This window comes from Lithobates pipiens, unplaced genomic scaffold, assembly GCF_037356315.1.
Source record: "Lithobates pipiens isolate NorthernLeopardFrog02 unplaced genomic scaffold, aLitPip1_a1.2 Scaffold_18, whole genome shotgun sequence".
NCBI classification, from domain to species: Eukaryota; Metazoa; Chordata; class Amphibia; order Anura; family Ranidae; genus Lithobates; species Lithobates pipiens.
Genome location: NW_027507758.1, coordinates 52,221,722 through 52,293,810, shown reverse-complemented (window position 1 = coordinate 52,293,810; position 72,089 = coordinate 52,221,722). Strand labels below are relative to the sequence as shown.

The window sequence follows — 72,089 nt, the reverse complement described above, 5'->3', positions numbered from 1 at the left end:
TTGTGGTAACAGGATAATGGTGTTGTGGTAATTTACACCAAAAAAATAAATAACAAGCATAATAATATTATTCTTGATATCACTAGAAAAAAAAAAAGCCTTTGAAAATGTGTTTGCAATAACTCCATCAGTATCACCAGCAAAGCAGCTTCATTATTATCCCATTAAAGCAGAAGAGAATGTGCGCCGCATTTCGAGATTTCATAATTTGCCGCCTCGCGAATGTTAATTCTGCATTACAAATGCTAGTTTATAAGACCGATCAATTCTGGCTTCTCCTTTCTTCTGAGCATGCATATTTGTTCTTTGGACTTTTGTCCAACAGATTTGTGTACACATGCTTAGAAAATCAGAAAACAGACATTTGTCCACGAAAAATGTGAAAGCCTGCCATCCAACATTTGTCCTCGGAAAATCTGACAACAATTGTCCGATGGAGCATACAAGCGGTCATCATGCAATTCCCATCGGAAAATCAGTTTGTGTGTACGCAGCTTAAAGCGGAAGTTCCACCCTAAATTTGAACTTGCACTCATCGGAACCCCCCCCCCCCCCCCCCCCCCCAGTGCCACAGTTGGAACCTTCCGGGGGGGGGGGTGCAGATACCTGTCTAAGAGAGGTATTTGCACCCACTTCCCAGCATAGAATGCCATGGGAGTCTATCCCTCTTCCTGTCCTGCCGCGCTGTCTGCTGGGACACACACGGGTCCCAGAGACAGCGCAGACCATTCCCATTGCACTGCGAGACTCGCGCATGCGCAGTAGGGAAGCGGGAAGTGAAGCCGCAACGCTTCATTTCCTAAATTCCCTCACTGCGAATGGCGGCGGGAGCAGCTGAGAGCCGAGCAATCAATCGGTCTCGACTGCTGACATCGCTGGACCCTGGGACAGGTGAGTGTCCATTTATTAAAAGTCAGCAGCTGTAGTATTTATAGCTGCTGGCTTTTAATATTTTTTTATTTCGGGTGGACTCCCTCTTTTAGTGTTAGATTAGACTATAATATAAGGATAAATTCTCATTATGCATGTGAATAATGGACCAAATCATATGTCTGGACTGTCTCTAGTGTGGTCACCAGCAGGCGTGACCTATTTGCCACGGAGGATGGGACCTGCTTCTAAAGATGTAAATAATGCAATATTCTATAGGGTGTAGTTACACTAATATGCTATTCAGCTGAAAACACTGGAAACTTGCTTAATCGTATATGTTGCACTGTGGTACCATAGGATAGGATGCATTTGCATTGCTGTTTACTCTCTTTCAGGTGTTTCTGAGTTGCTGTGTCTTCCTTGGCTAAGGAGAGACAGGGATCTAACCAAATAACAGCCCTAACCCTTTTCTATAGCTTGCTATTACTGTATATATTAGATAGATAGTCAAGAAGCGATACCATTGCTCTTGCTTACTTTTAAAATTGTACTTAATTATTTTTTATATTCCCTTGTCATATGTGATCTACTATCTCATGTGTCTAATACCATGTTTATTTCAAGTGATAAGCCACACATATGTTTATATTTCTATACTGTTATATTGTTATTCCTTCCCTGTTTTCCCCACCCATCACAGTTTTGCCAGGACATTCGTTCTCAGGCTTGAAGGCTGAAAAATTACTTTTTCTGCAAACTCTGAGACGTCGTTTTTTAGGCAGGGGGAGGATGAATTTAATTAATATGAATTTATTGTCGGCCATTATTGGAACCTTTAGCGCAGGAAAAGCTCAAGAAAAATGTTTCCCTTTAAATTCTATGTATGTAGTGACACTGGTCCGTTGTGTTGTTAAAAATCCTGCTCGCTGCATTTTTGGTAAGTTGAAAGAACGAACTGCCTGCCTGTGATCCACAGGAGAAGTATAGCCAAACAAGCTTTGCCTGTGCTTCTCCTTTTAAAACTATAGGAAAATTGGGCGAACGATCGTCCTCTTTTCTTCGATGTTTCATAGCAAGTCAAAACTGAGGATGGAAATAATGTACAAAATTATCTTATGATAAAGGCTTTTTTTATTTGTTGTTTTTTTTGTATCTGATCATGTGCAGTCTTTCATATCGAAAACCAGACAAAAACAGTACACATTAAATGAAAATCATTTACATAGTTAGTAAGGTTGAATAAAGACACCAGTCTATCCTGAGTGAGTGTGGGAGCGTGTCTACAATTGTCCCTATCCCTGTACATTGTCTCATTAAGATACTCCTCTATTATATATTATTTATTTAAGGTAACCAGTAACCATAAAGTGCTGTCAACTTAGTATGTGGTAAACACATACATTGTACACTGACATCAGTCCTTATCCTCAAGGAGCCTGCAATCCAAGGTCCCCAACTCACATTCATATACTAGGGCCAATTTTGGACAGAAGCCAATTAACCTACCTGCATGTCTTTGGAGTGTGGGAGGAAACCCATGCAGGCATAGGGAGAACATGCAAACTCCAGGCAGACACAGTCATGGTTGGTATTTGAACCAGTGACCATTTTTACTGCTAGGTGAAAGTACTACCCACTACACCACTGTGCCACCCTAATACATTTATTCTGTTCATGTATGAGAAAAATTTTGGAGTTTGACCCTTCAGAAATTTTTGTTTGGAAAGTCAATCACATGTCGGAAGTTGTGTACACGTTACACGAAACTCAAACAATGGTGCCTTGTACGAAATTTTTTATTCTACTCTATTTTTGTTTTACTCTTCTGTGTCTCCATGAGTTTGTCCTGTCACTTTTGCTGTTTTTTCCCCCCTCTTTCCTAATCGCCATTCCCTTCACACAGTCTGTGTTATTCCTGTTGCTTCCTTCCCCCTTCACAACAGTAAGGCCTGGTTCACACCTATGCATTTTTAGTGCTTTTTGCATTTTGCAGATTTGTACTACAGAACGTGTTCCATAGGAAACCATGCTAAATGAACTGTAGTACAAATCTGCAAAATGCAAAAAGCACTAAAAATGCATAGGTGTGAATCAGGCCTTTAGCTTAAAGCTGTCAGCTGATCGGCCTCTAGTGGCTCTGATTTCAGGCACAATGTCAGGAATACATAGCAACTGAGCATGTGCAGAGCAGGGTGAGACGGTGCATTATTGGATTTTAAACAGTATAGACACATATTTTTTAAGTTTTAAATAGCTATACCTGCAAATGGACCAGCCTAAAGTGATCTAGCAGGACTTAATTTTCTGACTAAAGTTCCATTTTAAATAGCATGCATAAAACATGGTAAAGACACATATAGGGGGGGGTACTAAAAATACACTGTGCACTCTGCAAGAGCAGTTGATCCATCTCTTGGTAAATGAGCAGAAGCTCTGCTGACTTCCAACATCCAATTATGTGCATGCAAAAATGCAGTTTTTCTTTTATTCCTTGCATGTGATTGGATATTCTTTGTAAAGTGAAGCTTTACCTTGTTTACTAAGCGCTGGAGAAACTGCACTTGCAGAGTGCAACTGCCCTTTGCAAAGTGCACAAACTATTTTCCTTTAGTAAATCAACCCCATAATCTCATGAAAGTTTGGTGTTGTAATGAATGATCTGGTGGCAGGGTCTCTTGTAGACAGATGATTTGGAAAAATTCTGCATTGCATTCTGGGAAATATGCCTGTGCTCCAACAGATTATGTCCGAATGGTAAACTTGTGGCTCTCCACCAGACAATGCACAGAGGAACTGGCTGTGATGTTAAGCACCGCTCACCTGTGAGTAGGTCAACTGGCTTAAAACTGAACAGATTTAATCATGAGTGTTCTTGTATCAGCCTAGTAAGGACAATAAGCAGTAGCTTCTCCTGGGCCAAAGCCTAATGTGAATGTTTCAATGTACAATGCAAATTGCTGCATAATCTGTTGGCACGTTCTAAATGCGGGAAATAATAAATAAGGACCCTTTTGATCTTTTTTCCTTGCTACAATGGTACAAACCATTAGAATGCAGCTCAATCTCTTTGCATCTGTCCATTAACGGAAGGTTGCCAATGGGAACAGAGAATAAAAGAATAAATATTCAATCAAAGGAACATTTCTAGAAACACAAATGGAGAACATAATATACAAGTCATTTTTGATGCATTACCGGGGCCAAATGAAGCTAATTTATTGGGGCGGCCACTTTATGGGATAAAAGCAAGACTGATGATATTAAACCACAAACAGGCTATTCTACGAAAGCACCCGGGCCATTTTCCATGCCACATAGCACTAATACATTTTGCCAGTGTGTGCAATAAAGGGATGGGCATTGTTAAATCCCGCACAGAGTAAAAAAAAAAAAAATGGGCATTAGAGCCTAATGAAGGCTAATTCTTTTGCAAGCAGAATTAGCTTGCCTCACTAGACTGTTATGACTTGAGGTGTCTGGCTATTGAACTGCCCATCTGGCTCATTTGTTGGTTTCAAAGAAATGACACGTTGAGTGACGGTTGAAGTGGACTGGAAAAAGTAACCTTAATACACAAGAACAAGGGGATTTGAGCTGCTGGGTGACTTTCGCACTGCAGTGATCCATAGCTTGAATGGGTGGCAGAAACACAACGCAGACCTCTCCGCTGTGCAAACATGGACTTAAGTCCCGCATTTGTTGTCAAATTATTATTCTGTAATGTAGGACAACGTCACACGTGTGAGACCTCTTGTCATCATATACTTTAAAAAAAAAACTCTATTTGTGGAGACCTTCTCAGGTTCCTTTGAAGGACAAGGACAGCCACAGTACTAACAAGTCTAAAAGTGTCCACTGGTTTAGTATTGAAGGAAATCTTTCAGTATGTCAATTTGGCAGAACAATGGACTTTATAGGCACCAGACAACAACAGTGTCAAATTGTTCTAAGACATAGAAAAGAAGTAAAAAATATATATATAAAATCACACAGTAACCTGCTAACCAAGATATACTAGTCAAACCACTACAGTGGATACTCTGTGGATATGCTAATGAGCTGCTTGAAGACTGGGGACATGGATACCTAATATCCTATGGACATATCTGTTGGAGACCCTGGTTTATATGCTTTTGGAAAGACTCCAAAGGGAATTGGACATCTTATATTCCATGACTGTTCTATACCATTATTCCTATATTAATCTTCAGGTGCCCTTACGCCATACTAAAGCTGAGCTAATACCCTACAACTTACTACTTCTAACCCCTCTGGCACACTTACTGTACCTTTGAGACTACTGGATGGCGGTTTCCGTATTACGTCCCTTGATGGCTTTTAAATTAACCAACATAGTTTGCCAACTTGCTATGTTAAATAAATACCTGCTTAAGCTCCTGAGGAAGCGCACTAGAGCAAAACATGTAGAGCTACATCAATCTACACCAAGCCCACCTGGTTACCAGTAGTCGCATCATGGTGCCCATACCATGGACATAGGCAGGGTCTCTTGGTGTTGTAGTTAGTGTGACTAGTTTGGTTAGCAGGGCACTGTGTGATTTTATTTTAATTTTTCTTCTTTTCTATGTCTTAGAACAATTTGTAATCAAATCTATACTTTTTTTAATTAAGTGTCTATAAAGTCAATTGTTCTGCCAAATCAACATGTGTGATTTTAGGATGTGGCATTTTACTATCATTGCGGGCATCCACAGTACCACCCTGTGAAGATGCAAAAATTTGAGATCTTTCAGTAACTTTAGCATGATTAAACTCCTGACAAGTCATCATACACTGATCAGCCATAACATTAATGTAAAACGATAAGCAAAACTTTTTTTTTTCCTTTTGGACAGACCAAGGGAGTGTTATAACATGCTGGATTTTTTTTCGCCATCTGTGTCCAATTTAGATTTCCCTTCACTTCCTGTCCCATAGCCAACCAGGAAGTGAGAGGAAATCCCAGTAAATTAAGCAAATCCCTTTGTCACCAGTACTAGAGTCCCCTTTGGAAGATTTCCCCTCTAATACTTTTCTAGGGGCAACCCAAAATGTGTGACTTTCTTTCATTTGCCTTTCAATGACAATGGTAAACAGGACAAATAGAGAGGGTGAATCTTCCTAATGGGGGGCACAGGCAGCAATAAAAACTGATAGAGGTTCTAATTCCTCTCCACTCTATCCAATACTAAAAAGAAAAAAGTTTTGTCATGTTATATTTTAAGATCACTGAAGGGTAAAGTGAATAACATTGAATATCTCATTACAATGGCATCTGAAAGTGGGAGGGATATATTAGGCAGCAAGTAAACATGTTGCCCATGAAGTTGATATGTTGAAAGCAGAAAAAATGGGCATCAAAGTTTGTTGTGTTTGGGGTTATGTAGCCGCAGACTGATCAGGGTGCCCATGCTGACCTGTGACCACAGCCATAATGTGCCCATGAGCATCATAACTGGTTTACTGAGCATTAGATGAAGGTGGCCTGGTCTGATGACTCACAATTTATTTTACATCATGTGGATGGTTGGGTGGCTGTGTGTTACTTACCCGGGGAAGAGATGGCACCAGGATGCAGTATGGGAAGAAGGCAAGCCAGGGGAGTCATTGTGATGCTTTGGGCAATGTTCTTCTGGGAAACCTTGGGTCCTGCCATTCATGTGGATGTTACTTTGACACATACCACCTACCTAAACATTGTTGCTGACCAAGTACACCCCTTCATGGAAACAGTATTGCCTGATGGCACAGTCCCCTTTCAGCAGGATATTGCACCCCATTGCACTGCAAAAATTATTCAAGAATGGTTTGAGGTGTTGGCCTGGCCTCCAGGTTCTCCAGATCTCATTCCATTGAGCATCTGTGGGATTTGCTGAAAAAACAAGTCTGATCCATAGAGGCCCCACCTTACGAATAAAGGACTGCTATTAATGGCTTAATGCCAGATACCCCAGAATAGCTTCAGAGGTCTAATGGCATCCATCCTGTGATGGGGGCTGTTTTGAAGGCAAAAGGAGGACCTACCTAATATGAAGAGGGTCATCATAATGCTATAGCTGAGGAGTATGAACCACAATGATGTAAGGTCTGATGTACACTGGGCATTTTGTTACTGTACATGGGATCCAAGCTTTATGGTGTGGGCAGAAGTCACAGGTGCACCACCCAGCCTCACTGCAGGCAACCTTTAAAACTGGGAAGCTAAAAACTGCTGCAGTTTGCATCAGATGGGCAGTTTGCATTCATGACATTCATCCCTGGGCAGATACTGCCCTAAACATTAGTACCACTCACCAGTTTTCAGTCTGCCAGGCTGGACAGTGTACCAGTGCGTTTTGCATGTACCAAAACACTAGGCACTCCTGCACTGGGGCTACATGCCCAGTGTGCATGATGCCTAATATATACAGTTGTGCTCATAAATTTACATACCCTGGCAGAATTTATGATTTCTTGGCCATTTTTCAGAGAATATGAATGATAGCACAAAATCTTTTCTTTCACTCGTGGTTGGTGTTTGGCTGAAGGCATTTATTATCAATCAACTGTGTTTAGCAGCAGAAACTACCCAAATGACCCTGATCAAAAATTTACATACCCCAGTTGTTAATACCATGTATTGTCCCCTTTAACATAAATAACAGCTTAAAGTTTTTTGTGATATTTGTGGATGAGGCTCTTTATCTTCTCAGATGGTAAAACTGGCCAATCCTCCTGGAAAAAGGCTCCAGTTCCTGTAAATTCTTGGTCTGTCTTGCATGAACTGCACGTTTGAGATCTCCCCAGAGTGGCTCAATGATCTTGAGGTCCGGAGACTGAGATGGCCACTCCAGAACTCTCACTTTGTTCTGCTGTAGCCAATGACAGGTTGACTTGGCCTTGTGTTTTGGATCATTGTCATGTTGGAATGTCCAAGTACGTCCCATGCGTAGCTTCCTGGCTGATGAATGCAATTACTCCTCCAGTATTTTTTGATAACATACTGCATTCATCTTGCCATCAATTTAGACCAAATTTCCTGTGCCTTTGTAGCTCACACATCCCCAAAACATCAGTGATCCACTTCCGTGTTTCACAGTAGGAATCACTGATGTAGCGTTTATAGTTGTCACCAAACAGCTCAATTTTGGTCTCATCACTCCAAATGTCTTTGTGCCAGGCGGTTTGAGGCTCCTTATTGTGCATCTTGAAACAGCCACACCACATGTTTTCAGAGAGTCCTGTATTTCACCTGAAGTTATTTGTGGGTTTTCTGTGCATCCTAAACAATTTTCCTGGCAGTTGTGGCTGAAATTTTAGTTGGTCTACTTGATCGTGGTTTGGTTTCAATAGAACCCCTCATTTCCCACTTCTTGATTAGAGTTTGAACACTGCTGATTGGCATTCTCAATTCCTTGGATATCTTTTTATATCCCTTTCCTGTTTTATACAGTTCAACTACCTTTTTCCACAGATACTTTGACAATTATTTTGCTTTCCCCATGATTTAGAATCCAGAAACGTCAGTGCAGCAATGGATGAGAGATGCAAGGGTCTGTCAGGAGTCCAGAAACTCATTGACCTTTTATACACACACACACACTAATTACTAGACATGTGCACACTGAAATATTTTGTTTCAGAATTTCATTTTCGTACAAAAAATACATTTATTTAGTTTTTCGATTTTATTTATTTTGTTTTTCATTAAAAATTGCATTTGTCCGAAAATCCAAATTAATTAAGGTCGAATCTGTCATTGAAGACTTATGGTGTCTGTGGAATGTTCAAAGAAGATTCGACAGAGCAGCTAAACTGTACGATGCCGTATAGTTTAGCTGCTCCATCGAACGAATCTTCTTAGAGCTTTCAACAGACACCATAAGCCAAAGATTCGACGTTTGTATGTTTTTTGCTGCTTTGTTGAATCTTTGTCATTCATGTTGAATGTATATAGTTCAAACAGAAAATGGACTGGTGATAGTGATCACTGATCAGACAGGTAATAAGATAGGGTATATAGAATCTATATAGAATATCAATCTATAATATAGAATCTATAATGATAAATCCCCCCCTACAACACGGGCAGCCTCTGAGGCTATCACAACACTAGCAACACTAGTATCACTATCAGGTTCACAACACTAACACAATAGCAGCAGATTATTAGGAAAAAGTTAAGTTGAACTGTAGCTTGCTTCACTATTGTTCTGCTATTGTGCCTATGTCTAATTGCTAAATAATTTAGGTTCTCTGACAAATGGACCAGCTAAGATTGACTGTCTTCTGAAATGATTCAGTGTGTTTGTCTCTCTCTGCTGGCAATCGTAAGGGAAAGTAAGTTGGCTGTACGTGTGTACTTAGTTCTAGCTATTTTACTGCTCCTCCTCTTTGGTTACAATCAGCCAATAACATTCATCATCATCATTATTTTTATTTTACTTCCCCCACCCAATTCCAGCAGCAATCTTTTCTCTCTCTGTCGAATCTTTTCTCTCTATGTCGAATCTTTTCTCTCTATGTAGAATAATCCTGGACTAATAGAGGTAAGGTTAGACACATTCGACCACAGGTTTGATAGACACAGATTGTTATTGTCAGCGTCATGTCGAATCTCCTATCTATAGCGAACTGTTGTCACAACGAAAATGAAAATAAAGCAGTTGTTTATGTCGGATCTTTCGTTTTTCGGATTCTGCACTTTCGTTATCTTTTGTTAAAATTATAATGAAAATACCTGAAAATTCGGACTAAAATGCATTCGGGTGAAAATGAATGCACATGTCTACTAATTACAAGCAAACAGATCACAGGTTTAATAGTCATTCAAAACCCTTTGTGTCAACTTTTGTGCATGTTATCAGGCCAAAATCACCAGGGAATGTAAACTTTTGATCAGGGTCATGTGGGTAGTTTCTGTTGTCATTATGATTTAAAAAGTTAAAAAGAGTAAACAGAGTTGATTGATAATAAATGGCTTTAGCCAAACACTAACTGTGAGTGAAAGGAAATAATTTTTATCATTCATATTCTCTGAAAAATGGCCAAGAAATCATAAATTCTGCCACTGTATGTAAACTTATGAGCACAACTGTGTATATATACATATGTATATATATATATATATATATATATATATATATATATATATATATATATATATATATATATATATATATATATACATAAAAGAAAACTACCTTTTATCAATAAAAAGGTGTTCATGGGATCCAATCAGGTGACTTTTCCTTGACTCTTTGTCGGACATTTGGGAATACTGACTAGAATTGGACAGTCACCAGGATTGACAGCAATAGCGACATTTATCAATTCTGCAACATAATAAAACATGCACCTACTACTTCTGTCTCTCAAGTAAAACTGTGTGTCTTCTCCATTGGTAGTCCTATAACACACTGGTCATCAACCCTGTCCTCAGGGCCCACTAACAGGCCAGGTTTTATGTATTACCTTGGGGAGATGCAGACTAGAATACTGCAATCACTGAGCAGCAAATTATATCACCTGTGAAGTATTTCAGATATCTTGCAAACCTGGCCTGTTAGTGGGCCTTGAGGACAGGGTTGATGACCACTGCTATAACAGACCTGTGCAAAACTGTCCCAGCTGCTTACCCAGGGATCGCAAAGGTAGAGAAATAAAAAACTTTGCTTGCGCTCTAAAGATTGCGTTGATACCTCACATGTGTGGTTTGAACAGCGTTTACATATGTGGGTGCAACTTCCATATGCATTCGCTTCTGCGCACAAGCTCAGAGGGACAGGGAACTTTACTTTTTTTTTTCTTCTTTCAAGTAGTTAAAAAACCTTGTGTCCTGCTCCCCCCCATACTTACCTGATCCCATTCTCGAACCAGTGCTGTGCTCAAGAGCAGCGACTATCTCCACTTGCATTTGGTTCCTGATGCTGTTAATCAAATCTTGTGACGAGGAAGCGGGGGGCAGGGCCGAGCTGCACTTTCTGTGTCTACAGATGCAGGCAGTGGGGCTCGGGATTGAGTCCGCACGATTAACCCTATAGGAAGTGGCTTCCTATGGGGGCAATTGCTGAAGGAGGTAGAGCAGGCACGTATAACATGTTTTTTTTTTTTTTAAATCCCTTTATAATAACTTTAACCACTTGTCGCCCGCCATATATCAAAATAACATTGGCAAAGTGGTTTTGATATCCTGACCGGACGTCAACTGGCGTTGACAGGATATCAAGCCACTGAGCGACCCTGGGGGCGTGCACCACAACGATCGTTGTTGCTGTGTGTCAGTCTGAAACACCGCAACACCAATCTAGGTAAAGAGTCTCAGACAGAGACTCTTTACCACGTGATCAGCCGTGTCCAATCACGGCTGATCATGATGTAAACAGGAAGAGCCAGTGATTGGCTTTTCTTCACTCGTGTCTGTCAGACGCGAGTATAGGAGAGTCGATTGGCTGCTCTTCTGACCAAGGATGCCCACACTGGACCACCAGGGACGCCACTAGGACCACCAGGGATGTCAGCATGAGTTACCACCAGGTATGCCACCCTAGACCACCAGGGATGCAAATCATTACCAACAATGGATGCCAATCAGTGCCCACAATGGATGCTAATCAGTGCCCACAATGGGCATCACTGATTGGTAGGCATTATTGTTTGGCACTGATTGGCATCCACCCGTACTATCAATTAGTGTACATCAGTGCCGCCTACCAGTGCCCATCCATGCCCATCCGTGCCGTCTATCAGTGCCCATCCGTGCTGCTATCAGTGCCCATCAGTGATACCTATGTATACCCATCAGTGCTGCATATCAGTGTTGCATATCAGTGCTCATCAGTGCCACCAATCAGTGCACCATCAGTGCCGCATATTAGTGCCCATCATCAGTGCCCATCAGTGCCACCTCATCAGTGCCCATCAGTACTGCCTTATCAGTGCCCATCAGTGCAGTGAAGGAGAAAACATACTTATTTACAAAGTTTTGTAACAGAAACAAAAAAAAACATTTTCGGTAAGAGCCGGTTCACACTGCGGGCGATGCGAGGCGACACGACTTGCCTCGCCTCGATCTGACAAGTCGCCCCCGTTCTGTACAATGGAACCGTTCTGAGAGGAGCGACTCGAGTCGCTCCGACTCAGAAAAAAGGTTCCTGTACTACTTTCGGGCGACCTCGGGGCGACTTGCATTGACTTCTATACAGAAGTCATCTGCAAGTTGCCGCTGAGGTCGCGGCAGGTCGCGGCGAGGCAAGTCGGTGTCGCTTAGCATCGCCTGCAGTGTGAACCGGCCCTAATTTTTTTAGTTATTTAGCAGAAAATAAAATTCCCATAGGGGATCAAATACCACCAAAAGAAAGCTCTATTTGTGGGAACAAAGTGATAAAAATTTAATTTGGGTACAATGTAGCATGACCGCGCAATTGTCATTCAAATTGCGACAGCGCTGAAAGCCGAAAATTGTCCTGGGCAGGAAGGTGTCTAAGTGCCTGGTAGTGAAGTGGTTAATAAATCCTGCAGATTCAAAACAAATGAAAGAAACTTTTGAAATGATATTAGCATGTTAAATCCTATACAAAATGTTAGTGATTGGGTTTGGATCTGCTGTAGTGGTGTGCCTGTGTTTTCCAATCAGTCTGTTGTACATACAGTAAAATCAAGACCTTTTTTTTTTTCTCCTCTAATAAGGTTATTTACGTAGTTGGCAGGCATAAAAGTAAGTGTTAGAAAGTATTCCTGCAATCAAACAAGCTCCTTCCCTGCCCCAATCTCAGTAAGTGCGATCCCAGTTGTGTGATGCTGCCAGCGACAATCACGCTCTCAGCAAGTTTTAGAAATTGATGCATCAGGAATGGGGTTTCTGTTCGGATGACCCATGGGGAAAGGCCAAACCTGAAAGGAGGGATTATGAACTGCACAGAACAGCTTAGATTAAATCAGTGGAGTGCTCAAAATCAGGCTTATATTTATGCTTATATTTTCTCTTCCTCATTATCACCATCGGTGCTAAACACAACAGTATCATTCAAAGCCATTAAAAAAAAAGTAGCCAAGGCATGCAGAAAAATACATCCAGGCTAACACTAGCCAGAGACAGGAGATGGGGAAATGTGCTATATGAGTGCTGGGCTCATCATAGGAACATGGCTTCTGGCCAGGAGGGCATATAGCATATTTGTCATATGGACATGGCTTACAATGCATTATTAGTAAATATAACTAGGATAATGGATTCTATTTGGATTCACTATTTTGTAATCAAATGTATAAAGTCCTAAGTAGAATAAACTCCTGTAGGCCACAGACTATTATGGTCTATATCAGTGGTCTCCAAACTGCGGCCCGGGGGCCGGATGCAGCCGCTTGCTTGGCTCTTTCCGGCCCTTAGAGAAATTTTTCTTACACTGATACATTACACAATTCTTCCCACTGACACCAACAACGGGGCATTGTTCCTCCCACTGACACCAATGATAGGGCACTATTCCTCCCACTGACACCAATGATGGGGCACTATTCCTCCCACTGACACCAATGATGGGGCACTATTCCTCCCACTGACACCAATGATGGGGCACTATTCCTCCCACTCACACCAATGATGGTGCACTATTCCTCCCACTGACACCAATGATGGGGCACTATTCCTCCCACTGACACCAATGATGGGGCAGTATTACTCCCACTGACACCAATGATAGGGCACTATTCCTTCCACTGACACCAATGATGGGGCACTATTCCTCCCACTCACACCAATGATGGGGCACTATTCCTCTCACTGACACCAATGATGGGGCACTATTCCTCCCACTGACACCAATGATGGGGCAGTATTACTCCCACTGACACCAATGATGGGGCAGTATTACTCCCACTGACACCAATGATGGGGCACTATTCCTCCCACTGACACCAATGATGGGGCACTATTCCTCCCACTGACACCAATGATGGGGCAGTATTACTCCCACTGACACCAATGATGGGGCACTATTCCTCCCACTGACACCAATGATGGGGCACTATTCCTCCCACTGACACCAATGATGGGGTACTATTCCTCCCACTGACACCAATGATGGGGCACTATTCCTCCCACTGACACCAATGATGGGGCACTATTCCTCCCACTGACACCAATGATGGGGAACTATTCCTCCCACTCACACCAATGATGGGGCACTATTCCTCCCACTGACACCAATGATGGGGCACTATTTCTCCCACTGACCCCAATGATGGGGCACTATTCCTCCCACTGACACCAATGATGGGGCAGTATTCTCTCCCAGCAAGAGGCTGTTGTGCTACGTTCACTCTGCACACAACACTGTCTCACAATTAAACAGGCTGACAAGAGTGACAATATAGTCAATATGTCCAACATGCAATATATATAAATATAAATAAGGTTTTCTGGATGATAATGGTTTGGAATTCTTATGGTCTGAAAGATAATATTTAGTCTATATATTGATGGATATTTTTTAATTAACCTGTTCTATTCATTACCGTCCTTTTTAATTATACAACTTATGCAATCGAGTTTCAATATAAAGATAATCAGTTGTATTATAATTTATTATTTTTTGTTATTTCATATTGAGCAAACAGGTACTACTACTCATTTTCTTGAACATTTATATGTTAGTTTTCAGACATCCTGCAAACAATACAGCCGGCGCTGATTGCCTATTGACAGCAAATACTTGAACAAAGTGCTATCATTTATCACTTGGTCCCGGGGACCACCTCAACTTTCCGTTTGGACTTTTTTTTTTTTTTTAAGTTGCCTTCAAAGTCCCAGCCCTCTTTTGGGGGACCTTTCTTTGCATTGTCAGGAAGAGTGATATTTTGCACTGCATAGTCTTAGCAAAGACATCCCAGCTGTGTGGCACTAGTTGGGCCTCTATTTCAGGTAAGACTGCATGGAACATCAATGACCTATTTTGTGGAGCTACTAAAGACCACCAACAAAAGGAGGCACTCACCACTGTCCATAAATGAAGGTGCTTTTTAAGGTGCAAGAAAATATATGTAGCGGCCATAACCCTTGGCAGGGCGGCCTTAACTTTTGGGCTTACCGGTTACCTCTGCTTGGCTTGTTCTTCCACGTCTAGGGGTTTCCAGGGTTAGTACCCAACAACTTTGAACACTGACACCATAAAAGTCCTTTAGAAAAGGTTTTTATTTGCAGGGATAACATCCAACACACAGTCTCGTATGGGAACAGAGGGCAAGGGCGAATAAACTCAGGCACCTTGAACTGCTAATATCAGAAAGTCTCTAATACCACCCAGAGAGTAGCCACTCGCAGCTGGGCGCTTCAGGGCTGAACAAACCTCTAGCCAGAGATTATGGCAGTCAGCACTTTGATCCAGAACTTGTGAAATCTTTGACCTTAAGTAATTGGTAACAGAAGTGAACAGGAACCTTTTTCCTCAGTACCTGGAACGTTCTCTGTCTCCTTGGTAGTAATGGAAAAAGCGTGAATTCGTCAGTGTCCTTCACAACTCAGCAACCAGGCACTTCTCAGGATGCCAGCTTGTTGACCCTCCTCCGAAAAGTCCTCTCCCGGTCGCTTACACGAGCTGCAGTGCCCCTCCAAGCCGAGAGCACACCCAGACGCCTTGAATCCTCCCTCGGTTACTGCGCCTCGGACCTCGAGACTCGTGAACAGATGGATCCTCACCCCAGACCAGGCGGGTCTATTGGGGTTAGCCAACCAAAGCATGTTGTAGAGCAACGAACGCTCCCGTGACCGGGACCCCTCACAGGGCTACCCCGGTCCAGAATCAGGAACAGACCACTAGGGCCTCGCGAATGAACCTGGAACACGTGACCTCAAGTACCCCTCCCCAGACTCCTCAGCGGGGCCCAGCTCACCCACTGATTGGCCCAAGGGAAGCTGATACCCAAAACGTCCAACCAGGCCCCGTTCTGGCCTGTCACGTGCACTTAACTGTACACAGCCCAGCCAAACTGATGTCAGAGTTAACCCTACACAATTAACCCTCAGAACCCCATTACTGTTCTGAGGCAGATACTAAATTTGTACATGACAGACACTTTGTCCAAAGTGTCATCGCTACACATATATACAGTATCTCACAAAGTGAGTACACCCCTCAAATTTTTGTAAATATTTTATTATATCTTTTCATGTGACAACACTGAAGAAATGACACTTTGCTACAATGTAAAGTAGTGAGTGTACAGCTTGTATAACAGTGTAAATTTGCTGCCCCCTCAAAATAATTTAATATAGATTGGACCCTGGCCAAAAACTTTCTTGGGGGCCCCCCATGCAATTTCACTCTTTACCTGCTCTGAGACATACAATAAATAGCAGCTAGACTTAAAATCAGATTACTGTATCAGATCAGGCAGCAATTGTGATTGGTTGCCAGTGGTTACAAAATATCATTACTACTTAATGACTGGTTGCTAGAGGTTACAGCACACATTACGGCTCACTGATTAGTTGCTAGAGGTTACAGCAAATTATTTCTGCTTATTAATTGGTTACTAGTGATTACTGCACAGTAATGCAGCTCACTGAATGGTTGCTAGAAGTTACAGCACATCATCTCCTCACTGCAGGGGAGCATGATACACATATGAATGCCGACTTTATTTACATATCAATGCTGCCGGTAACAGCTATTTACTTAGTAATGCCACTCCTTTTACATATGAATGCTGGTTATTTACATGTATATACAGGGTCTGCAGGTGAGTCACCTGTACACAATAGGGCAGAGCTGGGCAGCATTGGTACCAGCACTTCACACTGAGATATCAGGACATAGCACGGGACTAAAATTTCAAGGGGCAAGGGAATTTAAACATGTAAACTGGGATAGTTGGCAAGTATGGGGCAGCTGCTTTGGGCCCCACAACAATGGCAGCTGCCCCTTTTGCCCTGCCTTAAAGACAGCCTTGCACACAGCTGTTAATGTCTAAATCGCTGGCAACAAAAGTGAGTACACCCCTAAGTGAAAATATCCAAGTTGGGCCCAAAGTGTCAATATTTTGTGTGGCCACCATTATTTTTCAGCAATGCCTTAACACTTTTGGGGCATGGAGTTCACCAGAGCTTCACAGGTTGCAACTGGAGTCCTCTTCCATTCCATGACAACATCACAAAGCTGGTGGAAGTTAGAGACCTTGCGCTCCTCCACTTTCTGTTTGAGGATGCCCCATAGATGCTCAATAGGGTTTAGGTCTGGAAACATGCTTGGCCAGTCCATCACCTTTACCTTCAGCTTCTTTAGCAAGGCATTAGTCATCTTGGAGGTGTGTTTGGGGTCATTATCATGTTGGAATACTGTCTCCAAAGGAAGGGGATCATGCTCTGCTTCAGTATGTCACAGTACATGTTGGCATTCATGGTTCCCTCAATGAACTGCAGTTCCCCATTGCCTGCAGCACTCATGTAACCCCAGACCATGACACTCCCACCACCATGCTTGACTGTAGGCAAGACACACTTGTCTTTGTACTCCTCACCTGGTTGCCGCCGAACACGCTTGACACCATCTGAACCAAATAAGTTTATTTTGGTCTCATCAGACCACAGGACATGGTTCCAGTAATCCATATCCTTAGTCTGCTTGTCTTCAGCAAACTGTTTGCAGGCTTTCTTGTGCACCATCTTTAGAAGAGGCTTCCTTTAAGGACGACAGCCATGCAGACCAATTTGATGCAGCCTGCGGAGCATGGTCTGAGCACTGACAGGCTGACCCCCCCCCCCCCACCCCTTCAACCTAGCACTCATACGTCTATTTCCCAAAGACAACCTCTGGATATGACGCTGAGCACGTACACTTTTTTTGTTGACCATGGCGAGGCCTGTTCTGAGTAGAACCTGTCCTGTTAAACCGCTGTATGATCTTGGCCACTGTGCTGCAGCTCAGTTTCAGGGTCTTGGCAATCTTCTTATAGCCTAGGCCATCTTTATGTAGAACAACAATTCTTTTTTTCAGATCCTCAGAGAGTTCTTTACCATGAAGTGCCATGTTGAACTTCCAGTGAGCAGTATGAGAGAGTGAGAGTGATAACACCACATTTAACACCCCTGCTCCCCATTCACACCTGAGACCTTGTAACACTACCGAGTCAAATCACACTGGGGAGGAAAAATGGCTAACTGGGCCCAATTTGGGCATTTTCACTTAGGGGTGTACTCACTTTTATTGCCAGCAGTTTAGACATTAATGGCTGTGTGTTGAGTTATTTTGAGGGGACAGCATCTTATACTAAACAGTGTAAATATACAATTTACACTGTTATACAAGCTGTGCACTCACTACTTTACAATGGGATACTATAGGAAAGTATTAATTTCTTCAGTGTTGTTACATGAAAAGATATAATAAAATATTTATAAAAATGTGAGAGATGTACTCACTTTTGTGAGATACTGTATATAAGAAATAGTGATCTCAAGGTATGGTATAAAAAAAATTATTTAAAGAAAATTTAAAATATTGTTTAAAAAACAATTTTGGCAAGTACAATACAATACCGTTTTATGGATGCAGCACTTTAGAATGGAGTTCCCAACATGTTTTGCCAATATTTAGGGCTTCTTCAGGGGATGCTTTCCATTGGAGGTACAAGACTTCTATTAAAGAGAATTTTATAAATAATAATCACATCAAAAATCTATTTAGAATCATATATATACATATTCATTTAATTACTCCTCTAAGCCCTTGTACACACGGTCGGAGATTCCGACGGAATGTGTCCTATCGGACCATTTTGTCGGATATTCCGACTGTGTGTGGTCTCCATCGGACTGTTTCCGTCAGAGTATCTGACGGACCAAGTTTTCCAACTTGCCGGTGAAATTTTCAGACAAAATGCTCCGATCGGACATACTCCGATCATGTGTAGCCTACTCCGACGGGCAAGGTGCCACACATGCTCACAATCAAATTCTGACACGGAAGCGCTCGCTCAGGTAAAACTACTGCTCGTAATCGATATAGCACATTCGTCACACTGCAATGTTAAAAATTCTTTCATGAAGCTTATTCTCTTGTTCTTTACAATGCTGCAAGAATGAACTTCTTTTGATGCTCATAGTCACACACACTTCTCCCGAACGTATTTCTTGAGTCTTTTTTACTCATTTCAGCAAAACAATATTTTAAATCGTCACATCTACACACATTTTTTTTTTTTGGGGGGAATTTTGTGGTTGTTTTTTTTCATCAACATCTCCTTTTTTGTCAGTCTCTTTGCATTTTTTGGGGTGTGTTTTGTGTGTCAACTTACCACAACACCATTATTATCTTTTTTGTATTTTGTTTTTTGTTTTTTTAGTGTTGGTGCCCCTTGTTATTCATTTCACTTTGTATTTTTGAAATATACCTGCCTGCTTACAAATAAACTGTCAAACACATATGCAAGTATTTCTTCAAACAAAAAAACCCTTTATTTAGGTGTCAGTAACAAATAAAGAGGGAGGCAGCGCTGGAGAAACTGGAGAGATTAGCAAAGCCTTTGGCCCCCAGGGCACACATCAACACGCCAAACGGGAGTCCTTCCTGATTCTCCTCTGATTCTCCTCTGGGGATGGCAAGCCCCGACTGCCACTCTGGAGACACCAGTAGAATTCCGTCCGTGAGAATAGTCCACCATCCGACATCTGGCCATTTTGCCCCACGTCCACATACAGGAAGTCATAGGTCGCTGACACCACCGCCAACATCACGATACTATTAAATTCCTTGTAATTATAATAGTATGACCCCGAGTTGGGGGGTGGGATGATGCGGACGTGTTTCCTATCAATTGTACCTCCACAATTGGGAAAGTCCCAATGACTGGCAAAGTGGGAGGCCACAGTCGCCATTCCTGTGGTGTTGAAGGACACTGTGGAGTGAAACAAGACAAAAAATTAGTAATTTTGCTAATCAACATTGCAAGCAGATTAGACACCAACATTTTTGGCCAAGATCAGTATAACATTTTGGGAAATTAGTATTTAAAGCCTAAAGTATAATGTCCCCTTATCAGAGTCATCACCCCCCCCCCATCCCCCCCATCTGATGGGCCCTTGCAAAAAATGAGGGGAGGGGATGTTTTGGACAGGTAACCCTCTCCACTTGATTGAGAGCTGAATGCCTAAATAATGTGTGATACTTTGGGAAGCCCCTCCTTACTTACACTATTGGCAGCCCACCGGACAGGTAAGAAGTGTCATAATACCAAAACTAAAACAAAATGGAAGCACATTTTGACATTCTGCTATTACCTATCAAGATAATAATAGGGTAAAAAAATAAAAAGTATAGCATTTGAAAGTATTGAGGCAGGCCCTAGCACTACATGCTTTGGTGAATTTGTCCATAAATGTGACCATCAAAAAGGTAGGTATAGTGTGTATTGGGTTTGGTAAAGTCAACAGATAGAGGATTGCTATCAGCTGAACTAGCAGTTGGGGGGAGGGGGGTTCCTAAGGAATTTGGCACAACCAAAAAAATAAATGTCATTCTGCATGAATTGAAGAACACACATAACATTTGTAGACATTTTAGGAGGTGTTTAGGGGAAAGCAATACTATGGAGCTGACAAAAGACATTGCTACGTGACTAGACTATAGTTTTATGGGCCCAGAAGAGCATGGTGGGGAAGTTAGTGAGGCAAATATGCATGAGGACAAAGGGGCAGAGCATATGAATTAGAGCATATTGCAATCATGGCAATTAGGGAATGAGGAAAGAAATCCAAGACATTAGCAAGCATTAAATACATAGGATGTGATGTTAAAGGATAAAACTTACCTTTATATAGTCCTTCTGCAGGACCTGAATGATGGCAGAACAGGTCTCTGGAATAATGATCCCCAGAGCCTGGGGGGAGATGCCTGTGGAGAACTTCAGCTCCTGAAGGCTTCTCCCTGTCGCCAAGTAGCGAAACGTGGCGATGAGCCTCTGCTCCGGAGTGATGGCTTGCCGCATGCAGGTATCCTGCCTGGTGATATAAGGGGTCAGCAAAGCCAGCACTATATGGGTCAAAAAGTCTGCCAGCATCAAGCAAGGACTCTTTGAGAGCCATAGGCGACCATAGGGGGCATTCATGGACCAGCTATAACACATAAATGATTACGGTTAATTTCAATGTCAAAAAATTGAATTGGTTCTCCAAAAAATGAAAATATATAGAAAAATAGGAGATCAACTTACAAAACTAAGTTTTTCAGTGAACTCAATATCCAGGGACATAAACTACCTGCGTAGGTCGGCACTTGTCTCTAAAGCTTAAAAAATCCAGAAAAAAAAAAAAAGAAGCAAGTCAAGACAAAGGAACTTGAAATGCACATAACAAGATTGAGTCATTAATAATTAATATGAAGCTCTCAATATGCGCTTCAAGACGGTAGTGGTGTGGTCAGAGGGTGAAGTCACTCTCAGGTCTATGATGAGCATTACAACAAGCGGACTACAGGAAAGACAGGGGTTGGAAAACAATGGGCACAAAAATGGCGCAGTAAACCGGGCGTTGTCCAGAGAGCGGGAACAAGCGCCCTGGGCGTCCGTATGGTAACCATAAGTGCTCCAAGGTAACCCAAGCAGCAGGCAAATTTTCCCATCAGTATATATTGCAGATAGAGCAAAAAAGGGGGAATAAATTTAAAATGGGCAGATTTTACAAATTAAAACGTTATTAATGTTTTGCATTAAAAATGTATTTTTATTTTATTTGTGTTTTATTTATTTGCTTTGTTATGAAAATTTTTGAGAATGATTGAAAGTGGTTGTATATATATATATATATATATATATATATATATATATATATATATATATATATACACACACTTTTTCTTTTCTGATGACATCAATCTGCCCATTTAAAATGTTTTCCCCATTTTTTTTCTCTATCTGCAATATATACTGATGGGAAAATTTGCCTGCTGCTTTTATACTATACCTTGAGATCACTATTTCTTATATATATATATATCTTTTTTTGCACCTTAAAAATCCCATAATCCTTTCATACCTATTCAACTAAGGGATGTGGTGCTAATAATATGTTGGTGTGACCGTGGTTATAAAGTCTTGTTTGAAAGGAGGCATTCACCATTGACCACCAAAGAAGGACACATATTCCCGACAACCACTCATGAAAAGGGAAAATTACCACTGACCACCAATGAAGGGGGGCGCTCACCACTGACCACCAATGAAAGGGGATACACACCACTGACCACCAAAGAGAGGGGACACACACCACCGACCACCAATGAAAGGGGACACCCACCACTGACCACCAATGAAAGGGGACACACACCAATGACCACTGACCTGCAATGAAAGCAGGCACTCACTACTGATCACTATTGAAAGGGGGCATCCACCACTGACCATCAGTGAAAGGGGACACACAAGAGTGCCACTAATGAAAGTTGACACACACCACTGACCACCAATAAAAGGGAACACACACCACTGACCACCAATGGAAGGGGACACACACCACTGACCTGCAATGAAAGCAGGCACTCACTACTGATCACTATTGAAAGGGGGCATCCACCACTGACCATCAGTGAAAGGGGGCACGCAAGAGTGCCACTAATGAAAGTTGACACACACCACTGACCACCAATAAAAGGGAACACACACCACTGACCACCAATGGAAGGGGACACACACCACTGACCTGCAATGAAAGCAGGCACTCACTACTGATCACTATTGAAAGGGGGCATCCACCACTGACCATCAGTGAAAGGGGGCACGCAAGAGGGCCACTAATGAAAGTTGACACACACCACTGACCACCAATGAAAGGGGACACACACCACTGACCACCAATGAAACGGGACACACACCACTGACCACTGACCTGCAATGAAAGGAGGCACTCACCACTGACCACTATTGAAAGGGGGCATCCACCACTGACCATCAGTGAAAGGGGGCACGCAAGAGTAACGAGCAAATGAAAGAAAGCAAACACCACTGTGAAAGGGGGCACTCAATATTAACCACCGATTAAAGAAAGCACTCACTACTGACCACCAATAAAGTGGAGCAATCAACACTGACCACTATTAAAGGGGACGATTACCAGCAATGAAAGGGACTACTCAACACCGACCATCAAAGAATAAGTACACTCATGACTGAATACCAATTAAAGAAGGCACTCACCCCGACCATCAATCAAAATAAGCACTCACCCCTAATGACCAATGTAAAGAGAGACTCACCACCGACCATCAATGAAAGCAGGCACTCACCACTGGTTACCAGTATACGGGAGGACTCACCACCGGCCACCAATGAAAGCAGGCACTCACCACTGGCTACCAGTATATGGGAGGACTCACCACTGACCCACCAATGAAAAGTGTCACTCACCACAGACAACCAATGTAAGGAGGCTCCCACCAATGACCACCAATAAAATGGAGCACTCACCACTGATCATCAAAGAAAGAGGACAGTCACTACTGATCATCAATGAAAGAGGACAGTCGCTACCGATCATCAATGAAAGATGGCACTTTCCATTGACCACGAATAAAAAGGATTACTCTCACTGACTACCGACTATAGAATCACTGATCACCAATGGAAATGGAAATGGTTATGCAGTAATGACCACCAGAGAGTGAGCACTCTATTAACCACTAATGCAAGGGGCATTTCCCAGATGACCACCAAGGGGAACGCTTGCCACTGATGGTCAAAATAAGTGGCACTTTACTAACAATAAGATGGCACTCACCAATGACCATCACTTGCCACAAATGTAAGGGGTAATTTCACTACTAAACACCAATGTACCAAGCCCTATATAGAACACCTAAATAAAGGTACAATACACTTACCACTCTACACAAGGTTGACATACATACTCCTGACTGCTGCACTCTGTACAATGTGCTGTGCATTAGAATTAGAATGTAATATTTTTGCAACCAGTAGTAACTCAGGTAATGTGAATTGAACAGTCGCTTTGACTTTTATCATAAATTAGTGTATTTTCTTGTAACTCATATTTTTCTTTCTTAAGAAAATCATATCTTTCTGGTTTTAGATATATTGCTACAATACCTCAATATTTCTGCCACTGTAGAGTTTCCAGTTACAGACTAGTTCTGTTCAGCAAAATAAAGATAGCTGACCTAAATTTTAGATACTGGTAGACATGATTTGAAAAGGTGAGATTGCTCAATATGCCAAGCAATTTGTGTCTGCCTGAAGTTTTCATTCGAGGTCACTATGAATAATAATGTGCTGTCTTTAAGGTGTTTGTAATTCCTAAGAATTAACTTTTTTTTCCACTCCTTTTTGGTGTGTTAAATATATAATTGGATTTTTTTTTTATTAAATTTGTTTGATAGTTGCAAAAAATACAAAAAAATACATGTGTTATCCTAAGGAGTCTAATCAATCCTCCAAGTATTGTTTGATTGACTGCAAAATGATTGATTCTATGTTAATCTTTGATTTCTCCTGTGCTGCTACTGTACCCTAAATTATTGTGATTCATTTCCCTGCAGCTCACACTTTTATGCCAATAACAGGAAATATAACGACGACTATAGTAGAGCGTTACTTTTGTGCAAACTCAAAACTGAATGTTATGTGACCCTCCGTCACCCCAATCGCAATAATATAGTGCTGAATTCTGTGCAGCAAAAAAACTTTGTGAAGCAAACTTTTTCTAAAGCGATAGTTAACTCTTGATATATATATATATATATATATATATATATATATATATACATACAAATATATATATATATATATATATATATATATACACATACACACATATATATATATATATATATATATATATATATATATATATATATATATATATATATATATATATATACATACACATATATATATATATATATATATATATATATATATATATATATATATATAGATATATATATATAATATAATATAATATATATATATATATTAATAGATAGATAGATAGATAGATAGATAGATAGATAGATAGATAGATAGATAGATAGATATAAAAACGTCCCCCCTATAGGTTAATGCCATAATATGCTAGTATACACTGCACACTAGCACATTACAACAGACTGACTTACCTGTAAACGAATCACTTCAGTGGCGCCATGTCACCGCTGAGCGCAGTGCACTTGTGTTGGTGACCTCACCTGCTGCTACAAATCAGAATATCTCCTAAACCTTGCACATTTATGCACGAGGTATTCACTGTACCTGTAAGCCTTATTATTGGCTTACCTGTGGGTACAAGTAAAAAAGCATACATTGCTACCTCTTTACAATGTTCCTAAACCCAGGACCCTGCATTCACTATATCTGGTCTCCCAGAGTACACAGAACATGGAAATTAAATTATTTTAGTAAATATAAACTGCTAAATAACTTTTCTCATCACAAGTATATAGCAGTCTTCTGACTTTTATCAGTGTCTGGTTAAAGATTGTAGGAGGAGTTTTCATTCTACTCTGATTGCTCTGTGAGCCTGCAGGACCCCTGATTTTTTGTCTGGACAGTGTTGATTGGCCCTGTGCTGATCACATGCACCCTCCCAAGAAAAAAAAAGAAAAAAACTTTCTAGCCACCTATACACACCAAACTGAGCATGTGCAGAGTGACTCCAAAGGCTCTGTCTTATCAGGAGATGGATTGGGGACAGTGGAAGAAGGGGAGGATCAGAGAAGACAGGACCAAACAGCCTTTTTATACAATGCAGAGGATTAACCCCTTAGGTTCCACAGTGAGTATAACAAGCATGCTTTACGCCATATACAGACTGATTTTACTGTTGTGGCTTTAGTAACACTTTAAGTGTGTATATACTGAATACAACTCCAACAACATAAACACAGTGTTGTTCTTTATAACATAAATCAAACTTCCATGTCTCGTGCAACCAAATTCCCAATGTTTCCAAAAAAACACTCCACCGCCAATCATGCTGTGCAATTAAAATCTGCTCTCACCTTCACTTTATGACCCATATATTAGAAATGTTCCCTTCTTTGGGTCCTTTGGTTCAGGACACCATCCACATGTCTCCAGCGACACTCAGGGCAAAAGCAAAACTTATTGTACGCTACTACTTATTGGACCAATTAAAAAGTGCAATTTATATCATCAGTGGTATTTCATCTGCAGCCAATATACATACAACATGCAGCCACTTCCTGGTTTGTATTGTGTGTGATAACATCACCCAGACTCTGTCCAATGTGTTTCGTCACTGTTATGTGCTTTCTTTCGAGGGTTGGGATTGGGCGATGGCATGTTACTCTTATAGCTCCAATAATGGAAATTACCCTGATGCCATTTTGTAGGAGATAAACTCCTGTGCCTCATATATTAAGACCCCTTTCACACCACACCGCCGATAGCGTGGGCGGTAAAACGCTGCTATTTTTAGCGGCGTTTTACCGCAGGATTTGCGGCACATTTCGGGAGCTAGCGGGGCGTTTTACCCCCCCGCTAGCGGCTGAGAAAGGGTTAAAACCGCCGGCAATACGCCACAATAGCAGTGTTTAGCCGGCGGTATTACAGCTCTGCCCCATTGATTTCAATGGGGAGCAGCGGTGGAGGAGCGGTAAACACACCTCTCCTTCACCGCTCCAAAGAAGCTGCTGGCAGGACTTTTTTGTGACGTCCTGCCAGCGCACCGCTGTAGTGTGAAAGCCCTCGGGCTTTCACACTACACACAATGGTGCAGCTTCTTTTGGGTGGATTGCAGGCGCTATAGCCCTGGTGTGAAAGGGGTCTAAGTAAAAATGCTTTTTTTAACATAGATCTTCTGAACTTGAAACTTATATTGCTTATCTTTCTTATGTATCTAACCTGAGATTCATTCTATGTTGCAAAGCTGATGAGAGGAGAAGGAATTCTGTAATTTAGCAAAAACAGCTGGGGGTGCTTACACCACTTTTTGATCAGTTCAGAAAAGGCATACGTTGTCAGTCCACAGCAAGAAATAAAGCAGTAGTAAACCGCCACTAGAATAAAAATAAAGTGGCCCCCCTGCAGATTATTTACTTACCTGTAAAATGGATCCCCCACCCTGCACAGTGCTGTCATGGATCCCCAACACTGACATCTTCACCATTCATACAGCCAGAGCCTGTGAACCGGGAAGAAAGAACGTTTCCTTCCGGTTTCGCTGGCTCCGGCTGTATGAATGGACAGGGCCACAGTGACGTTACTCCCGCGCATGCATCCCTTGTGAATGTATTCTAAACAGTGCAAGTTTAGGAGATATTCACTATACCTACAGGTAAGTCTTATTATAGGTCAATCTGTAGGTACAAGTTCAAAAGTGGAGTTTACCTCTACTTTAAAAGGGTTAGCTCACCATTGTAATTATTATTATACAGGATTTATAGTAACATTTCTTAGGCAGGCAAAGACCCCAGTAGTTTACAAATCATGGTGCAGTGTAGACAAATTGAGCTTTGCTTCAAATTTATACCTCTAGGCCGAGGATGGCTTTCGTAATGCCTGCTTACAAATTAGCATCTTGCATATTGTCAGAAACCATGAAATCAGACCGGAACAGAAGTACAGTTAAATCACACTTGTTTAATAATAAAAGTAAATAGAACAAACGTAGTCAAAACATAGCCAACAGTTCGGTAATCGGAACTAATAGTCAGCCAAGCCAGAAGGTCAGGGATCAGTGTAATGAAGCCAGAGTGGATGTCAGCCAAGCAAGTCTTTAAACAGGTACGCAAGAGATAGTCTCTGTGATGTTGACCAAGGCGAAGGCAGAGATCCTTTGGGCTGGATGGCTTTAGTAGGCAGGACTGACGAGCAGGATATCATCAGCAGCTGAGTAAATGTGGAGAGATAGGAGCTGGCAATTAGCCGACAGCTGAGTGGCCAGCTCAGAGAAGGAAGGACTGAGCCCAGCCCTGACACATAAAAGGTGGGACTGATAGGACTGTTGAAGGGAGTTCCCATCACTTATTGTTGTGTCACCAGCATAGGAAGCCAAGAGAATCTAACCAAGAGGGACACTGAAAAGAAAAAAACAGTCATTAGTCAAGCGGGGAAGGGTTAGAACCTTGGGCAGGTTTTGTAGCTTTCTTATCCCTGTTAGAAAAACTTGTGAAAAAAGTGATAGTAAAGGGTCTTTTAAAAAAACAAAAAAACAAACAAAACATATCATACTTACCTCCACTGTACAGCTCGTTTTGCACAGCGTGTCCCCAAACCTGGTCTTCAGAAGTCCCTCGGTGGCTCTCTCTCCCCTCCCCACATCGGGAGAGCGCTTCTCCCAGGGGGTTACCTTGCAGGTGCACTCTCGAGTCCAGCATTCAGCATCCATAGAGGCCAAATGCAGGACTCGGCCCCACCCCCTGGCGCTCACGTCATTGGATTTCATTGACAGCAGCGTGAGCCAATGGCTGCGCTGCTATCAATCTATCAAATCAAGAGCCGAGAACCCCGGGCAGAGAGACGGTGCGTCCCCGTGGGACAAGTTTGAGATTTAGGTAAGTAAAATGGGGGGCTAGGGGGCCAGTCCCTGCCAGGTGTTTTTTCACCTTAATGCATTGGATGTATTAAGGTGAAAAAACACGAACCTTTACAACCCCTTTAAAGTCATAACGGAAGCTTCTAACAATTGACTCATCTATCTAACTCCTCAATCTAATCATTTGAAAATACGTTTTTCTTTTTTTTCTTTTTTTTTGCTATCCATTCCTCCATTGGAGATATTTTTCCTCACTTCCTGTCCTGTGACATCTCCTACCAGAACAGGAAGCAACAATAAATCCCACCAAAGGGGGCCCTCATTCTATCCAAAACTAAGGAAAAAGCTTTGGCTTGCTCTGGGCATTATTAAATTTGAACCTTGTGTTAGGTAATCTCATTGGGTATTTTAGAAAGGTTACATGACACTCGATTTGCAATGTGGGTTCATGTTTGGGTCATTGGGTGAAGAAGTGTTCTAGAATAGTTTGGTTATGGTAATCATGTATGTGGTTGCAAGGGATGGGCGTGAGTGATTTTGGAAACTTTTCATTCAGCTCACTGAGCTGCTTAGGGTTAATTCTCTTGAGAGAAAACAAAAAAGATCGACCCTTTTATTTTGTGGGGGGGGGGGGGGGAATTTAGGGTAGTTTGGTTTATTTCATGTAGTATTCTTTTTATTCTTGCTTTGCTAGTTTATTCACTACTAGACTTTTTTATTGTTAGTTTTCCTTTTTTGTGAATTTGGTTGTCTGTGGTGCACTATTGATTAACATTTTTGATACTTTTTTCAATGTCTGCTTTTCTTTTAGAAAAAAATAAAATAATTTGGCTAATTAGGGGTTGTTTTGTAACACAAGAACTGGTCCACAATGGTTGAAAGAAACTTCAATCCTCAGAAACCATTTAACCCTCAGGGGCCACTGCCTCCATTGCATTTTACCATTTGTCATTCCCTCGACCCTTCAGATTTTTTCTATTATTTCAGGGGAAATGAAGACTCTCAATTTCACTCATACCCAATGGTTCCAAGTGATTGTGTGTATGGGTATTAGGAGCAGGGTACATTTTAGACCTGAACGCCATTTTTACATTACCAGACAATACTTAACTGCTTTATTATAAAGAATACTATTGTTTAAAATGTAACTCCACTTTCATGGGGGAAAACAATGGCAAATAAAGAAAAAAAAATAATATAATAGTGTATACAATTGCAACACAAGTCATATTGTAATTGAATGTTATTAACCACTTCAGTATCAGGCACTTAGGCTGGATTCACACCTGTGCATTTTTAGTGCTTTTTGCATTTTGCAGATTTGCACTACAGAACGGGTTCCATAGGAAACCATGATAAATCAACTGTAATGCAAATCTACAAAATGCAAAAAGCACCAAAAATGCATAGGTGTGAATCCAGCCTTAGACCCCTTCCTGCCCCACCAATATGAATGACAATTGCGCGGTCATACAACGCTGTACCCAAACACATTTTTTATCATTTTGTTCCCACAAATAGAGCTTTATTTTGGTGGTATTTGATCACCTCTGCGATTTTTATTTTTTGTGCAACAAATAAAAAAAGACCGAAAACTTGGAAAAAAAAAACAAGTTTTGCTTTGTTTCTGTTACTTTTTTTGTAAATAAGTACACATTCTTCTTCAACGACAGGCACTGATATGGGCACTGATAGGTGGCACTCATAGGTGGCACTGATGGGCACTGATAGGTGGAACTGATATGCGGCACTGATGGGCATTCATAGGTGGCACTGATGGGCACTCGTAGGTGGCACTGGTGGGAAATTATGGGTGGCACTGATGGGTACTTATGGGTGGCACTGATAGGTGTCACAGATGGGCATTGATGGGCACTGATAGATGGGCACTGATGGGCATGAATGGGCACTGATGGGTGGCACTGATGACACTGATGGGTGGCACTGATGACACTGATGGGTGGCATTGCCGGGCATCTCTGTTTTGTAATTGGCCACAGAGGTGCCAGTCAGTGCCCATTTGTGGGCACTGATTGGCATATTTTGGGTATATTTTTTCACATGTGGATGGCCATGGGGGATGTACCTGGCCATCCACATGCTGAAGGCTTCCCTGGTGGTCCTGGGGGCTTCCCTGGTGGTCTAGTGTGGGCATCTGAGGGAGGGCTGCACTGATAAACAATCAGCACAGCCCCCCCCTGTCAGGAGAGCAGCTGATCGGCTCTCCTCTACTCGCGTCTGTCAGACGCGAGTGCAGAAAAGCCGATCAACGGCTCTTCCTGTTTACATCGTGATCAGCCGTGATTGGACACGGATGATCACGTGGTAAAGAGCCTCCGCCAGAGGCTCTTTACCGAGATCGATGTAGTGGTGTGTCAGACTGACACACCGCACCGCTGATCGCCGCAATGTGTGCCCCCACGGGTGCGGCAACTGTTATCCTGAAGGACGTCATAAGACGCCCAGTCAGGAAAACTGAACCACTGCTCAGCTGTCATTCTGCTATAGGCCGGGCAGGAAGTGGTAAAAAATGACCTTTCCTATTCAATCTGCAGCTCTGTAATTTTCTGAAAATGCATTGCAATATGGCTGCCTGGAGGTGTTCTGTACACAGAATGTATACTGACCACTCCCCAGAAACATAATTTCCTGCTTGTGTGATTGGCTCACCAATTTTCCCAGAAGTTTGAATTAAGTTATGAGTTAGGGACCTTAGAATGTAAGCTCCTTGAGGGTAGGGACTGATGTGAATGTACAATGTATATGTAAAGTGCTGTGTAAATTGATGGCGCTATATAACCACTTCCCGACCGCCGCACGACGATGTACGTCGACAGAATGGCACGGGCAGGCATAAGGGCTTACATGTACGTCCTTGCCTGCCCGCGGGTCGGGGGCCCGATCGGGCCCCCGCCCGGTGCCTGCGGCGGTCGGTATTCGTTCAGGAGCGATCCCGGATGAGGGGACGGCCATTCATTCATGGCCACCCCCTCGCGATCGCTCCCGATGAATGAAAATCCTCCGTGACATCACTTCCTCTCCTGTAATGTAAACACAGGAGAGGAAGGGATGTAATCTCTCCTCCGTGTCGGTATTTTTCGTTCCGACACCGAGGAGAGAGGATCGGTGAGTTGCACCAACACGACACTACACAGTAGAACATGCCAGGCACACTCACACCCCCCCGATCACCCCCCCAATTACCCCTGCCCCCCAGTCACAGTGACACCAATGTCATTTTTTTTTTTTTTTTTTTTTCCATTGGTGTCATTTGTGACTGTAATAACTGTTAGGGCAGTTAGGGTTAGCCCCCTTTAGTTCTAATGTACCCCCCCAATAAAGGTTTAACCCCGTGATCACCCCCCGTCGCCAGTGTCACTAAGGCTGGGTTCACATTGCAGCGGTTTATGAGAACGAATGTGATTCGCACCACACTGCAGTGCAAATCACATCCGATCTCTGTGCGATTCAAGTTCAGCCATACAGATAGTATGGCTGAATTCGCATCGCACCCGCCGCACCCGCCGCAAATTCGCACGGGACCCTTTTTTTGGCCCGCAGCAGAATCGGATCGCATGGGTGTTCACACCATGCGATCCGAGTTTGCAGATCGCACTGCGATATGCGAACTGATCTGGGGGTGTCATTACCATTTCACTGACACTCCCAGCAGTTCGCATAGGGCAGTGTGAACTGCCGCCGGGAGGCATGCGATGCGGGAACCCGCCGCGGATTCATGGCGTTCCCGCATCGCTCCAGTGTGAACCCAGCCTAATAAGCGATCATTTTTCTGATCGCTGTATTAGTGTCACAGGTGACGCTAGTTAGGCAGGTAGGTATTTAGGTTCGCCGCAGCTTTTTATAGCGCCAGGGACCCCCATATACTACCGCATAAAGCCCCCTGATTGCCCCCTAGTTAACCCTTTCACCAGTGATCACCATATAACTGTTACAGGTGACGCTGGTTGGTTAGTTATTTTTTTATAGTTTCAGGGCACCCGCCATTTATTACCTAGTCTCACTAGTGTACCCCTAAATTTAGGGGTGTCTACTTTCCAAAATGGGGTCATTTGGGGGGGGTTTGTGCCATCTTGGCATTTTATGGCCTTCAAAACTGTAACGCCCTTAGAAAGCCTGAAGGCGGTGCTTGGTTTTCGGGGCCCCGTACACGACTAGGCTCCCAAAAAGTCGCACATATGTGGTATCCCCGTACTCAGGAGAAGCAGCAGAATTTATTTTGGGGTGTCATTTCACATATGCCCATGGCATGCGTGAGCAATATATCATTTAGTGACAACTTTGTGAAAAAAAAAAAAAAAGTTTGTAATTTTCCCGCAACTTGTGGCAAAATATAAAATATTCCATGGACTCAACATGCCTCTCAGCAAATAGCTTGGGGTGTCAACTTTCTAAAATGGGGTCATTTGTGGGGGTTTTGTGCCATCTTGGCATTTTATGGCCTTCAAAACTGTAATAGGTAGTGAGAAGTGAAATCAAAAATTTACGCCCTTAGAAAGCCTGAAGGCGGTGCTTGGTTTTCGGGGCCCCATACGCGGCTAGGCTCCCAAAAAGTCCCACACATGTGGTATCCCCGTACTCAGGAGAAGCAGCAGAATTTATTTTGGGGTGTCATTTCACATATGCCCATAGCATGTGTGAGCAATATATCATTTAGTGACAACTTTGTGTAAAAAAAAAAAAAAAAAAATTTTTTTGTCATTATTCAATCGCTTGAGGCAAAAAAATAAAATATTCAATGGGCTCAACATGCCACTTATCAATTTCCTTAGGGGGTCTACTTTCCAAAATGGGGTCATTTGGGGGGGGTTTGTACTGCCTTGCCATTTTAGCACCTCAAGAAATGAGATAGGCAGTCGTAAACTAAAAGCTGCGTAATTTCCAGAAAATGTACCTTAGTTTGTAAATGTGACAACTTTTGCGCAAACCAATAAATATACAATTATTGACTTTTTTTTTACCAAAGATATGTGGCTGAATACATTTTGGCCTAAATGTATGACTAAAATTGAGTTTATTGGATTTTTCTAATAACAAAAAGTAGAAAATATCATTTTTTTTCAAAATTTGCGGTCTTTTTACGTTTATATCGCAAAAAATAAAAATCGCAGAGGCAATCAAATACCATCAAAAGAAAGCTCTATTTGTGGGAAGAAAAGGACGCAAATTTTGTTTGGGTACAACATTGCATGACCGCGCAATTACCAGTTAAAGCAGCGCAGTGCCAAATTGTAAAAAGACCTCTGGTCATTTACCAGCAAAATGGTCCGGTCTGAAAGTGGTTAAAGTGGGGTACCCCCTAAAAAAAAAAAATTAAAAGTCAGCAGCTACAAATACTGCAGCTGCTGGCTTTTAATAATCGGACACTTACCTGCCCCAGGGTCCAGCGATGCGGGGGAACGAAGCCCCCCCCTCGCTCCCCGCTCCGCTCGCGGCGCCGTCATGCATACTGTGGGCACCCGGCTGTGGCTTCACAGCCGGGCACCCACTGCGCATGCGCGAGCGGCGCAGGGCGCCGTGATACGCCGTACAGTCACCTGGGACACATGACAGGTCCCAGGTGAATGTGCGGGCAATGAAGAAGGCAGACTACGAGGGACCCCCTAGCAACCGGTATTTAGAGGTGAGTAAAAAATTTTTTTTTTGCCAATTATTTTTTTTGGATTTTTTTTACGAATTTTAAGTAGCTTTATTTTTTTGGTGGCAACACCACTTTAAGTAACTGAAATAAATAAAAAAATTAATTGAGTCAGATTTCAGACATCCCCTGCAACAAAAAATTTCATTTTTGGTGAGATACTTAATAGGAAATCACGGTTATAGGGAAGCCACCAGGAATGCCCAGCAGCTTTCCTCATTAGAGCCCTGTAGGTGCACAGCTGATTGATAATTATGAAACCAATCCCATTAGACTCAGTTTCCCATATGGATACAAACACACAGGGATTTATTTAGAATAACAAAAGGTTGGAATCTGCAACAAAGTTTGTTAAAATCCCTGTAATATACATGGATCACCCAGAGGGGAATGTTTTTTTCTCAACAAAAGTGGAGTTACTTTTTAAAGAGCTCAGTACCTCTATCCTCATCGCTGTTCAGATAGGCCTGTATGAAGCTTCAGTGTGTGAGATAATAAAAAGAGCATCAGCTATGCTCTCTCTTTAGAAACCTATCTTTGTAAACTCAATTTTATAGGCATACCCTGTATTACCTTCTTTGTAAAATAAGTTACAAAAAGAAATTATAAAGATATAAGATAACAGTTTAAAAGCATAAAACATAAACTTTAAAGTAAAATTGACCTGAAAAGTGATTGTAAATATTCAATTTTTTTTATTATTAAAATAACAAACAGGTCATACTTACCTGCTCTGTGCAGTGGTTTTGCACAGAGCAGCCCCACTCCTCTTCTTCTGGATTCCCCCTGCCAGCACTCCTGGCTCCTCTCAATGCCGCTTGCCCCCTTTGCTACAGGGCTGAGTTCAGTCCCGCCCCACGCTTCCTCCTCATTGGCTGTGATTGGCAGCAGCAGGAGCTAATGGCTCCTGTTGCTGTTTCAGGGCCATGATTAATTAATTATTTTTAAGTATTAAGGAGGGCTGGGGGGGTCTGCTGCACAGGGAGGACAATCCCAGAGTTGTTGGTATCAGTGGGAGGAATAGTGCCCCATCATTGGTATCAGTGGGAGAATAAGTGCCCCATCATTGGTATCAGTAGGAGGAATAATGCCCCATCATTGGTATCAGTGGGAGGAATAGTGCCTCATCATTGGTATCCGTGGGAGGAATAGTGCCCCATCATTGGTATTAGTGGGAGGAATAGTGTCCCATCATTGGTATCAGTGGGAGGAATAGTGTCCCATCATTGGTATCAGTGGGAGGAATAGTGCCCCATCATTTGCATCCGTGAGAGAAATAGTGCCCCATCATTGGTATGCATGGGAGGAATAGCGTCACATCATTTGCATCCATGAGATGAATAGTGCACATCATTGGTATCAGTTGGAGGAATAGTGCCCCATCATTGGTATCAGTGGGGGGAATAGTGCCCCGTCATTGGTATCAGTGGGAGGAATAGTGCCCATTATTGGTATCAGTGGGAGGAATAGTGCCCCATCATTGGTATCAGTGGGAGGAATAGTGCCCATTATTGGTATCAGTGGGAGGAATAGTGCCCATTATTGGTATCAGTGGGAGGAATAGTGCCCCATCATTGGTATCAGTGGGAGGAATAGTGCCCATTATTGGTTTCAGTGGGAGGAATAGTGCCCCATCATTGGTATCAGTGGGAGGAATAGTGCCCATTATTGGTATCAGTGGGAGGAATAGTGCCCATTATTGGTATCAGTGGGAGGAATAGTGCCCCATCATTGGTGTCAGCTTGAGGAATAGTGCCCCATCATTGGTGGTGATTGGAGAAATAGTGCCCCCTTGTTATTGTCAGTAACAGGAATTATGTCCCGTTGTTGGTGTCAGTGGGAGGAAAAGTGCCCTAGGTGATCTCACACTGCGGATATATAGTTATAACTCTCTAGGCACAGGAAGCATACAGCCACATGGAAGTCAAATTAAAAATCAAGGAATTCAAGGTAGATTTTTCAGAACACTGCTTAGGTAGTACAATTACATTTTTTTAGATGTTCCCTATATGATCGAGTATTCACTTTTTTAGTTTAGGTACACTTTAATTCAATAACAATAGTCTATTAGTCTATGTTTGGCCCCGGGTGTTGGCTTTTGTCAATAATGATGACACTTGGTACCTTGGCTCAAAATACTAAGATTTCAGGGTGTGTTTCAAGGCCTGAGGTGTCAAGGTTTGTTGGGGTGACATTCCTCCATGAGGGTGCAGCACATGAAAAGCTTTTTCATGTTGTTTAAAAATAGGAGAATGAAAAGAATGCTAAGTGATATTATGATAATTAATATTTGCCCGGTCAGCAGAGTGAAGCAATCAAAGAAACAAAACTCGCAGACATCCAACTGATAAAACAGAAGCTCTGATCTGAAACCCGCAAGCCAGCTGGAAAGTGATTTTGTTAACCTTTAGCACAAATACTCCGCAGTCTGTAATTAAAGGGGAGAGACTAATTATATCATAGGATGTGATATGAATGTTGGTTTCCAAGCAAGGGAACAATAAAGAGAAGCGATATTCAATCACGTACCCTTTTTCCAATATATTCAGACATGACTTTGGTCATCCTTTATTAACCACTTAAGTACCAGTCTGTAATAGCCTTCATACCAGTCTAGTTTTCAGTTTTCAGCACTGTGATAGTTTGACTAACAATTACATGCACCACTGTATCCAAATTCATTTTATATAATTTTTTGAGACAAATAGGGGGTTCATTTATCATACCTGGAGAGTGCAAAATCTGGTGCAGCTCTGCATGGTAGCCAATCAGCTTCTAACTTCAGCTTGTTCAGTTAAAGTGTCACTAAACCCAGGACCCTGCATTCACTATATCTGGTCTCCCACAGTACACAGAGCATGGAAATGCAATTATTTAGTAAATATAAACTGCTAAATACATTTTCTCATCAGCAGTACATAGCAGTCTTATGACTTCTATCAGTGTCTGGTTAAAGATTGTAGGAGGAGTTTCCATTCCGCTCTGACTGTCCTATGAACCTGCGTGACCCTTGACCCCCTGTCTGGACAGTGCTGATTGGCCCAGTGCTGATCACATGCACCCTCCCAAGGAAAAAATAAATAAAAAACCTTAGCAATACACACCAAACTGAGCATGTGCAGAGTGACTCCAAAAGCTCTGTCTTATCAGGAGATGGATTGGGGACAGTGGAAGAAGTGGAGGATTAGAGAAGACAGGATCAAACAGTTTTTTTACACAATGCACAGGATTAACCCCTTAGGTTCCACAGTGAGTATAACGTGCATGATTTACTGTATATACAGACTGATTTTACTGTTATGGGTTTAGTAACACTTCAAGCTGATTGGTTGCTAAGACCCCTTTCACACTGGGGCGGGAGGTGCATTGGCAGTAAAGCGCCACTATTTTTAGAGGCACTTTACCGTCGGATTTGCGGTGCTATTTGGCCACTAGCATGGTGGTTTTACCCCCCCCTGCTAGCGGTTGAGAAAGGGTTAAAAACCACAGCAAAGCACCTCTGCAGAGGCACTTTGCCGGCGGTATAGCCCCGGTGCCCCACTGATTTCAATGGGCAGGAGCGGTGAAGGAGTGCTATATACACTGCTCCTTCACCGCTCCAAAGATGCTGCTTGCAGGACTTTTTTTTACCGTCCTGCCAGCGCACCGCTCCAGTGTGAAAGCTCTCGGGGCTTTCACACTGAAGACAAATCAGCAGCTGTCTCAGGACGATTTTCAGGCGCTATTTTTAGCGCTGTAGAGCCTGCAAAGTACCCCGGCGTGAAAGGGACCTAATACAGCTGCACCAGACTTTACACTCAACACTGGGTTTTTATTTTTCTACTATATAAATGCAACAAGACAAAAAAAAATTGAAAAAAATAAAAAAAATAAAAAATTCCCTACTTTCTGTTATTAACCACTTCAGCCTCGGAAGGATTTACCCCTTTAATGACCAGGCCATTTTTTGCGATACGGCACTGCGTTACTTAAACTGACAAATGTGTGCGATGCTGTACCCAAATAAAATTGCTATCAACTAAAAATGGCAGTACAGTACAAGAACCCCCAAATTATCCCTTTTTGGAAAGTAGACACTCCAAGGTGATCTCATTTTTTGAGGGGGGTTTTTGCCACAATTGAAAAGAAAAAGCATGGAGAATTATGATTCATTTACACATGCTTTCTCCTCTAAAGAGCGATCCACAGAGGATCACTCAGTGGGCATTTGACCCATTGTGGGGCGGTAGCAGCACCGTTCCAATTTAGTTGAATGGGTCGCGTTTAACAGGCGGTACTGCCCACCAAATATGACCAGGGATCATTTTGCTAGATGTATATTGTCCTGTCCGTTGCCTTTGAAGTTTAAGAGGGAGCGGTTGGGGGAGGTAAAAGCAAGGCTCAACTATGTGTTTTTACCAACCCCCTCAACTCCAAGTGTGACGTATACTCAAGGGCAATGATTGGTTTACACAATGGAGATCAGATTTTCAGGGGGGGGGGCTGAAACGGTAAAAAAAAATAAAAATAAAAAAAAGGTCCTACAATAACAACCCCTCACCACAAATCTGCTGCTGCCATTGACCTGGAACCAATACAGGATTCAATTGTTCAGTTTTTTTGATAAAGGAATTATCAAAAAGTGTCTCTGTGTTTTTATTTAATTTTGACACTTTTTTTGGTGAATGAGTAGGGGTACGATGTAACCTATACTCGTTCACATGGGGTGGGGCCTGGATCTGGGGGCCCCCTTGTTAAAGAGAAGTTCCAGATTCTGATAAGCCCCCTGCCCGCAGACCCCACAACCACTGACCAGGGAGAGGCAAACTGAACACCATCTCAGCTTAGGCAAAGGCGCCTGAAGTCCAAGGGCACTTTTCTAATATAATAATATAAAATTAATAATAAAATAATAATTTATAATATAATAATATTATAATAATAAAGGAAGAGCTCTTCCAAGGAGCTGCTGGTTATTTTTGGGCTTACCGTTACCTTCCGTTCTCCTTGTGGCACGTCTAGGGGATGTACCGTGGTAAGTGACCCAGTAACTTGAGACTGACAATAGATCCACTTGAATGGATTTTATTTGCTAAAAACTCAAACCATTGAACAGTCTTTCAACTTGGGATCAGAGGGTTGGAAAGGAGGCTCAGGTACTCTTATGTCAAAGTCCAAAAACATTAAAGAACTTGCTTACTTTGACTGCATCCAGAGAATAGCCATTCGCAGCTGGATGAGCACTCAGGTTGGACAGTCCCTCTCTCACAAGGCCTAGCAGCCAACAAGGTGCTTACTCAGGAACAAAGTCTTTGTCACAGACGTTGTTGCAGAGCATGTAGTAAACTAAACTTTAGAACACTTGTAGGATACCTGGATCTTTCAGCCTGCTTGGCGATATCCACAAGATCGGATTCTCTCGGTAACTTCAGCCCTTCCAGGCTCTTGTTAAGAAAACCAACACGTACGTGGTGTTCTTCTAACGAGTCCTCCCCTGGAATGCTTGAAGTACACTGGGTCTCTCCTGAACTGGAGACGACACCCAACCACCTCAGAATCCTCCTTTAGTTTCCTTGCCCTGGACTAGCCAGCCCCCGAGGCATTAAAGTCGGGTGGATCAGCACCCCAGGCCATAGCCTTCCTGGGGGCTGGTCAGGAGGACCAGGACCAAGTAATCAGTACATCATACTGGACCAGAACCCCGAACCTCGTGACGTCTGCATCTTAAATACCCTCTCCCAGAGGACACAGCGAGAGGGCCACTCCCACTCACCTGACTCAGAGAGAGAGAGTAATTTAAACACCTGACCAGACCATAGTTCCACGCCTGCCAGAGGAGACAGTGCCCCCTGTGGCCGGGCTGAACATTTCACAGTCCAGTCAGACTGATAAAGAAAATTTAGACAAATAATACTCAAACCAAACTGCAGTTTAGGTAAAGTTTAATTTTGAAAAACGCATAGCGCGTGCTTTTCAGGAGCCGCCGCTACAATTGTGTCACAGAGGAATGTATTCATGCAGACTTGTAATGTTGCTGGAAGGTCCGCTTTAAGCCCCTATATGTGTTTTACCGCTAATGAGACAAACATGGCGCTGAGCTGGGTGTCCGCACTCCTCCGAAGCTTGTTTTCAGCTGTTCCAAGAGAAAAGATCCTGACAGCTGGATGTGTGTTCATTGAGGCTATTCTGGAGGTGTCATAATCTGAGGCTGTGATACAGGCAGGAGCATGCAGCGGCCTGGAATGCTTACGTTAGCAAGTCTGTCACTGAGTTTACTTAACACTCATTTGTCTCAGTCTGCTTCAGAGCAGAAATGCAGTCAATGAAAACTTATTTAACCCCCCCTGACAGCATCAGCTGAAATGCGATAAAGACGCCTCTTAGCAGATCTCTAGATCCTAGATATTTGTTCTGTGACCTGGGATACCATTACCAGCAAGCTGGCCAGACTAAACAGTGCCCCGACCTTTATACAAGAGATTGCGGGGTCACACCTATAGATAGCCTTTTTCTGGTTATTTTAAATATCTTTATAGCCGTGATAATAACAATTCGCACACCTGCACATTATTAACCACTTACCCTCTGGAAGATTTACCCCCCCCCCCCTTCATGACCAGGCCATCTTTTGTGATACAAGCTGCGTTACTTTAACTGACAATTGCGCGGTCATGCAATGCTGTACACAAACAAAATTGATGTCCTTTATTTCCCCATATATAGAACTTTCTATTGGTGATATCTGGTCACCCCTGTGGCTTTTTTAATTTTTTGCTTTATAAACAAAAAAAGAACGACAATTTTGAAAATTAATACACTTATTTTTTACTTTCTGCTATAAAACATTTGCATTAAAATGAAAAAAAAACAAACAAACTAATTTCTTCACCAATTTAGGCCAATATGTATTCTGCTACATATTTTTTGGTATGAAAAAATCCCAATAAGCGTATACTAAGCATATACTATTATTACTATTATTATTAGTATTATTATACAGGATTTATATAGCACCAGCTCTTTACAACATGAAGGCAGACATTACACTTACAATACAGCCATGCTCTGTATGTGAACAGGCAATCTCAATTCAAAGGAAAGTGGCTTGGGAGTGAGCCTGTTCGGGTACCCCCATAGCAAGAGGCTTGCTATTGGAAACACTTGGCGGGAGGAGGAGCCAGGAACACAAAAAGAAGAGGATTGGGGCTGATCTGTGCAAAACCATTGCAGAAAGCAGGTAAGTGTGACACGTTTGCTATTTAACCTTCTCGCGCCCGCGCTATAGCCGAATGACGTCTACAACATGGGCCTTAATTGCTGGGAGGCCATCAATAGACGTTCTCCCATGCATGCCCTGCGGGGGCGTGCGCAGCTTGCTCTGGATCACCGAGCCTTATGCCGCATACACACGGTCGGACATTCCGACAACAACAAAATCCATGTTTTTTTCCCCGACGGTAATTGCACGATTGGATTTTGTTGTTGGAAAATTTGAGAACCAGATCTCAAATTTTGTGCGACGGAAATTCCGATGGAAAACGGAAAATTCCGATGGAAAATCCAACCATGTATACAAGGCATAAGAGACCCAGCTGATCACAGATTGGAGTAAGGGGCCAATCATTGGCTGACAGCTGATCACGTGATGTACACAGAAGAATATAGAATGATGCCTCAATCTGAAGGGTATATAAAGATAGGGATGGGTACCATCATCCTTGAGCTTAAAGTGATCAAGAAAAGGGGAGTGTCAGGGGCTACTCCAAAATAATGCCCCACAACAACAGAGATTGTTATGGACTATCTTGGGAATGGATAAGTTAAGTATAAAATTATAAATCTATTGAAAAAAAAACTAAAAAAACTAAAAATTGAAAAACATTTAATACAACCATAAGTAGTACAAACAAACAATGTAAACCCCACAATATAGTGGGGAAACAAAAGATGTAGGGCCAAACATGATCCTCAACATGTTTAGTGGAAAAATTTGCTTCTTCTGGAGAGTTGACCTTAAACATCTATAAAGAGATACAATCTTATAGTTATATAGTCACATATAGTGAAAAGGGTACAATTTATATCAATATGAGTAATCTGGAAATTTGGAATGTTATAGTCAGGCATGGCTTACCAACGGGGATCCAAAAGGGAAAATTTCAATAAACTACCCCCATGGTAGAATATAAAAGATGAATTGCAGCGAGTAAATAGATACCCAACATGTCAAACCTTAAATCTGCGTACACCTATAAAATAGCGACAAACTTCAGTACCCTATATTTTCTTTCGTGATGCTTCAAAATCCCCCTATAGGTATCAGTTTAGTGTTATGGAGGATGTTGGTTTGTACCTGGAACCCGCCCAGGTCTAGATTCTGCCAACTGGGCCAAATTGAGAACACTGCATACATCTTCAATCTATAGGTAAATTTACCTGTCTATGGGTTTTAGTGAGGAGAGGAATGGACACTACCTTTTAAAAGATGGACTAGTAAGGGACAAATGTATGTGCATTCATTAGCACTGCAGGAACAGTAGGTAATAATATGTGTGGAAGATCAGTGGCAATACCCTTAGTGTCTCTACAGGTCGAATCAGGTAATAGACACATCTTGGGGAGACTCCCATTTTGTACATTTCATCTGCATTATTCCAGACTAATGTGAATTGGTTTATGGGAAGAGTGCTTAGCATTGATCACAGTGGGGAAATCATTAGAATTACAATTGATCTTTGCTGACTGCCACATCACCTGCCATTTTGGAAAAGTTTCAGCCATTTTAGAAATGATGTTCATATTGTGTAAGAAATGGGTTTCTCCTACGTAAATCTTAGCAAACAAATCTTGAAAAGAACAAAGCAGATTATAGGATGAGCCCTATTACAAACATATCCAACACTAAAGAAATCATGACTAGCATGGAGTAAGCTAGTGTAGTCTAGGTCCTGCCCTACAAGAGTATACCTTGGCGTGGTGGGCAGGCTTGTAATCTTTTGGTTAAAAACGTCACAGCTGGAGAATGAATTCATTCTTTTTGACAACTTCATTTTTGGCCATTTGATTCAACTAAAAGTCCCTTATATTTTACAGATTACAGTATCATGGTTTTGATAGGGACAGAATGAAAAAAATAATGTCTCTACTCTATAGATGTAATACAATTATAGACACTTGTTGGGGAGTCTCTTATCCTGGGTACTTCACTTGAGTTCTTCCTGGCTAGTGTGGATGGATTTGTGTGGAAGAGTTGCGAGGATGGGCCAATGTTAGTGTTGGAGGCGGTGAGAAGTGTGTTGCTGGGTTTGCAAGGATGGGTTATTGTTGATGCAAGTGTTGTTGTATTGGGTCAGTTTTATGACTCGTACACACGATCGGACATTGAGAGGACATTCCAACAACAAAATCCATGGATTTTTTTCCGATGGATGTTGGCTCAAACTTGTCTTGCATACACATGGTCACACAAATCTTGTCGGAAATTCCGAACGTCAAGAACTTGGTGACGTACAACACATACGACAAGCCAAGAAAAATGAAGTTCAATAGCCAGTGTGGTTCTTCTGCTTGATTCCGAGCATACGTGGAACTTTGTGCTTTGGAATTGTGTGCGCATAATCGGAATTTAAAACGGATTTTGTTGTCTGAAAATTTGAGATCCAGATCTCAAATTTTGTGTGGCGGAAATTCTGATGGAAAATGTCCAATGGAGCCTACACACGGTCGGAATTTCCAACAACAAGCTCCCATTGAACATTTTCCATCTGAAAATCTGACCATGTATAGGGGGCATTAGTGTTGGGGGTATTTATGAGGGTCGGTGCTTGGGTTGCTGGCATGGGCAAGTGTTTGTGTTATGGCTGGGGAGAAGGGTCAGTGACAGTTGCAGGGAGGAGTCAGTGTAAGTGTTGGGGATGTTGAAGAGGGTTGGTGCTGGGGTTGCAGGGATGGGTCACTGTTAGTGCTGGGTGTTGTGAGGAGGGTCAGTACAGGGGTTGCGATATTGTATTGACAACACCTGTTGTGCATTTCAACACCTGGCACTAAATGTCCCCTTCATATGCTATCATCACAAACACCTAAATGCATTCGGCTAAAGTGTTTGTGAGGTAAGCTTTTCAAAGCTCTTGCAATATACATCTTTCGGTACTTTAAGGCCAATTATGCTTCCTGTATAGGGGAGGTACTCTGTAAGAAACAAACAGTGAGGAATTGTCCATCACGAGGGCCTGGTCAAGCAATCTTGTGACCAATACAATGTCCGGGATGGGGGTGTTTAGATCCAATTAAGTGGTGATTTCCAGAAGTCTGATCAGATAATGTTTGTTCTGTTCATCCAATTAAATTGCATTGTACTGTATAGTGGGTTCTGGGTTTAGCCATTCTCATTGGAAAATGGGAGTCAGAGGTCACTAAAAATCTGCACAGTGCCTGACTGCACAGGCTGTCTCCCAGCTCTGGAGTGTGCAGCATATGCCTTCATGGTGGTGACCACTGACCCTCAGGCTGATGATCACCAAGGAACCTTAAGCGTTCCATCCCCACTGATTCCAGGCTTAGTCATTTATGGAGCTACAGGATGCTAGGTCTACATCAGCCAGTCATATTCCACTCCATTTCTCCTGCCCTGATGATTGGCTGCATTGTGTGAATAGTTCTGTTCACCAGTGTGCAGAGTACTTCTCTAACACAAGTTTCACGTTCAAGGTGCATTAGTGATAGAAAGAAAGAAAAATGGGATCACTAAGATGAAAACTGTGCACAACATTTATGTTGAGGGAGACCTGGATGTAGCAAACCATTTAAACAATTACTGGTACTTCTATCAGTTTTGTGAGAAATAAATTATGCCAACAATAATAAGTTGGGGAATCATATTTGTTCTTGTAATGATGGTTAATTTTTAGGGTTTCGGAGACAGAGGTAGCAGAGGAACTGTCTCGGTTAAATCTTTATAAAGCAATGGGCCCTGATGGTATTCATCCCAGAGTCCTAAGAGAACTTTGAGGTAAAGTTATTGGACCATTAAAAGATCTTTTTTTTTATCAAACTCCCCATGGAAAAGATGCTCCCCATAACTGGCGGACAGCTAATACTGTACCCATCCACAAAAAGGACAGAAAGGTAGAAGCTGGCAATTATAGAGCATATATGGTGGTTTTAACAACTGTTGTAGGCTAGTTCACTGTTTCTCAACTCCAGTCCTCAAGGCACCCCAACAGGTCATGTTTTCAGGATTTCCCTCAGATGAAACAACTGTGGTAATTACTAAGGCAGTGGAACTGATCAAATCACCAGTGCAAAATGGAAAGTCTGAAAACATGACCTGTTGGGGCGCCTTGAGGACTGGAGTTGAGAAACACTGGTCTAGTCAATGGAATCATTCCTGAAAAGAAGGATCATTGATCACTTAAAAATAAACAACGTTCTGGACCCAAAGCAGCATGGCTTTACTGAGGGCAGATCAAGGCAGACTAATCAGATTTAATTCTTTGACTATATTACCTATGTTTTTCTTACAGTGGGCAAAATGGTCCTATGCAGTCAGTCACTGTTTGCCCAAAATGATGGTATCTTTTGTTACTGTTGTTACCTCTAAAATGCCAATTTGGGTCACTTTATCTCACGTTCACAGGTACTTCCAGATGTGTCATTGTTTAACCTGTCAGATAACTGTTCCTTGTATGAATAGAGTTATTTGTTTCCATTTTGTACCTTCTCACCATAATAGCTCTTTCGTATAATAAAGTAAATTAATATCTTGCCAACTGTAGATGAATAGAGTATTGGAAGTGAATTCAGACTTCACTCCCTTTTATAAAACCGGTAAGCCTTTCTTTTATTTACTCGTAAAACGTCTTCGTCACTCCTAGTATCCTTATCTTCCAGCCTGGAGGCATATTATGCCCTACCTTATATTAGCACACATGCTGAGACAACAGCATACCTGACTTGTCAGAAAGCTTTGTTTACATATGATTTATACTCTGCGTAGATTAAATTAAACCTCTATAAATCTGTAATGAAGTGCGAAAAAATAAATCTCTAAGCTGTATAGAAAACCAAAGATTTTTTTTTTTTCTTTTCAAACTTAGGATCAAAGTGCTTACAGGCTTTCTGTATGTTCTCGGTGAAGACCTATGACACGGTTCTACTGTAAAAAATCAATAATTTGAGTGTCTCGTTTTCCACAGAAATTATATATTAGGTATGGATTAATTCTCTCTCTTCCCACTCTCAAACCACACAAGCAGCCCTCTTTGAAATTAGCTTTCTTCCTTTGTGATTGAGCGTGATTATAAATGTGCTTTCAGGTCAAGGAATTATTTGGTGAGTTAGTGTAAAACATGAGCAAGCTTGTGCTCGGGGCATGTCTTTGCCTCCAGGGTCCAGGCACTTGGCCTGGCAAAGCTTGACTTGTTAAGAAATTGTCAGGGCTCGGCTTGCTGAGTAAGGAATTATTTAAGCTTAATTTGGCTGCCACATTGAGCTTGAAGGCCTTATGGGAGGATATGGGTGAGCGTGGGGGTGGGGGGGCTTATGTCGTAGCAAAGCCTGATCAAAAATGAATGTTTGGCAACAGCATTACATTGTTACAGGTTTGATCGCAAGTCATCTAGTTTGAGGAAAAATTGAAGGAAAGTGTAAAGGTCATGAAGACTGAAGTTGTATTGGTTACGTTACGAATTCAGCCAGGAGACTGTATTTTCAAGTTGTGGCCCCCGAGCCACAACTTATCCTTCCACCTAGCATAAAGTAGGTCAGTTGTGAATGTGTGAGGTCACAGTGACAACACTTCCAGTTTTGCTGGCTGTTGTGTGGAACTGTTGTGCATGGCTGCTTCACAGTTTTTATAAGGCTTTTTTGTACGTTAGATATTTCTATGCTACACTACTGTATATTAAAAGTATTGGGACGCCTGCCTTTACACGCTTATGAACTTTAACGGCAATCCAGTCTTAGTCCGTAGGGTTAAATACTGAGTTGGCCCACCCTTTGCAGCTATAACAGCTTCAATTCTTCAGGGAAGGCTGTCCACAAGGTATAGGAGTGTGTCTTTGGGAATGTTTGAGCATTCTTCCAGAAGCCACTGATATTGGGCGAGAAGGCCTGGCTCGGATCTCCATTCTATTTCATCCCAAAAGGTGTTCTATCAGATTGAGGTGCAGCTCAGCCAAGGTCCTCCACCCTAAGCTCACTCACCCATTTCTTTATGGACCTTGCTGTGTTTTATCTATATTGCCGAGACCCAGCAATTCATTACAGCCGCGATCCATTTTAAATGACAATTTTTCCTTTAGAAATGTAATTTTGCTGTGGTACTTTTCTAAACATGGGGAAAATGTGACACTTTATAGGCATACTATAGACACCCCCAGGCATGATATATAAAGGAATATTTCATTTTTATTGTTTCACTTTAAGCATTAACAAAATCACTGCTCCTGAAAAAACGGGCATTTAAAAAAAAAAATGCATTGATGCATGTCCTCTTGGGCAAGACCCGGGTCCCCAAACACTTTTTATGACAATAACTTGAATATAAGCCTTTAAAATGAGCCCTTTTGATTATTCCTGTTAGTGTTGCATAGATTTTAACGGTGTTCGTGTGTTCTGCCAAATTTTTTGCCTGTTCTGTTCGCCATGTTCTGCTGTGAACCGAACAGGAGGGTGTTTGGCTAATACCTAATGCTTACCTATTCTGATGCCACTCCAGTCTGGTCCCAGGCTGAGCTGCCAGCGGCTGCTTCAATGTGTAGGAAAGGCAGCCAACAATGGAAGCCCCTTCGTAACGCTATGGGTGACATCACTTCCCAGGCATTTCCCAGCCATTGTCAGCGCCGCTGGAGGTTGGACCAGGGCAGCTTCATAATAGTTAACTATAGCAATCTTTTCTTTCCAGGATTAGATAGAATAGGCTTTGATCGGGGGTCGGAGTAGGTTTAAAGTCATGCCTGGCATACACCACTCATTATTTTCCCCTGCTGGGTTGAACAAAAAAAAAACCTGATAGGTCCATTTAGAGCCTCTATACCAACAGTCCAATGTTAGTACATAAATTTCCCCCACTGAGCTGTTGTGTTCTGACAGGGGGGTGCCCCCCCCCCACCAGAACACTCTGGTCAGCCATTGGCTGAGAGTGCTGATCGGGAGCTGATTGGCTGATGGGTTTCCAGCATGCTTGTCCAACAGAAGCTTGCCAAACGGCTTCTAAAGTGGAAGTAAAACGAAAGTCCAGTACACACGGGCCAAATGTTGGGAGGTTTTTATTGAACCAGGTGATGTCTCTGACATTTGGCCTGTGTGTATGGGTTAACTTCCACTTTAAGGCACCATTAAGGTTGCAAGGTATAACAGCCAGTTAGGTGTAACAATTTAAAGTGGTTGTAAACCCTTTACAACCACATTTTACTACAGGTAAGCCTATAATAAGGCTTACCTGTAGCTACCCCGGATATCTCCTAAACCTGCATGGTTTAGGAGATATCCCCTCTATCAACATGTGCTGACGTCAATGGCATAGGCGCACTGAAGCAATGGCTTGTTCTTTCCGTTGCTTCAGCTAGTGTGCCATTACCAGTGGCTCCCGTGCGCATTATGTCATTGCGGCTCTGGCCAATACCAGGATGTAACTCCGGGAGCCATGTTGCCAGCGAGAACGGTGTATGAGGACCGCTGCGGGGGCTTCGATCTAAGGTGAGTATTTAATAATGAGCTAGCATGCTATGCATACTAGCTCATTATGCCTTTGTCTTGCAGGTTTTTTTTTATTTGTGGCTTTACAACCTCTTTAAGGACTGAGTTCATACAACTTTATTTGTGCCTGTTGTAAAACCCTGCAATTACACCATGCTAACTAGCTTGAGTTGAACTAAATTTAATTGAACTCAGCTGCTGACGTGTGGCTATTGCTATAGTATCTAGTAATTGAATTATATGGTAATTATTTGGAAATTGATTTGTGTCTTACATCACTTGATGTATGTCTGACATAACCAGTCCTTGAACAAGGCCAAAGTTCAGAGTTCTATATTCATTTTCTTTGTTAAACTATATACAAGGACTTTGCGTATATTACCTGTAACATGGAATTAATACAATAGTTTGTTCTGTGTTTTGGGGTATGGACTGCAAACTACAGTACTGTGCAAATGTTTCAGGCATGTGTGGAAAAAATGCTGTAAAATTAAGAATGCTTTCAGAAATAGAAGTGTTACTAAACCCTGGACCCTGCATTCACTATATCTGGTCTCTCACAGTACACAGAACATGGAAATGCCATTATTTTAGTAAAAAAAAAACAGTAGTATATAGCAGTCTTGTGACTTCTGTCGGTGTCTGACCAAGCATTGGTTAAAGGAGGAGTTTTTATTTTCCTCTGACTGTCCTATGAGGCTGCACAACCCCTGACTTTCTGTCTGAACAGTGCTGATTGGCCCTGTGCTGATCACATGCACCCTCCAAAAAAAAAAAAAAAACTCTTTAGCAATATACACCAAACTGAGCATGTGCAGAGTGCCCCCAAGGTTCTGTTCTATCAGTAACTGGATTGGGGACAATAAAAGAAGGGGAGGATCAGAGAAGACAGGATCAAACAGCCCTTTTACACAATGCATAGGATTAACCCCTTAGGTTCCACAGTGAGTATAACAAGCATGCTTTACTGCAGGGGTGCCCAACCATTTGAAGCGTGAGGGCCACTTTAGCGACTTGGTAACCGGTCACAGGCCATAATGAGCGGATCGGGCAGATGACAGGCCCGCTCTACTCTATGGGCCCTGCAATAACATTGGCCCAGAGAGAAGGGAACGCGGATCAGATTGGAGATAGGCATGTGTAAAAAGACACAAATCCGTCTACCTCTGCCGCTCTATAGAGGTGAATGGAATGCCTGATTGGGTCTGCCTGAAAAACGGACATGCGGACCCAATCAGACCAATCGTGTGAACGGGTCCTAAGGCTGCTTTCACACTGATGCCCTGTGGTTTACCTGCACCTCAACTGGCCTCAATTGTCATTTCTTCCTCAGGATTACTGCAGGTATCGCTGGCTGCTGCTGTCCCCCAGGTTGGTACAGCTGGCGGCTGCTGCTGTCCCTAGGGCAGGTATGGCTGGCGGCTGCTGCTGGCTGTCCTCCAGGGCTGGTACTGCTGATGGTGTCTGCTGGCTGGTTCTTCTGGTGAGTATTGCTGGCTGGTATTGCTGCGGTCCTGCTGGTGGGTACTGCTGCGGATCCTGCTGGTGAGCACTGCTGGCAGGTCCTGCTGGACCTAGTGGATGCAGTGGCGGAACTACCGCCATAGCGACCCACGCGGGCGCTATGGGGCCCGCAGCCGAGTTGGGGGCCTGGTGAGTGGTGTTAGTGGGGGGGTGCTGGCCGCTCCGGGTGACACGCTGGAGTAGCGGCAGCCGCCCGCATCACTAACACTGCTCTCTGTAGTGCGGGTGCAGGGACACAGCAGCACGGACCGTAGCCGCCTCCCCCTCCTCTCTGTTTACATCCACAGAGGAGGAGGAGCTTACGCTGGAGGGACACACACGGCACTGTGTATCAGCGCTGAGCGCTGTTCTGAGGTATGGGGGGGGGGGGGTCTGCACTGAGTTCGGGTCTGCACTGAGTTCGGGTCTGCTGCACTGAGGAGGGTCTGCACTACTGAGGGGAGTCTCTACTGAGGGGGGTCTACACTACTCGGGGGTCTGCACTGACGGGGTCCTGCACTACTAGGGGGGTCTACACTACTGAGGGGGTCTGCAATACTGAGGGGGGTCTGCACTGAGGGGGAGTCTACATTACTGTGGGGGGGGGGTCTGCACTACTGTGGGGGGAGCCTGCACTACTGAGAGGGAAGTCTGCACTACTGAGGGGGAGCCTGCACTACTGAGGGGGGTCTGCACTACTGAGGAGGGGTCTGCACTACTGAGGAGGGGTCTGCACTACTGAGGAGGGGTCTGCACTACTGAGGGGAGTCTGTACTGAGAGGGGGTCTGCACTACTGAGGGGGGGTCCTGCACTACTGAGGGGGGTCCTGCACTGAGGGGGGTCTACACTACTCGGGGGTCTGCACTGAGGGGGGTCTGCACTGACGGGGTCCTGCACTACTAGGGGGGTCTACACTACATAGGGGTCTGCAATACTGAGGGGGGTCTGCACTGAGGGGGAGTCTACATTACTGTGGGGGGGTCTGCACTACTGTGGGGGGAGCCTGCACTACTGTGGGGGAAGTCTGCACTACTGAGGGGGAGCCTGCACTACTGAGGGGGAGCCTGCACTACTAGGGGGGCTGCACTACTGAGGGGGGTCTGCATTACTGAGGGGAGGTCTGCACTACTGAGGGGAGTCTGCACTACTGAGGGGGGAGTCTGCACTACTGAGGGGGGAGTCTGCACCGCTGGGGGGGTGTCTGCACTGAGGGGGGTGTCTGCACAGAGTGGGGTCTGTAATGGGGGGGTGTCTGCACTACTGAGGGGTGTTTGCACTGAGGGGTGGGCGTCTGCACTACTCGGGGGGGTCTGCAGTACTTAGGGGGGAGGTGTCTGCAATGCTGGGGAGTGTCTGCAATGCTGGGGGATGTCTGTAATAAGGGGGGTGTCTGTACTGCTGGGAGGTCCTGCACTGAGTGGGGGTCTGTAATGGAGGGGTGTCTGCACTACTGAGGGGGGAGTCTGCACTACTGAGGGGGGTCCTGCACTGAGGTCGGTCTGTACTGAGGGGGTGGTCTGGACTGGGGGGGGTGTCTGCACTGGGAGGTATTTGTACTGCTGGGGTGGTCCTGCACTGAGGGGGGGTCTGTAATGGGGTGGTGTCTGTACTAAGTGGGGTGTCTGTACTTGGGGGGAACTGTACTAAGGGGGGTGTCTGCACTGCTGGGGGGTCTGTACTACTGAGGGGGGTCTGTACTGCTGGGGGGTCCTGCACTGAAGGGGGGTGTCTGCACTGGGGGGGTCTGTACTAAGGGGGGTCTGCACTGAGGTAGGGGGTGTCTGTACTAAGAGGGGTGTCTTTACTGCTGGGGGGTCTGTACTGAGGGGTGTCTGTACTGCTGGGGGGTCTGCACTGTACTGATGGAGGTCAGCAATGCGTGTCCTTCAGGGGCTGCATACAGTATACTGCATACTTTGTTGTTCGAAATGAATATAAGCTGTTGCCTGGGTACTGTGCCACATGGGTGAGGTAATCTGTTGTTCAATGGTATTAGTTAATTTTTTTTTTGGGGGGGGGGCCCCATACAACATTTTGCTATGGGGCCCTGTGATTTCTAGTTACGCCCCTGAGTGGATGGTATGGTTGGTGGGTATCCCTGGTGGATGGTATGGCTGGTGAGTATCCCTGGTGGACGGTACTGACACTACTGGTGGGTATCCCTGTGGATAGTACAGGTGGTGGGTATCCCTGGTGGATGGTACTGCTGGTGAGTACCCTGGTGGATGGTACTGGCACTGCTGGTGGGTATCCCTGGTGGATGGTATGGCTGGTTGGCGGGTATCCCTGGTGGGTACTACTGGCACTACTGGAAGGTATTCCTGGTGGATGGTATGGCTGGTGGAAATCCCTGGTGAAGGGTATGGCTGGTGGGTATCCTTGGCGGATGGTACAGCTGGTGGGTATCTGTGGTGGGTACTGCTGGCACTGCTGGTGGGTATCCTTGGTGGATGGTACGGTTGATGGGTATCCCTGGTGGATGGTATAGCTGGTGGGTATCCCTGGTGGATGGTACTGCTGGTGGGTACCCTGGTGGCATTAATGAGCATCAATGTGACCGGAGCTGGAGAAAGCATGCGGCTGCAGTAGAGAGCAGAGCCAATGGCTTCCTGTATCAGAAACTCGTGATCTGGGCTTGCCGACCCACCATTTCAAAGCAGGAGATGGCGGGCCACATCAAAGGGCACCGTGGTCCACATGTGGCCTGTGGGCCAGAGTTTGGGCACCCCTGCTTTATTGCATATACAGGCTGTTTTACTGTTGTGGGTGTAGTAATGCTTTAATAGTTTATTTGTATCAAGTAACAAATTGGAAAGTAAAAAAAAGTAAACAGAAGAGAAATCCAAATCAATTCAATATTTTGTGTGACCGTCCTTTTGCCTTCAAAGCAGCATCGATTCATCAGTACTGTAGTTTGCAGTCCAATCCACAAAACACAGAAAAAAACATTCTATTAATTCCATGTTAGAGATAAAAGAGGGAAAGTCCTTATTTGTAGTATAACAAGGAAAGTGGGTATAGAACTCTGTACTTTTGCCTTGTTGAAGGACTGGATAGATTAGACATACATTGTGTGTTGTAAGTCACAAATCAATCACCAGATGATTACCATACAATTCATTTACAAGACACTATAGTAATAGCCGCACGTCACCAGTGCTTGTGCACACAGTTTATGAAGGAACTCGGCAGGTAGGTTGTTCCAAACATCTTGGAGAACTAACCACAGATCTCCTGTGGATGGAATCTGCCTTAAATCCTTCTGTCTCTTCGTGTAATTCCAGACAGACTCCATGATGTTGAGGTCAAGGCTCTGTGAGGCCAAAGCATCACTTCCAGGACTCCTTGTTCTTCTTTACACTGAAGATAGTTCCTAATGACATTGGCTGTATGTTTGGGATCGTTGTCCTGCTGTAGAATAAATTTAGGACCAATCACACACCTCCTTGATGGTATAGCGTGATGGATAAGTATCTGCTTGTATTTCTCTGCATTGAAGACCCCATTGATCAGGCAACATTGAGGACCGAAGACGCAATGGTCGGCCAAGGAAAACTTAATGTAGGAGATTTGTAGCCACACCAACTATTGATTTGACGTTGATTTTTCTTCTGTTCGCTCACATTGCATTTTGTAAATTGATACAATAAAAAATGTAAAATATATATTTTTGAAAGCATTCTTACATTAGAGCATTTATTAATACCAGCCTAAAATGTTTGCATAGTACTGTATATACCAGTGACCTCTTTGAGGCTTTACAAAGAAAACTTTGAACTATCTGGAGTATTTTCCAGAGGATAGGACAGTTTGTCAAGTCAATGTAGACTCATGGACACAATTTGTGCCTTTTTATGTTTTTAAAACAATATGGTCATCTAGGCCATTATATACAATTATATATAGTACATTTAATAAAGATATTTGTATTTTGATATATATTTTGATATATACTGAATATATAGGGTTGTGATACAGTGATACCTAAAGCCCTTTGTATAAAGTCCCATATGAATATTAGAAATGAAAACAAGATGTCCTCCAAATACAATTTCTTATGATTAACTTTTAAAACATTTGTTGCTCAGAGGATAGAAACTTTACCTCCCATGTACATTTAATATTCTGGTTTATCCACCTCTACTGTACCTCTGGTTCACACTTTTTCTGATATGTCATCTATACGTGAGAAGCAGTCACAGAAGTACAGTTATGTATTAATTTATGTTTTACTGGCAGAAAATACTATTGACTGGGATAGGGTCATCTCTAAGATACAGACACGTCCAATTCAAGATAAAGATAAGAAAAACTACGAGAGGACAATCACATTTTTTTTCATAAAGGTTATACAAAAGAAAATTTAAACTCTGGTGGAACATTGCATCATCTAAAATACATGCTGTATGAGAGAGAACATCTGTCCATAAGGATTGCATGTACAGATTTTCCCACATATGTCACACATAAATGAAACCTTGAAACAATGTTGGGAAAGTAATTTGGAATCTTGTTGCAAACAAATGGTGCATACCTTATGCCTTTTTTATTACACATATTGAGCAAGAAGAAGTTCAAAACTTTCTTTGAAATTGACCATCTAAATGAAAAGTACCTCCATGGGTATAATAAACACTAACCAGAAAATATTGTAAAAATAAACGCTTTTATTGATCACAAAATCTTAAAAAGCTTTGTTTAAAAACATATCTGTAAAACCATCTTCCATGGTGATGTTTGTCCTAGCTTTGGGATTTGATTTACTGGACCAATGGGTTTCGTGGTACAACCCGCTTCATCAGGGCCTCAGATCCTGTTACATAATACTGTAGTAATATAAATAAAACGTGTAAAACAACAATCACTGAACAACATATTACATCACTTATTTTGTGGCATATTATCTCAAAGACATTTGAACAGATAATATGAAAAGTCATATCCATTAGGAATACTCACAGGAGGGGTGAATTAAATATTTAAAATGTAGTATAGTTAAAGACTATAACGCTGGGAAAGAATTATGTTTATAGTATGAATACTTGACAAGCAGTGGTCATGTATTATTTCCATGTATTATTTCACAGGTGACCACTACTTTTTTATTGCTAAGATAATTATTTCCCAATGTTATAGTCTTTAACTATACTACATTATAAAGATTTAATTCCCCCCTATTGTGAGTATTCCTAATGGATATGACTTTTCATGATATTATCTCTTAAAATGTCTTTGAGAAATATGTCACATAATACGTGATGTACAGTAATATGTTGTTCACTGATTGTTGTTTTACACTTGTTTTCTATATATTACTACAGTATTATGTAACAGGATCTGAGGCCCTGGTGAAGTGGGTTATCTTGTGATACGTGTTGGACCAGTAAATCAGGTCCCAAGGCCAGGACAAACATCACACTGGACGATGGTTTTACGAATATGTTTTTAAATAAACCTTTTTCAGATTTTGTGATATCTCAATAAAAGTATTTATTTTTATAATAATTTTCTGTTTAGTGTTTATTATATCTAAGTGTTTATTATATCCCAAAAATATATTATTGTATTTCAACAGTTGTTCCTCAGGGGATGGTACCTCTTTAGGGTAGTAATTATATAAAACTCTACCCCCCACACATAAATATCTTTGATATGAATGAATCTCCTATTTATACAAAAAAATAATAATCTTGCACTAAAAGTGCCAAAGGATTGATGAATGACAGCAGTAATCACAAATACCTACACACCTGTTATTAAGTACATACAAAATAAGCAATCTATGTTGCGCTATAAAAATAAATAATAATAATCCATATCATGTGCCTATCACAAACTAAAAAAAACACTTAGTAATGTGCATATATAGACACATAAATAATAATAAAAAAAGTGATCAAGTGCATTAAATACAGTGAATAAATAATATAAAAATTGACAGTTCATAATAAAGCCCCATAGAAGAAAAGTGCAAAATCAAAGTCCTTCATGTGAATAGGTGCCTTCAATCAGGGAGAAAAGGACACCTGAAGATCATAAAAGATTCCACTTCCTTAAACATCTCTGTGCACCAAACCACCAGTGACACTCAGATCTGCCTACCAGAAAGCTAGACCTCAAATTATAGGAGGTCTAGCAGTGAATGTAAGGAAAAATCCAGATCATGGATGGGAGTTGAACCACTGTTTCCACAGCCAGACGCTTATACCACTACTTTGTAGCCGATCACATTAAGATATTCCATCGATCAAGCACATAGCATATACCACATAAAAGAAGAAGGAAAATCGCTCATAGTGCAGTATTAAAACACAGTTTTTTTGTGCATTACAGTATCCTATTCACATATTGTAAAAAACATGTCACAGATACAGAATCTAACATCCTGGCAGGCATGATGACGTCACTGCTGTAACTCCCCTACACATTTCGTTCAAAAAGACACCATCACTGGGGCTACGGAGATCTATTTATATCCAAAAAGTACAGGATTTAAAAAAAACAACAACTTTGTAGTACTAATAAAGGGAAGAAGGAACAGAAATTTAGGAAATATCTATAAACATATAAGGCAGGCTAGGCCTGTAAGGGGAAATGTAAATTGTATCCCAGGAATCCCAAAAAACATAAAAAAAATGTATTTACAGAAACTACAGTTGAGGGTATGGGGTCAAATAATTCATCTTAAACATCAGGACATGAAAGTGTCAAAAAGACACACTATAAAAATCACAAAATTCTCTATCAAAGCAGATCTTGGAATGGTCATATAAACACAAAAAAAGCGCAAACATTTCACTTCTCCCTTACCGGACCACAACAGCACGCTTCCTCTGCAAAACCCCCAGGCGGTTGAAATACAGATACTCCTATTGCACAAGTTATGCCAAACTCCACAACATAGTCTACTGAAAGTACACATTCCTCTGTGGGATTTTTATCATCTTCTTTTTCTGCACCACAAAATCTGTTTCAATTCCGAATATACAACTTTTTGATATTAAACACTCATACACAAAATTTGGGAAATTTAGACCGATTTGTATTCAAGAGAACTTAAAACAACATGACAATAAGGTGATTCATTTGTCCTTGAGAAATTTATGTATATATCTGAATATTTATTTTAAAAGAAGATTTTATTTTTTGTTCTCAAAAAAAACAAAGACAAATTAGAGACAATTAAAGTCCATAATGTGTTTACCACAAAAAACATTTTAAGTTATTTTTATGCAAAAAAAAAAAAGAAGATGCTCCCTTGGGAGGTCTAATAGATGATGGGGAGAACCTCAGTAGAATAGAGTACAAGGGCTCTTAAAATGTTAAATGAGCTATGGGAAGAAGGGAATGAAAGGGACAAAGAGAAAATGAATGTAAATGAGGGTGTTGTGAAGAAACAACCAAGTGAAGAATAATTTTAGACCTCCATTGTTTATGTTCCATAATTTGCCCTGAACGCCAACGTTGCTACCTCAGCCGAGTGAGGGATATTGATCAACTACAGTTGTATGCAGTTAGGAACCCCTGACAATTGCCACGATTGTCATTTATAAATATTTGGATGTTTGAATCAGCAATTTCATTTTGATCTATTAAATAACTGAAGGACACAGTAATATTTCAGTAGTAAAATTAGGTTTATTGGATTAACAGAAAATGTGCAATATGCATCAAAAAGAAATTAGACAGGTGCAGACATTTGGGCACCCAACAGAAAAATCACATCAATATTTAGTAGACATGTGCATTAGTTTTCGTCCGAATGCATATTCATCCGAATTTCGGGTATTTTCGTTATCCTTTTAACAAACGATAACGAACGTGCAGAATCCGAAAACCGAAAGATCCAATATAAACAAATGCTTTATTTTCGTTTTCGTTGTGACAACAGTTCGATATACTGTAGATAGGAGATTCGACATAACGCCGACATTACAGAGACAATAGCAAAAAAGGTTGAATGTGCTTAACCTAACTCTATTAGTCCAAGATTATTCGACATGAAGATTCGACGAAGCAGTCGCTGCGAGTGGACATTTATGGTCAAATGCTCTGCCCATAGGCTATAGAAGAATTCTAATGTTGGCTGACTAGTAATACTAATTAACCACTTGCTTACTGGGCACTTAAACACCCTTCCTGCCCAGACCAATTTTCAGCTTTCGGTGCTCTCACACTTTGAATGACAATTACTCAGTCATGCAACACTGTACCCAAATGAATTTTTTGTCCTTTTTTTCCCACAAATAGAGCTTTCTTTTGGTGGTATTTGATCACCTCTGGGTTTTTATTTTTTGCGCTATAAATGAAAAAAGACCGAAAATTTTGAAAAAAAACGCATATTTCTTTGTTTCTGTGACAGAATTATTCAAATTATTAATTTTTCTTCATAAATGTTGGCCACAATTTATACTGCTACATATCTTTGGTAAAAATAACCCAAATTAGTGGATATTATTTGGTCTTTGTGAAAGTTATAGAGTCTACAAGCTGTGGTGCGAATCGCACAAAATTGATCACATCTGATGTACTGGTGGCCTATCTCACTTCTTGTGACCAACAAGTCAGGAAAGTACAAATACCCCCCCAAATGACCCCTTTTTGGAAAGTAGACATTCCAAGGTATTTAGTAAGATGCATAGTGAGCTTTTTGATGTTGTCATTTTTTTCCCACAATTCTTTGAAAAATTACGATTTTTCATTTTTTTTCTCTCCACAAAATTGTCATTGTAATAGGTTATTTCTCTCACATGGCATGTGTATACCACAAATGACACCCCCAAAAAAATTCTGCTACTCCTCCTGAGTATTACAATACCACATGTGTGGGACTTTTTCACAGCCTGGCCACATAGAGAGGCCCAACATGCAGGGAGCGCCATCATGTGTTCTAGGAACATAAATTACACATCTAACTTGTTGACTACTTATTACACTTTTGAAGCACCAGGACAATGACACATGACACTGATGACAGATGGCACTGATACGTGGCAATGATGACACTTATACGTGGCACTGATGACATGTGGCACTGATGACAGATGGCATTAATATGTGGCATCTGTCCCCGGGGGACACGGCAAACACAGAACTTCCCCGATGCGTGCCCGTGGCGGCGCGCATTGTGGAAGTAAACATTAGGACGTCCAGGGACGGCCACCCGGACGAAAGCGCCTGCTCTACGGCCGTCATTCGGCTATAGGGCGGGCGCGAGGTGGTTAATAAATATAATTATTACTCGACCCTCAACTTTAACCAGATTCCCAGTACTGCCACTGGCCACACAACCTCCACCAAATTTTACTGTGGGTAGCAAGTGTTTTTCTTGGAATGCTGTGTTATTTTGCCACAATGCATAACGCCCCTTGTTTTTACCAAATAACTCAATCTTTGTTTCATCAGTCCCCAGCACCTTATTCCAAAATGAAGCTGGCTTGTCCAAATGTGCGTTTGCATACCTCAAGTGACTCCGTTTGTGGCATGTGTGCAGAAAAGGCTTTGTTCGCATCACTCTCCCATACAGCTTCTCCCTGTGCAAAATGCGCAGAATTATTGAAGGATGTACAGTGACACCATCTGCAGCAAGTTGATGTTGTATGTCTTTGGAGGTGGTCCATGGGCTGTTTTTGACCGTTCTCACCATCCTTCACCTTTGCCCCTCCAATATTTTATGTGGCCTGCCACTTTTGGCCTTAAAAATTACTGTGCCTGTGGTCTTCCATTTCCTCACTCTGTTCCCCACAGTGGACACTGACAGCTTATATCTCTGTGATAACTTTTTATAGCCTTCACCTAAACCATAATGAAGAACAATCTTTGTTTTCAGGCCATTGGAGAGTCGTTTTGGGGCCCCCATGTTGCCACTCTTCAGAGAAAAGTCAAAGAGAGCAACAACCTTTTCTCATGATTGGATGCACCTGTCTATGAAGTTCAAGACTTAATGAGCTCATCAAACCAATTTGATATATTTATAAATGACAATCATGGAAATGATCAGGGGTTCCTAAAGGTTTGCATACAACTGTATTTGTGAATATGATCAAGAAAGAAAATCTGAATGACAGAGAATTAGAATACTTAGAAGTTCTTTGTAGGTGTAGTCCTATTACAATATAACTGGCTGACAAGGGTGACACCGTGTTAATCAGGGCCAAAAGTAAATATGTGTGAAAAAATATTGAAAAACAAAGAAATGGTATGTTAGAATACCACAACAAACTATTATGAAGTATTAAAATTATTTTTTGGGATTGTTCACTTAAAGTGGAAGTAAACTCCCCTATCGTTTTCAGCCAAGGAAGCTGCCATCTTTGCCTCTGTTTAACCTTCAACTGCTATGGTGCTGCACATGTGATTCGTTATGACACCAGCCATTCGATGGTTTGATAGTTTGGCTGAGAGCACAGCCAATGTGCAGTTAGCAGTCCCGGCATGCCTTTTTTTTTTTTTAACTGTTTAAATCGATGGGTTTACTTCCACTTTAACTAAAAAAGTTATAGGTAAGGATATATTCTCCATTTTAAAAGTTACAACCCTAACCTGAATATTTCTATGGCTTGCCAAAGGTGTATAAGCCTATAACTATCTCACCTGGTAGGCAAATCCTCTCAGGATGTGGATCACTTACCAAAAAAATAATTCTTCACTTAAACAACATATCATCACTCAACTAGCAGTGCGGCTGTTCTCTCTGGTGGTTTTCCTTGCGGCCCCCTCTGCTGGTCGGCTGGGATCTGTGCCAACTGGCTGCACACCGGACTGACTACCTTTAGGACTGCCTATTGCTGAACTTTACTATGATGGATATGATGAGCCTTTCCCCTTCTTACTTCTAGTAAGTGTGTTTTTATCCTTGGGCAATAAAATAGTCTTGTGTTACTGCACTTAGAAGCACTTTCTGTTTATTTTTTATTGCCAGAGATTGGCTTCCCTCTTGGAGTGCTGCGCAAGTGTCATCCTAGTCACCTGATCCGCACTACCATCCCTGTGGACAATTATCTCTGGCTACTCCTGAAATCCAGAGCGCCCTTCTTCTCACCACTTTGTTTAAAAAAAGTGATTACTTGGTACATAGCCACTTTTAGAAACATAAACTGTGATAACTTTAATCTTGTAAAGTTGTAATCCTTGATCATGGCTCTATCTCAGGGTTCCTTTAGAGGTTGCTAGGGGTTCCTTGAGTAATGAGCTATTTCTGCCTCTCAGATAAGTTCCCACTGACACCATTGGCCTTTTTAGCTATCTGTAAGGGGGTAATTCTTCCCAATGACCACAAGTATAGGGAGCATTCTTCCCACTGACCAACACACTAATGCATCATGAGTTGTAGAAATTGTCATTTTTAGCAGAGGTTCACTGAGCCCAGAAAGTTATTTCAAGGGGTTCTCTGTGTTGAAAAGGTTGAGAAAGGCTGCTCTAATATAACTGCTAGAAATTTCTGAGCTCTAATAGCTAGATGCATTGCGTGACACACTGCACAATTGTTCATTTAGGTCCTGGATAGAATCCATAAAAATTAGAGAAGAAGCAAAAATAACAAGAGTTTATTAAAACTGGAAAGCAAGTGGTTCTATAGATTGAGATCATATGTTCCACTAAGCCTGAATAATAAATTCAATACATCGTGCCTGTTTTTTGTTTGTGAGGTGGGCATTCTCAAATAATTGAATTTTTTTTTTAACATGACTCAACACTTTTTTTATTGCTTGGCCTAGTTTTTTTTCCCATGTTGTTTATGATGCTTCTATAGGATTCTAGCACTTTCTACATTGTAAAAAAGTATATTACAGAGATTACTCCATAGTGTATTGTAAACATACAATGGCATTTATTGTTTGTTATATAATTTTTGACATTGTTATACCAATCTATAGTACCTTTCAAATGCTAAATCATTATTATTAAAATAACAGAAATATTTCATAACCACTTGACCGTATTTTGCATCCCCACACATTGAACTCCTATTGAGATATGTTTTGAGTATAGGATCTGATCTGATTTATCTAAATTCTCGGATAAGGTGATATTACTAATTTGCACCGATTACCCAGAAAATATACCTAACCTAAAAGCCTAAAACACGCATCATGCTATTGCTGCTTTTCATTTGAGAAAGTCACTATACAAGGGATGCAAGGTGTCAGACATGGTTGCTGCCACACAGGAGACCCTTTTACTTGGCTGCCCATTCAACACCCATCTAGGATGGAGATTTATATGATGGATGATACGCAAGGCTGCATTTTCTTAGTTCAATAAACTGTGTTATATCTGAAGGACATTTATCTGGAGTCCATGCATGAGGCATAAAAATCTTGGAAGACATACATGGATCCAGTTGATGTACCACGTGGCTGTTGTAGTCCTGCGGGTGCAGCACTTACTGCCTTCTCCTGCATGGACCGGACTGTCATTGCTGCTGCCCACACAGTTTCCCTTCCTTTGCTTGGTTGCCTGTGGGCTGTAGAGAGACCTATAGAGAGAGAGAGCGAGAGATGGCAGGGCTGTACTTGCAGCTGCCTGGAACCCCATCTACCACCTAGAACAGAAGGATAACACTAACTGGCCGCTGTGAAAGTTGGGAAAGGAAAACAGACTACTGGGAGCCACTTGGAGAGATTTGGAATCACTTGGAATAATGGGGGATGTAGTCCTCAGGAGACAGCTTCTGGTACTATATGGGGTTATAAGTCCTAGGACAGCAGTAAGCTACAGGAGGAGGAAAAGGCTCACGTGGGATGTAAGAGGTGGCCAGAGATTGGGCTGCTGAGTTGGAGAGCTACCTGTCACCAGTGCTCTTCACAGTGTCAGAGAGAATTCGGACTGCCATATCTGCATATAGAGCAACACTGCTGGAGTTACCCAGCAAGCTGGATGAAAGGGACATCACTTGATCTTTGAGATTGCCATTACTGGGTCTTGGGTTGCCGCCAACACTGTCGGTTCCAGATGCAAAAAAGCAATGGTAATGGTAATAAGCCACAGCTTTGTTACACATTTCACATATTGCATAGTGGTGAGAGACTGTGGGCCACAGCATCCTTGCATACTTTTTAAAGGAACAGTATCACCTTGCCTTGGGATACAATTTGAGTATTTACGCCCTGTAATGTGGCATCCTCTTACAGTGGAAGTAAACTCCCCTATCGTTTTCAGACAAGAAAGCTGCCATCTTTGCCTCTGTTTAATCTTCAACTGCTATGGTGCTGCACATGTGATTCGTTATGACACCAGCCATTGGATGGTTTGTTAGTTTGGCTGAGAGCCCAGCCAATGTGCAGTTAGCATTCCCGGCATGCCTTTTTTTTTTAACTGTTTAAATCCATGGGTTTACTTCCACTTTAAGCCTGAGCACTTCAATGCAGAAACTTTGGCCCCAACGTTTAATAGTACAGTGGTCGATGGGAGAGACTTGGGAGACTGAAGGACCTGTTAGCTAGGACCTACCTAGATTCAGGGTTCAGACACTTAGAGGTCTTATCATTGTTTATGATGTTGACATTGTGTATGTTACTTTGTGGGGAGCATTTCCCAAAATAAAAACTTTCATTAGCCTTAGTGTGTCAGATGGTGGGGCACTGCCTGAAGGGTGGTTATCATTAGGAATCCGGGGACCAATTCATTAGCGGTTCCTTCAGGGGTAATCACTACACTGTTTTACAGATTATATATCAGCCTTTGTGAATATGTTAGACATTTCTATGCCATCTATATCACCGTAAGACACCACTGAGATTGCATGGCGCAACAGCCAATTAGTTGCAATGATTTAAAGTGGAGGGCCACCCTGAAAACGAAAAAATATTAAAAATATAAAAAATATATAAAAAAAAAAATGAAAAAAATTTTTTTTTTTACTTACCAGAAATGCCTGTTGCTAGGCACTTTCTCCTAATCTTCCTCTTCCTCCTCCGCGGAGATCTTGTGTCTTCTCCCTTCGTCGCGGCGTCTTCTGGGTAATGAGTCACGCTGTGTTCTTGGAACTGTGTGTTCCAGAACACAGCGCGTCCCATTCAGAAAGCGCTGCGGGACTCGCGCATGCGCAGTAGCTGCGGGGACTCGCGCATGCGCAGTAGGAAACGGGCAGTGAAGCCATCAGGCTCCACTGCCTGTTTCCCTTACAACGAATGGCGGCGCCGGGACCCGAGAGCCGAGGGACGGGTCGGCCTCGGGCGGCCGACATCGCGGGCGCCCTGGACAGGTGAGTGTGTTTATTAAGTCAGCAGCTGCAGTGTTTGCAGCTGCTGACTTTTTTTTATTTTTTTTAAAAACGGACCTCCTCTTTAACCACTTGAGATCCGCGCTATTGCCAAATGACGGCATTAGCGCGGATCTACTTTTCCGGGACTACGTCTATTGACGTCGTCCCGGTTACGAGCGGCCTGCGCGCCCTGTGATTGGCGAGTCCACGAGACTCGCCTGATCACCGATCCGTGCAAGGGGTCGATCCCGACCCCTTATCACGTGATCAGCTGTCAGCCAATGACAGCTGATCATGTGACAGAACGGAGCCGGTAATCGGCTATTATTCCTCCTCGCGCTGACAGCGCGAGGAGAGAAAAAAAAAGCCGATCACCGGCGGCCGTGATCGGGACATCAGTCCCGATCACGGCCAGCAATACAGCTGACCACCTGCCTCCTGCCAGTGCCCACCTGCCCCCCGCAGTGCCATCCTGAATGAAAGTAAGTGCCCCCCATCAGTGCCACCCAGCAGTGCCCATAGTGCCCACAGCGCCACCCACAGTGCCACCCACAATGCCACCCACAGTGCCATCCAGCAGTGCCACCAACAGTGCCACCCACAGTGCCCACAATCTTCCTTAAAGGTGCTGCACCCCAGTGCCGCCCATCAGTGCCCAGCAGTGCCGCCCATCAGTGCCCAGCAGTGCCGCCCATCAGTGCCCAGCAGTGCCACCTATCAGAGCCACCTATCAGTGCCACCTATCAGTGCCCATCAGTCCCATCTATCAGTGGTACCTATCAGTGCCCATCCGTGCCACCCATCCGTGCCACTTATCCGTGCCACCCATCCATGCCATCTTATCTGTGCCCATCTTTGCCCATCAGTGCCGCCTTATCTGTGCCGATCGGTGCCGCCTTATCTGTGCCTATTAGTGCCGCCTTAACTATGCCTATCAGTGCCCACCAGTGCAGCCTATCAGTGCCCACCAATGCAGCCTATCAGTGCCCACCAATGCAGCCCATCAGTGCCCACCAATGCAGCCATCAGTGCCGCCTAATCAGCGCACTTCAATGAAGGAGAAAAATGACCCGTTTGCAAAATTGTATAACAAACTATTAAAACATGATTTTTTTTTTTTTTTTTTTGCATCTTTTTTTGTTTGTTTAGCAAAAAATAAAACTCCGAGCTGTAACTAAATACCACCAAAAGAAAGCTCTATTTGTGGAAAAAAAATGATAAAAATTTCATTTGGGTACAGTGTTGTATGCCCGCGCAATTGTCATTCAAAGTGCATCAGCGCTGAAAGCTGAAAATTGGTCTGGGACTGAGGGGGGTTTAAGTGCCCAGTAAGCAAGTGGTTAAGAACTGAATTTGCACAAATGTATTTATGCACAGAAAAGAACCTTGGAATTTTATGATGCTAAACGGCTTGAATACATGTTCTGCTGATACGTGGTTACTATCTTCTAATTGGAATATATGGTAATTGCCTGGGGATTGATTTGTGACTTATGACACAATGTATGTCTGATATATCCAGTCCTCGAACAAGGCCAAAGTTTAGAGTTCTATATTCACTTAATTTGTTATACTACATGCAAAGCTCTTCCTTATTGACTTATATCATAAAATTAGTACTTCCTTACAGCTTTTTTTCAATATTTTGGAGATTGGACTGCGGACTGTGATCTGTGATCTCTACAAGACTTAAAGCCTTAGGCCGCGTACACACGGGCGGACTGTTCGCCCAACCTTGTCCGCTGAACAGTGTTTGGGCGGACAGTCCGCTCGTGTGTGGGCTTTCAGCGGACAGTTTCAGCGGACAGTTGGACGGACAAAGTCTTTCGGAAATTCCGAAAAACTGTCCGCTGAAACTGTGTTTGAGCGAACAGTCCGCCCGTGTGTGGGCTTGTCCGCTGTACTTTCGAAATGAGCGGACTGTTCCCGCTCGGAAAGTCCGCCCATTTCGAGCGCGTGTACAGGTAGGCGGGGCCCGCGAAGGAGACGTCGCGGGCTCCGCCGCCTGGAATGGGCTTAAAGGGGAACCCCAACGCCGAAAAAATCGGCGTGGGGGTTCCCCCAAAGTCCACACCAGACCCTTGTCCGAGCACGCTACCCGGCCGGCCAGGAAAGGGGGGCGAGCGAGCGCGCCCCCCCTCCTGAGCCGTACCAGGCCGCGTGCCCTCAACATGGGGGGGGTGCCTTGGGGAAGGGGGGGCCGCGCGGCCCCCCCACCCCAAAGCACCTTGTCCCCATGTTGATGAGGACAAGGGCCTCTTCCCGACAACCCTGGCCGTTGGTTGTCGGGGTCTGCGGGCGGGGGGCTTATCGGAATCCGGGAGCCCCCTTTAAGAAGGGGGCCCCCGGATACCGGCCCCCCACCCTATGTGAATGAGTATGGGGTACAATGTACCCCTACCCATTCACCTGTGAAATAAAGTACAAAAAAAAACACAACACAGGGAAAAAATATTTTATTGCACAGCTCCGGGGGTCTTCCGTCTTCGGGGGTCTTCTCGCCGGACTCCTCCGCTATCTGTGTGTAGCTCTTTTACTAGCGGAGGAGTCCGGCTTTCTTCCTCCCCGCCGCCGGCCTCTTCTCCCGACTTCGGGGGTCTTGTCCCCCTCTTCGGTTCTTCTGCCGGGCCACCGCGCCTTCTTGTAGCTCTTTTACAGGCGGTGGCCCGGTCTTCTGTCGCCGCTGTCGTCGCCGCCGCCGCCGCCTTCCGTTCTTGTTCTTCTTCTTGTTCTTCTTCTTCTTCCCCTGGAGATGTTGACTCGACGATCTCTCCGGCCGGAATGCCAGAGCCGCGCTGTGCGGTCACTTATATAGTGACAATGGGGCGGTGTCACATGGTATATGTCACATGGGTTGGTCACATGGTGACCCCGCCCCCTTACGATGTCATAGTCCCCATGTGACATCAACCCATGTGACCAACCCATGTGACATATACCATGTGACACCGCCCCATTGTCACTATATAAGTGGCAGCGGAGCGTGTCCCTGGCATTCCGGCCGGAGAGATCGTCGAGTCAACATCTCCAGGAGAAGAAGAAGAAGAACAAGAAGAAGAACAAGAACGGAAGGCGGCGGCGGCGGCGGCGACGACGACAGCGGCGACAGAAGACCGGGCCACCGCCTGTAAAAGAGCTACAAGAAGGCGCGGTGGCCCGGCAGAAGAACCGAAGAGGGGGACAAGACCCCCGAAGTCGGGAGAAGAGGCCGGCGGCGGGGAGGAAGAAAGCCGGACTCCTCCGCTAGTAAAAGAGCTACACACAGATAGCGGAGGAGTCCGGCGAGAAGACCCCCGAAGACGGAAGACCCCCGGAGCTGTGCAATAAAATATTTTTTCCCTGTGTTGTGTTTTTTTTTGTACTTTATTTCACAGGTGAATGGGTAGGGGTACATTGTACCCCATACTCATTCACATAGGGTGGGGGGCCGGTATCCTGGGGCCCCCTTCTTAAAGGGGGCTCCCGGATTCCGATAAGCCCCCCGCCCGCAGACCCCGACAACCAACGGCCAGGGTTGTCGGGAAGAGGCCCTTGTCCTCATCAACATGGGGACAAGGTGCTTTGGGGTGGGGGGGCCGCGCGGCCCCCCCTTCCCCAAGGCACCCCCCCATGTTGAGGGCACGCGGCCTGGTACGGCTCAGGAGGGGGGGCGCGCTCGCTCGCCCCCCTTTCCTGGCCGGCCGGGTAGCGTGCTCGAACAAGGGTCTGGTGTGGACTTTGGGGGAACCCCCACGCCGATTTTTTTCGGCGTTGGGGTTCCCCTTTAAGCCCATTCCAGGCGGCGGAGCCCGCGACGTCTCCTTCGCGGGCCCCGCCTACCTGTACACGCGCTCGAAATGGGCGGATTTGCCTCCTCCTTACGTGGGCGAGTCCGTTCATTTCAAAAGTTGAGCGAACTGTTTGCCCAACCTTGTTCGTCAAACAGTCCGCTCGTGTGTGGGCAAGTCCGCTCATGCAAATTTTGAGCGGACTGTTTGCCGAAACTGTTTGACGAACAAGGTTGGGCAAACAGTCCGTGCGTGTGTACGCGGCCTAACTCAAGTTTTCCTGTCATTTTAAATCATTTGGACCAAGCCGGTCTAAATGAACTCTTTGCTTCACCAACAGATGCGCCCGCTGGGAGTATTGGATATGTTCAATCAGCTTCATACCATATACAGTGATGTGCTCCAATGGGAATTTCCTGTCCCGCCCTCGGAACAAAATTGAGTCGGGCTGAGCTTATCCATTCATGGGAAGCTTTGTGTTTCATCAATGAAAACAAAGCTGCCTCTGATGGGCTGAGGTGGAGATTGTGACTTTATCCCCCATCTCTCCACCTCAGAAAGTCTGGTATTCATTGGTAAAGCACACCTTACCGTCCATATATACTGCCTTGAAAAAGTATTCATACCTCTTTTCCACATTTTGTCATGTTACAACCAAATTTATTTTACAAATAAATATGTGAAAAGCGTGGTGTGCATTTGTATTCAGCCCCCTTTACTCTGATACCCCTAACTAAAATCTAATGGAGCCAATTTCCTTCAGAAGTCACCTAATTAGTAAATAGAGTCCACCTGTGTGTAATTTAATGTTAGTATAAATACAGATGTTCTGTGAAGCCATCAGAGGTTTGTTAGAGAACCTCAGTGAACAAATAGCATCATGAAGGCCAAGTAACACACCAGACAGGTCAGGGATAAAGTTGTGGAGAAGTATAAAGCAGGGTTAGGTTATAAAAAATATCCCCAGCTTTGAACATCTCACAAAGCACTGTTCAATCCATCATCTGAAAATAGAAAGAGTATGGTACAATTGCAAACCTACCAAAACATGGCCGTCAAGCTTAACTGATGGGCTGGGGAAGGAGAACATTAATCAGAGAAGCAGCCAAGGGTCCCATAGTAACTCTGAAGGAGCTGCAGAGATCCACAGCTCAGGTGGCAGAATCTGTCCACAGATCTGGCCTTTATGGAAAAGTGGCAAGAAGAAAGCCATTGTTGAAAAAAAGCCATAAGAAGTCCCATTTGCAGTTTGGGAAAAGCCATGTGGGGGACACAGCAAACGTGGAAGAATCTGGACAGATAAGACCAAAATTTTACTTTTTAGCCAAAAAGGCAAATGTTATGTGTGATGGAAAACTAACACTGCACATCACCCTGAACACATCATCCCCACCGTGAAACATGGAGGTGGCAGCATCATATTGTGGGGATGCTTTTCTTCAGCAGAGACAGGGAAGCTGGTCAGAGTGGATGGGAAGAAGGATGGAGCCAAATACAGGGCAATCTTAGAAAAAAAATTGTTATCTTGAGACTGGGGTGGAAGTTAAAGAGGGATTCCACCAAAAAAAATAATATTAAAAGCCAGCAGCTATAAATACTACAGCTGCTGACTTTTAATAAATGGACACTCACCTTTCCCGGGTTCCAGCGATGCCGGCAGCCGAGGCCGATCGAACGCTCGGCTCTCGGCTGCTGCCGTCACCATTCTAGGTGAAGGAATCAGGAAGTAAAGCGAATCGGCTTCACTTCCCGGTTCCCTACTGCGCATGTGCGAGCCGCGCTGCGCAATAGGAATTCTCCGCGCTGTCACTGGGACCCGTGTGTGTCCCAGCAGACAGTGCGGCAGGGCAGGAAATGGCGTAGACTCCCACGGGAGTCTATGCCCGGAAGTGGGTGAAAATACCTGTCTTTGACAGGTATCTCCACCCCCCTCCCCCCTGAAAGGTGTCAATTGTGACACCGGAGGGGGGGAGGGATCCGATCAGCGGAGGTTACACTTTAGGGTGGAATCCCGCTTTAACCTTTCAGAAGGGCAGCGACCCTAAATATACAGCCAGATCTACAATGGAATGGTTTAGATCAAAGAATACTCATGTGTTAGAATGGCCCAGTCAAAGTCCAGACCTAAATTCAATTGAGAATGTTTGGCTAGACTTGAAAAATTGTTGTTCACAGACGCTCTCCATCCAATCTGATAGAACTTTAGCTATTTTGCACAGAAGAATGGGCAAAAATGTCCTCTCTAGATGTGCAAAGCTGATAGAGACATCCCCAAAAAGACTTGCAGCTGTAATTGCAGTGAAAGGAGGTTCTACAAAGTATTGACTCAGGGGGGCGCCATACAAATGCACCCCACACTTTTCAGATATTTATATGTAAAATATTTTGAAAACCATTTATGATTTTCCTTCCAATTCAATTCCTTGCCTTCCTTGCAATTATTTGTGCCACTTTGTGTTGGTCTATCACATAAAATCTCGATAAAATACATTTATGTTTCTGGTTTTTACATGACAAAATGAGGAAAACTTTTTCAAGGCACCGTATAGGTTTATACTTATATTCGTTCTCGCAAACCATGATCACTGAGCCACAAAGTTATGGGAAAACACATTTACCTACTCTATCAAAAAGATCTGGCCATACATACACATGCAATGAATATTTGAAGCAGTGTACTTAATCTTGCTACAAAACAGATTTTGGTTGTTAATGTTTAATATATATCTCTTGCAGCCCATTTTAAAGACTTATTTTGCACCACGCATGAGTTAGTGGATTGCCGTGTCATTCATTTTGAATGTCACCCCAACAGACTAGAGAAACACACTTCTGAATTGCAACAATCTGCAAGCAGGTGGCAATCCAGAATCCACTGCTGTGCATTACTGTGCACTGAGTTGCCAAAAAAGGTTCACTAGGATACTTGTTTTTTAGACCCAAACAACAAAAGGAGACAGAGAGCTTTATAGGTTGCCACACATAACCCCTAAATAAAGGAGATGAGTACTACAGTATTGTGTATAAAAGTATACAAAGTTTATTCATAATCCAAAAATCATTAAAATCAGTATAAAAACATCATACATCCATTCTGGATGTCAACTATAATCCCAGGTGGGGTGACAGTTCATATAACCCATACAGATCTAGCCCAGAAATGTATACAACATAACTACACCTAAGTAACATTACCCAAACAAATTATACTGAGCCAGGTAGTAGCACTCCGGTTGATAATATTAATTTCTACGCGTTTTTCGCCAAGGTTGGCTTCTTCAGGAGGCACACATAAAGAGTAGAAAGGGCTCAGAGATGCTCAGTCCCAAAAAGGAAGTCCAGGCTACCCCAAAAAACAGAGAGTGGTTTATTAGGGCCAAACACAGCTGTGAGGAGAACCCTCAAAGGGCAGTACACAGCTGAACTTTATGGGGTCACTCCAAGCACATATGGTTTCACATTTGGTCTTCAGACCATCAGCGGTGCCACCTGGACCACCAGGGATGCCCACCACTAATGACCACCAAGTATGCCACCCATGGCCCTCAGGGATGCCAATTTGTGCCCAAAAATTATGGCAATCATTGCCCACAAATAATGCCAATGAGTGTCCATCAATAATGCCTGCCAGTGCCTCCTTTACAGTGATGCACATCAGTGTCATCTATCAGTGTCCATCAGTGCCGCCTATCAGGGCCCATCAGTTCAGCCGATAAGTGACCATCAGTGTCGCCTATCCGTGCCCATCAGTGCCACCTATGAGTGCCAATCAGTGCCGCCTAGCAATGCTCATCAGTGCCCATCAGTGCCGCCTAATACTAACAATATCCTATCCCACATGCTGCAGTGGTCTAAAGTTCAGACATCAGCAAGCCCTGCTGTGGACATGATGACATTGACAGGCAGTCCACTGTTGGAGTAAGGGGGTG

At 43.1% G+C, this 72,089-nt stretch overlaps 2 long non-coding RNA genes across 2 annotated transcripts; one reads left to right on the top strand and one right to left on the bottom strand.

The window, feature by feature from the left end:
* Window positions 1-27,436: 27,436 nt before the first annotated feature.
* Window positions 27,437-57,079, bottom strand: LOC143990051 (uncharacterized). The gene is made up of 2 exons (XR_013277124.1): window positions 56,998-57,079; window positions 27,437-27,893 (listed from the first exon to the last, which is right to left on the bottom strand). It is a non-coding gene; the product is annotated as an uncharacterized LOC143990051 (long non-coding RNA).
* On the top strand, window positions 53,243-53,852 carry LOC143990050 (uncharacterized). Its single transcript, XR_013277123.1, has 2 exons — window positions 53,243-53,379; window positions 53,472-53,852. It is a non-coding gene; the product is annotated as an uncharacterized LOC143990050 (long non-coding RNA).
* Window positions 57,080-72,089: the final 15,010 nt, after the last annotated feature.